This window comes from Lotus japonicus, chromosome 4 (genome assembly GCF_012489685.1).
Source record: "Lotus japonicus ecotype B-129 chromosome 4, LjGifu_v1.2".
Lineage (NCBI taxonomy): Eukaryota > Viridiplantae > Streptophyta > Magnoliopsida > Fabales > Fabaceae > Lotus > Lotus japonicus.
In genome coordinates, this window is record NC_080044.1 from 8,510,919 (window position 1) to 8,582,806 (window position 71,888).

General features: G+C 35.5%; 5 protein-coding genes and 1 non-coding gene across 7 annotated transcripts; 3 read left to right on the forward strand and 3 right to left on the reverse strand.

Annotated features, from left to right (window-relative positions):
* The first annotated feature begins 4,662 nt into the window (after positions 1-4,662).
* LOC130711139 (cysteine synthase, chloroplastic/chromoplastic) lies at positions 4,663-12,041 on the forward strand. The gene is made up of 10 exons (XM_057560637.1): positions 4,663-5,080; positions 5,192-5,301; positions 5,622-5,679; positions 6,325-6,588; positions 7,921-8,058; positions 8,268-8,319; positions 8,413-8,492; positions 9,837-9,896; positions 10,121-10,201; positions 11,619-12,041. The coding sequence occupies exons 1-10, from the start codon at positions 4,844-4,846 to the stop codon at positions 11,709-11,711; spliced, it is 1,173 nt and encodes a 390-aa protein (XP_057416620.1). The 5' UTR covers positions 4,663-4,843; the 3' UTR covers positions 11,712-12,041.
* Positions 12,042-12,806: 765 nt separating this feature from the next.
* Positions 12,807-13,222, reverse strand: LOC130712232 (glycine-rich cell wall structural protein 1-like). The gene is made up of 2 exons (XM_057562067.1): positions 13,100-13,222; positions 12,807-13,007 (listed from the first exon to the last, which is right to left on the reverse strand). Exons 1-2 carry the CDS (start codon positions 13,220-13,222, stop codon positions 12,807-12,809), a joined length of 324 nt encoding a protein of 107 aa, XP_057418050.1.
* Positions 13,223-18,043: 4,821 nt separating this feature from the next.
* LOC130715811 ((+)-neomenthol dehydrogenase) lies at positions 18,044-20,075 on the forward strand. Its single transcript, XM_057565932.1, has 4 exons — positions 18,044-18,316; positions 18,447-18,714; positions 18,951-19,136; positions 19,509-20,075. Exons 1-4 carry the CDS (start codon positions 18,270-18,272, stop codon positions 19,917-19,919), a joined length of 912 nt encoding a protein of 303 aa, XP_057421915.1. The 5' UTR covers positions 18,044-18,269; the 3' UTR covers positions 19,920-20,075.
* A 4,905-nt stretch (positions 20,076-24,980) lies between these two features.
* On the reverse strand, positions 24,981-28,875 carry LOC130715980 (signal recognition particle subunit SRP54 2-like). The gene is made up of 9 exons (XM_057566157.1): positions 28,495-28,875; positions 28,244-28,343; positions 27,655-27,808; positions 26,535-26,685; positions 26,304-26,452; positions 26,097-26,197; positions 25,814-25,971; positions 25,586-25,700; positions 24,981-25,495 (listed from the first exon to the last, which is right to left on the reverse strand). The coding sequence occupies exons 1-9, from the start codon at positions 28,726-28,728 to the stop codon at positions 25,209-25,211; spliced, it is 1,449 nt and encodes a 482-aa protein (XP_057422140.1). The 5' UTR covers positions 28,729-28,875; the 3' UTR covers positions 24,981-25,208.
* An 8,697-nt stretch (positions 28,876-37,572) lies between these two features.
* Positions 37,573-37,703, forward strand: LOC130716395 (small nucleolar RNA snoR86). Its single transcript, XR_009012010.1, has one exon. It is a non-coding gene; the product is annotated as a small nucleolar RNA snoR86 (small nucleolar RNA).
* A 4,694-nt stretch (positions 37,704-42,397) lies between these two features.
* LOC130710763 (stearoyl-[acyl-carrier-protein] 9-desaturase, chloroplastic) lies at positions 42,398-45,889 on the reverse strand. 2 transcript variants are annotated; one of them, XM_057560115.1, is made up of 3 exons: positions 45,516-45,889; positions 43,666-44,170; positions 42,398-43,280 (listed from the first exon to the last, which is right to left on the reverse strand). In XM_057560115.1, the coding sequence occupies exons 1-3, from the start codon at positions 45,632-45,634 to the stop codon at positions 42,720-42,722; spliced, it is 1,185 nt and encodes a 394-aa protein (XP_057416098.1). In that variant the 5' UTR covers positions 45,635-45,889; the 3' UTR covers positions 42,398-42,719. The 2 variants fall into 2 exon arrangements, with proteins under 2 accessions (XP_057416098.1, XP_057416099.1); XM_057560116.1 differs by lacking the exon at positions 45,516-45,889 and adding an exon at positions 44,795-45,212.
* Between the last annotated feature and the right edge of the window lie 25,999 nt (positions 45,890-71,888).

A 71,888-nucleotide genomic window follows, 5' to 3' on the forward strand; every position in this document is an offset into this window, starting at 1 on the left:
TTTAAATTTTTCTTTAATTTTTATTAAGACTACAAAATTTTATATAAAAAATTAAATAAGTATCAACTTTGTATATATAGGAGAATATTAGGGAAAATTATATATTAATTTGCATGTAAATTTATAAAGAATAAAAATAATGTTATATATGATATGTTTAAATCTATGGAAAAATGGAAGGAATGGATAAAATAAACACACTTTAAATATTTGATTTTCATACGTTTTTTCATCATTATTTTATCTAGTTTGGTCATCAAGTACATATGATCCAGCTTTGATCGTCTTAAGAACTTCATCAACCAGCTTGTCAAAATATGGGCCAGCTGTGATCTTATTAATAACTTCTTCAACAATATTGTCAAAATAAAAAGCCATTCTTGTTCCACTTCCAAGATTCTGTGGAACCATCAATGATCCTGGTGATGGCTTTTTCAAATTAATTTCTTCAGAGATATTTTTCCCTTGTATCAAGGAAACATATATTAATTTGACAAGGGAAAATTATCTCTGAAGAAATTAATTTGAAAAGACCATCACCAGGATCATTGATGGTTCCAAATAATCTTGAAAGTGGAACCAGAATGACTTTTTATTTTGAAAATATTGTTGAAGAAAATATTAATAAGATCACAACTGCCTCAAATTTTGACAAGCTGATTGATGAAGTTCTTAAGACGATCAAAACTAGCCCATATGTACTTGATGACCAAACTAGATAAAATAATGATGAAAAAACGTATGAAAATCAAATATTTAAAGTGTGTTTATTTTATCCATTTTTCCATAGATTTAAACATATCATATATTACATTATTTTTATTCTTTATAAATTTAAATGAAAGTTAATATATAAATTTACACAATATTCTCTTATATATACAAAGTTGATACTTATTTAATTTTTTATATAAAATGTTGGAGTCTAAAAAAAAGGAGTATAATAAAAGTCTTACGTTATCAATTGAAGGCTAATTTAGTTATTTTCTTAGTTTTCTCAATTTTTAAACATTTTTAATAATAATTTTTTAAACAAGTTCATTAAAAAATAAGAGAAAAATTCTTGAATAAGATGTTTTATTGAGATAAAATCTATGACTTGAAAACTATAAATGAAAATGAAAAATATGTCCAAGACGTTTTGTAATTTTAATTTAAGAAAAATACTAAAGCATTGAATAGATTAATGGAATTAGGACTATGAATAGTTTGATAATACTCAACAAAACAAACCTAAATGAGTTATGGATTGTGGAAACTACGGTTGCATCATTATTTGACTCCTAATATATGTGTCTTAAAAAACTAGAAGCATAACATGGAAAAAAAAAATCGATCATGTTAACTAAGGTAATCAAGAAAAAGTTAAGAGGAATTAATTGAGAAAGAACATATATAAAACAGAGAAACACAATATTTATGGAAGAAAGCATAAATAATCAAAATAATCATTCGTAACATGCATGTATACAAAAATAGAGTTGTAATGGGAAAAAAAAGGACCACTATGTTGCATGTAGCATTTAATTTTTTTTTATATGCATCTAGATCTACATGTATATTTTCCAATCCAAGAAATAGATATTCAAATTAGTTTCCACACTTCGTAACACAATAAAAAGTATATTTTTCCTACGAATTATAGAAATTATGAGAGGACATACGGTTTATTTTTGTGGAATTAAGAAGAAACTCAGAGTGAAAAAAAAAATGCTTGTGATTGAGGGTTATAGATAGAAAAGGAAGACAAAAGAGAAGGATGTGAGCAAGAATGAAGACATGGATAAGGAAAGAGAAAAAAAAGAATTTTTTTTTTTTGAAAAAAAAAGAAAGAAGAGAAAGAAATAAATTTATTGCAGCCCTTATGTTTATTTACAACAGTCAAGAAGTTAAAAAAATACATACATTAAGGAATATAATTAATATTTTTAACTCTTAGAAAAATATTATTTATTTTATTATTTTGAAATTGTATATTATTAACCTAAAGAGTGGATAAAATCATGTGATTGATAACCGCAATGGAGTATGAATTCTCCATATGAGATGTCCTGTGAATCCATGCATCAAAGTTCATAGATAAAAGAAAACAAACAAGACATGTAAATTACCTCTGAACGACCTGAGCGAACGAAGCAGTTGTAGTCTCGTCCCTACAACAACCCATTTGAATTCTCCCACTAGAACTTCCTTGCAGCTCCTTGTGCGAGCAGAGGAAAGAATGTGTCAATTAGGTATAGGGTTTGAGCATTTTATGCTCTACTTATATGCCTCTACAAAGAGGCTAACACTAATCCTTGTTGGAGCTTATTTGGACTACCAATGAGTTGTCCTATAACATGCAATTCATCCAATGAATTAGTCTTATAAGATAACATATTCTAGTGGGGTATTTATATGTGTGTGACCCTAATTGACTTTAATTATGGATTAATGAAAATGTAAATTAGTTACTAATTATTATTTTTATATTGCTCATTATATAACTTATTATTGTTAAGACTTTAAATAGATATAAGTAAATTTGACTTGAACAATTTCAAAAAAATTGACTTGACCAATTCATTGACAATAGTATTAATTAGCTATTAATTTTCATTTAATTTATTAACTATATTAATTACTAATATTTTTAAAAATTGATTATTATTAATCAATTACTAATTATTGGAGCAACTAATTACTAAATAAAAGTGTTATTAATTCTTTGGTCTAGTCAATTTTTTATTATTAATCATATAATATTAATAATATTTTTAAATCAATATATATAAATAAACTTAACTTAACCTATACATTAAAAATATTAATTACTTATTAATAAATATTAATTTTTTAATATATTAATTACTAATTGTAATCTTTTTAACTTTCTCATATTTAAAAATATATATTAATAAACTTCACTCAACTGATAAATTAATAAAATATTATTTATTTATGAATGAATATTTAATTTTTTAATATATTAATTACTAATTTTAATTTTTAAAAATTTCTCATATTTAAAAAAATTATCATAATTAATCACAACTTGAAAACAAATGATAATGATAATAATATGTAAAAGGAAATTTGACTCACAGTAATAAAAAAATTAGTTATTAATCAATTTTATACTATTCATTATAGTTTTTACTAATTGTAAAAAAATTCAATTTATCATATTTAAAATTAAATTTTAATATTATTTAAAATTAATTATAAATCAAAACATGAGGAAAAACTTTAAACCATAATGATAATCAATATCCAGAAAATGAAAACAGAAAATATTTTTTCAAAGCAAACAAGCCCTAAGCCTTTTTCGTTTACCTATTTCGTGTTTTTATTTTAAAAGAAAAAAATTTGCTGAAAACATGCTTGGTTTATATTTAGAAAACAGTTTTTTTTGAAAATATGGTCAAAACAGAAAAAAAAAAAAAAAAAAAAAAACAGTTTCACTGAAAATGAAAACGAGCTGCCACAAAGGTCACCACTACTGCCACTACCATCAAGGCCACCACCACTTCTTTCGTCACCACCACCAACCAGTGAGATCAAACTATGCCATATTGCTTACTACCCCTTTATGGACAAGTTTTGGTATGACAAAAGATTCTTTTTGGCTGTGGGAATTGTGTTATTATTCCTTCATTCGTTCCTTCCTTGAAAACGGATTACCAACACCATTACAACAACTTCAACTAAATACTACTTACCATTCTATTGTTTAAAGCTTCTTTCTTGCTCATTTTAGCCGCTTCAACTATGTTGTTTTCCCTCTGGAGGTTAAGAATTTTTTTAAAATGAAGGTTATGAAAGACGATTAAGGATAAATGACTAAATGTTGTGATTAAGAAATAATAACCATGGAAGTTTTTGGACATCCATAATTAATTACATGAAGAAGACAAAGAACTGAGATTTTTTTAACAAGTTTTGTTTTGATTGTAAAAGTAATTGTCAATTTTATTTAATTTAATTTTTTTAGGACTAAACTTGAATTGTCCTAAAAATGGCTGCAGGGACACAAATTCAAATTTTGGTAAAATAGGTTAAAAGGTAGCCATCGTTGAATCTCCACCGTCAACTAAAATATAATTATATCTGACAGCTATGAAGTGGTGTTGTATCGATGCACCACATGTGAAGTGCTTCATTGTAGAAGCCACATATCCCTATTAAATTTGTCCAACATTTTTCTTTATTTTTGTTCCATCGGAAAACTAAAAGACAAACGACAGGAAAATTAAGGAACCACAAAGAGTCCTTTAACAGGAAGGTCTCAAGCTCAGAAGCAGGCGAGTAAAAAATCACAAGACTAGATGCAGGTGACTAAGCCTCCCTCCTAGCAAGCCAATCCGCAACATCATTCCCTTTCCGACGGATCCAAGCAAGACTAATCATCTAATTCCTGTCAAGCCTGTCAAGCAGGTCTCAAATGTCACGAAGAATCTAACCATCGACATGAACTCTCATGCCCATACCATCATCCTCGAGAACTAAAGCTAACTCAGCGGAGTCTATCTCACACAATAATTGCATGAACCCACAGCTCCACGCGAGGCACAACCCTGACGAATCTCACACGATAACAAAGCCAACATTTTTCTAACTTAAAAAAAAAAACTTTAGAAAAAAAATAATAAAAGAAATAAAATTGCCAACGAATCCAATTTTTCCATTGCCCTTTCACCATCCAAGGAGATAGATACTTTCTTTCAGACCCATTTTTGTGTCCACAATTCAAGGAGAGGAACTCAACTTGATAGTGTTTAGCTGCGGTTTTGTGCTGTGAATTGTGGCGGTTCTTGATTGCACAAATCTCCATCATCATCGTGTTCCAATTGAAGCAACAACAATGGCTTCTGCTTCGTTATTCAACTCGTTGACTTGTTCTTCACGTGCTCCCGCTCTTCACTGTTTCGCTCGCAACCGCACCGCCGCCACATCGCTGCGATTCGGGAACCTCCTCTGTACCAGACCACTCTCCACAACCACAAGGGTCTCTTCTCCTTCCTCTGTTGTCTGCAAAGCTGTTTCTGTTAAACCCCCAACTGAAATTGAGGGTCTCAACATTGCTGATGATGTTACCCAGGTTTGTTTCCGTGGAAGAATCTGAAGTTTTTGTGATTCCATTTCATTTTCTGCGTGAGATATCAGCATTCATTGGTAATTTGTTGATTCTTTTGCTGATGGGGTGGTGCAGCTCATAGGGAAAACCCCAATGGTTTACCTGAATAATATAGTGAAAGGCTCTGTTGCTAATATTGCTGCTAAGCTTGAGATTATGGAGCCATGTTGCAGTGTCAAGGACAGGTGAGAAGAGAACTTGAATTATTGCTTGTTAACCATGTGATGTGAGATTTCATGTCTTGCATTTATGATTTTTGTGGTCTCATCCTTTGTGAGAGATGTTGTTACAAGTTGAAGAAACAACACTTAGTTACCTATCTGCTAGTAGGTGATAATATGAGTTAATTGTTAGGTAAATAAGAAAACCCAAAAGGCCAAAAATAATACACGAGGCTTATGATGGTATGTGTATGAGGCTGCATAATGTAGATGGGCAACTGAATTTGTATATTGGAGATTATCCCTGATATTTTCTTTTATACTTTGTGTTTCTTGTCTAACAGGATAGGTTATAGCATGATAACTGATGCCGAGCAGAGAGGAGCTATAACGCCTGGGAAGGTAAAATATGATACAATCGATAAGTGACGTGTTCATGTATGGATGTTATTGTATGTGTAACTTATGATTTTCCTATATTTCTTAATTCTTACCACTTGTCCACCATGTCTAATGTAGACCACCTGAACTACTTATGCTTCCCATGTTTAACATTCACCATTGACATATCTCATTGTGAAAGTTATAGGGTTAGTCTTCTAGGTATAGAGGGAGCAAAAATAATTCTCTGAATATTAAATATATATGTGAATTATATATTTGGATCTTATTATAGAAGACAGTGTTTATCCTTATTTATACGGATACTAGACTCTTAATCCTGGTTAGAAAATCATGATACATAAGGAAATGTGGAAAAAAATCTTAAAAGATGATAAATATATTCTCACAATCCACATAAACCTTACTAATTTTTGAACTTGTTACGCATGTATCCTCTAGAAAGTGAAAAATATAAGATGGGCTCCACAAAACATGGCCTGAAAGGCACATTAAGGTTGTTAGAGACATCGGAGAGATGAGAAGTGCTGCAAAGATAACTTAGAAAAATGGCTAGGATGATCACCTTGCAGCAAATGATTTTAATATTGCTTCAAATAAATTTTTTGCCAGTCTTAGTTAACTTGTTTTTCGTATGTGTTTCAGAGTATTTTGGTGGAACCTACTAGTGGGAACACAGGGATTGGTCTTGCCTTCATAGCAGCTTCAAGAGGATATAAACTCATTTTGACGATGCCTGCTTCTATGAGTTTAGAAAGACGAGTTCTCTTAAAAGCATTTGGAGCTGAGCTTGTTTTAACTGAGGCAGCAAAGGGTATGAATGGAGCAGTTCAAAAGGCTGAACAAATTGTAAAAAGTACACCCGATGCATACATGCTTCAACAATTTGATAATCCTTCAAATCCTAAGGTAAATGACAGCAGGGTCCATCATTTGCTCCAGGTTTAGCCCATGTGTTGTACTCCGCATTGATAATTGATTCTTCTTTTATTTTAGTTGAAACCCTTGCTTCAAACAGAAGTCACTAAGTCTAGGACTAGGTTAATAGAAATATAAAAAGAAGCCAAGTCAAGTCAAGTCAAAGCAAAGGTTGAGGAAAAAGATTTTCCCTTAAATACCTGTGCATTTCAGTCCACTAAAGGAACCAAACAAAAGCATATACAAGTACAGCCCATTGCCACCATACTATGTTCTCCATTTCCTGACCAAATCCTCTGAGCATGACCTACTTTTCCCAGGCATATCAAAGACCTTACTCCAAACTCCAGAGCCCTATTATATATCTCACAGTTGGACAAGGTAGTATTTTTGTATAGCTGCTTTTCAAGTGTACTAACCCATCACACACCTATCCTAAACTAAAACCTTGTATGGTTTACACAGCTGCAAAATATTATTAATGTCAATTCTAGTTAGAACTGTTCCCCCTATGAATGGCTTAACCTTAGAACTCTAGCTGGTACTAATGAGGACTTCCATCAGACCCATCTTCTGGTTACTTCATCGCACTTTCAGGTGGATTTTAGTGTTGGAACACCGCAATTCCTCATTCCTTTTCAGTTGGTTTTACAAACTAGCTTGCTGTCAGCATTCATTTTTACTACTGATTTGATGGTAATAGTAGTAGTTTTAGATTAAAAGATGATGTTTCTTTCTTTACCTTAGCTTCTTTCTATGTTTTCTCTCTACGATCTTTATAGAAGATGTTTCTTTGTCTAATATGCAAAGGAACTACTTTGTTCACTTGATCTGATGTACTCTCTCTCTCCCCTCCCCCCCCCCCCTCTCCCTCTCTCTGATTTCCTGTTGTTGTGTCCATTGTAGCTCAAGGAAGACTTCCAATCTTTCTGTTCTGTACTCTCTCTCTCTCTCTCTCACACACACACACACACACACACACACACGTTCGATTCTTCTGTTCCGGCTTTCAGCAGCACTTGATCATGACATATGGGACACAATCCACATAGAAATTTAGAATTAACAACAGGGTTCCGAGAAGTAACTAAGTCACTCAGTTTAGCAATTTTTTGAAATTTTAGTTCCTTAGACTGTAATTTTTAAATGTCCATATAAAATAAAAAGGGCTTAGGGGAATGTTAAAATTGTAAGCGGATATTTGTTTATCCCCATTCCATTTAGTTAAGGTGGATAATATGGGCATTTTACAAAAGGAGATCTAATTCTAGCACGGTAAGCTGCAGTGTGGTCTGATATATGAAGTTGGATTCAACTATGCAGATACATTATGAGACAACTGGGCCAGAGATATGGGAAGACACAAGAGGCAAGATAGATATTTTAGTCGCAGGAATTGGAACTGGTGGAACCATTTCTGGAGCTGGTCGATTCCTAAAACAGCAAAATTCAAAAATACAGGTAAGCTGTTCTCAATGGCATTGTGTAACTATATGTTTCTTTTAGTATCAATTAATATAATGATGGAAAGGAATTGTAACTGTCTGGACTGGAGAATGTTTGGTGTATAATGGATCTTTGTTCTTTAAGTATGGTCAGGCCACCTGAATATAATTTACTTTTTAGAGTATTTTGTTGGTTCCTATTAAACATTTTCTTCTGTGCATTAGGTTATTGGTGTAGAACCTCTGGAGAGCAACATACTTACAGGTGGAAAGCCAGGTAAGAAAACAGAAGTTTGTATACATTCTAAGTTCAATATGTTACTTTAATTTTTAATGAACTTCAAACTATTTTCTTCCTGCTAAACCACAGGACCTCACAAAATTCAGGGTATTGGGGCTGGTTTTGTGCCCGGGAATTTGGATGAAGAAGTGGTTGATGAAGTTATAGCGGTATGTTCTTATGTTTTCCTTTTGTCATTTTCTTTTTACGTTACAATCTTATGTGTTTGTGCTGATTGATGGTGATGATTTCTTCTGATTGTTTCACATATAATGTATGTGCTAGTTAGCTGAATTATTTTCCTTGTATTATTCATTTATTTGTCATCTGTTCTTGGATTTTAGTGATCTGATGATTTGTCAACTATTTCATGGTAGGGGCGTTCATAGTTAGTATTGGATCCGTTTTGAAGAGAAAAGTCATCTAATCTAGTCCCTTTGTTTTTTATTTTATCATTGATCCAATCTGTTCTTAAGTTAAATCTAATCCAATTCAATTTAATTTAAATTGGTTTGGATTGGATCCTTTTTGTCTGTCTTATTTTTTGTCCTTTAAGAAGGCACTAAGTTAATCTTAAAGTATATAATTAAATATAATAAAGAATTTATAATACCAATTACCAAATAACTCACTCATAAGTCATGATATAGCTGACATTAGTAACACCCTTCAAACCCCCACTGTAAAAAGAAGAATGTACACAGTTCTCAAATTTTATTTATGTTTCAACTCAAACTAATAAACTTTTATAATCTTACAAAATACTGTTATCTTTATTCACATCAATATACTTTTAGTTAACTGTACACTTTAAAACATATGTTTATTCAAGTTATACTTTTGATAAATTAGTATATGTTGTGATAATTTTATAAATCTAAAAGAAAGCAAATGTGTAAATTGGTATGATAAATTTGTCAATAAAATTATATTTCTCTCTATAAGTTCGGTTTGAATTGGATTAGATTGGTTTTCAAAATTAAATTTGAATTCCAGTCCGACCCAATCCAATCCAATAAATAAAATTTGTTTAATTTTTGAAATTGATATTTGGATCAGTTTTTTGGTTTTTTTTATCGGTAAAAAACTCCCAAATGTTGTGGAAACTTTTCCTGATAATCACAATTGGCTTTTAATTTTATTTTGAGTGTTTCAGTGTAAGTTTCAATGAATGCCGTGCACTACTATATGTGAATATCATTTATGAACGAGAATGAATTGTTCTAAGTCAATCTTGTTCTTAACTCTCTACAAGCATTTGCTACGTCTAACAGCATGGGCACGCTATCTTGGCCAGTAATAAACATTTCTTCATTCACTAGCATGTTGTTTCTAAATTCTGGTGGTTGCTTCTACTCTTTTCCTAACCGAAGATTGGTATTGCACATTTAAAGCTGCTTTCAGTCGGACTAGTTTTTATTTCTTATAGGGACCATCTGACCAGGCTAAATAGTAAATGCCAATATTTCCTTGGTTTCTATTAAATTCACTCTCATCTCTTGCGTGTTCGGCAGATATCAAGTGATGAAGCTGTTGAAACTGCAAAGCAAGTAGCTCTCCAGGAAGGCTTGCTGGTTAGTGCTTTATGTTCATCTTTTCGGCTGTTTGTGTGATTTGAATTTCGTAATTAATGTGTTCCCCGTGTGCATATCATGTGCTTGAGAACTTGTTTATCCTATTTAGCTTTCATGTCAATTTTTTTCAAACCTTATGAACTTCAATTCTGACCCAAACAAAGAGTTCATGTCTGTGGGCTTTGTACTTTGACTCTTACGTGCTTACTTCAAATGTGAAACAGGTTGGAATTTCTTCAGGAGCTGCTGCCGCAGCTGCATTGCAAGTTGGAAAGAGACCTGAGAATGCGGGAAAGCTTATTGCGGTATGCATATCTCCCCCCACCCCAACAAATAATAATAATGATAGTAATTTTTAAATTTGGATTAGGCCCAACTCTAGCCTAAAAGCTATAGCTTAAGGGTGAAAATTGCTCTATCCATAAACTTATTTAGCCATATCTCTAGTTAATGTGTGATCTTAACACACACCCCACGCCCAGGGCTAGACATATGGAGCGCGAAGTTTGCATGACTGGACATTGGAGGGTGACTCATTTTTGGGGACCTAATAAGTAGATCTAGGATAAGCTTTGATACCATTTTAAAATTTGTGTTAGGCACAACTCTGCACCAAAAATAATCTAAAGGGTGAGGATTGCTCTACCATTTATATGAACTTATTTAGCCATATCTCTAGTCAACATGAGACCAGTAATAATAGATACACAGTTATACAAGGAGTTTAACTCCCCCAGGAATGGTATGTATCTTCCCTGAACTTAGAACAGCATGTAATATGTTACACATTGTGACTGCTTAGTGCTTACCAATCTGATCCTATTTTGTTCTTTTCATTACAATCTGACTTCAAAGGAAGGTTTATAATTTGGTTCTGAAGGATAATTGTGCAGATTATTTGTCTTCTTTTATGGCGTATGATGTTAAAGTATCCAGTTACTTGCATGGTAGAAGTGTTCATTTCCATCCTTTTGGATTATATATGGTCATCTTTCCTTTCCTTTCCTTTTGTTGGTAGTCATTTTCAACTGCTGGGTTTATGTGTGAAGAACCTGGAATGAAAATTTAGCTGGATTTGTCCATAATACTTAGTGTGAATCCACCACCACCTTGCCATTTGTGAACGATAACAATACGGAATGAGAATAAAACATATGTTAACATTATTCTATTATTCAGTCTTAAAAGACTTGTGTGTTTGGATTTTCGTTGAACTCAACGTGGATCCATGTTGAAGCCAACGTGTCAAAATCTCACTTCTCCGATTCACGTTAAACTCAACGTGGCAAATTATAGCTTCTCCGTTGATGCATTGAGATACGTGAACGTTTCCGTGACTCTAATGCCAAAACAAACATGCACCGCAAATGCTTTGCATTGGTAGTTGTATGCTTTTGCCTTGCTATTGCTGTGGCCTGAGTTTCTTTCTCTTTCCTTTTGTTTCTTGTTGCCCATGATTTTATTGGTGGATGAAGATTACAGCACTTGGCCATGCCTAAATTCTAATATAAAGCAAAATTTTCTCGTTTAGGGGGAGGGCTCTTGGGGCCAGAAAAAGGATAACTTTTTTTTTTTCACAGTAAAACTCATACATTAAGATGAAGAATAAAAGGATAACTTCACTTCCTGCTATATTTTGTTTGCTAAATGTTGTCAAGTGTTGTTCTTTGTCGTTATCTTTTTTGCTTACATTTTAATGCCCAAATCCTTTATCTCTTGTAGGTTGTATTCCCAAGCTTTGGTGAAAGATATTTGTCTACCATTCTTTTCCAGTCAATTCGAGAAGAATGTGAGAATATGCAACCAGAGCCATGAAGCAGCTTTTCTTGTTACATGTCTCAGACACATTCTCCATTATCATCCATCATGTTGTAAGGCATGACAATGTAACAATGACTATGTTATGTGTTTCTCATTTTTTACATTTAAGAAATTAGATGCTTTGAACCGGTCATTGATTTAGCTCAAAGCCTATTAATGGTTCTTGAGAGTTTTTTTGTTCTCTCCCTTTTTTGGTGGGAGTAAGACTTTTAGATGTATGACTAGTAGCATCTAGCATTGCTCTTATGTATCATGGCATAGCAAATTTATGTTTTTTGTTCGTAGTTCAAAACTAATAAATGAAACAATTTATGTATTGCTTTCTATGCACTTTTCTAGATTCTATCTCATATGTTTGAACTTTGAAGTAGTCACACCAAATGACCAATTCAACTTGTATTAAAAAAATTAGAAAAATAGACGACTGAAATTCTTTAATTTTGTCAAATAGAGTAGTCCAGTCTCAAAACAAAGAACATATCAAATGAAACAAAATAGGAGTTTTGAAGAAGAAAAGTTCTAGTCTTGCACATTTTCTGTGGGGGAGAGAAAAATATAATAATATTCAACAAAAATCAACATTGACTAATTAGATCATATAATGTAAAGTTCCAAGTGTAATAAAAAACATTATGTAATGTAAAAAATTTAAGCGGGGCAAATACAACATTTAAATGTTCACTTTATTGAAATTTAAATATTTAAATGTTCACTTTATTGAGTATCAAAAAAAAAATATCACTTTATTGTAAGATTTTTTTTCTCTTAGTACGTCATATAAGGTATGATAGTATAAGTTTATACAATACATAATTAGTATATCCATTGTTTGATGCTAACATTATATTGTATAAGCTTATTCATCAATCTCTTATAATACATTAAAATTATGAATTATTTAATCCACCCTGTAGATAATGGACTATAAGGTTATGAAGTATAAATTATTTGAAATTATTTAATCTATGTTCACAACCACTAACACCCTACATCACTGCCACCAATTTTGTTGTCGTCATTGCCATCACCACCGCCACCGCCGTCGTTGCCACCATCGCCACCACCAACACCATCAACTTCACAACATCATCACCACCACCCATTGTCACCACCATCCTTCGCCACCACCACTACAATCACCCCACCACTACCTCCACCACCATCCTCACCACTGCCTCCACCACCACCATCGACACTAGCACGACCACCACTGCCACTTCTGACACCACCACTGCATCCACAACCACCACCCTTCGCCTCTACCACCCCACTATTGTTGCCGCCGCCAATCTGCCACCACCATCAACACCACTACTGTCACTGCCATCACTACAACCAACTTCATCACCGCCTCATGATTCCCCCACCATCGTCACTATTACCACTACTATCACTCTATCGCCACCACTTCCGCTGTCGTCACTACCACTGCCACCACCACTACCGCCACAGCTATCACCCTCCATCGCTGCCATCTTCACTGCTATCTTTACCACCACTACCATTACAACCACCACCACCCTCCACCACCACTAATGCATACTAAATGTATGATTGTATCAATTTAAACGATATGATAAGTTACACAATGTATGACCAAATACTTATATTATTAAATTTTTATCAGACTTCATCTCATCAAATCTAATACTATTAGGGCTAATACTATACATCACACCAAACATGGTTTTAATGTGGTTTCTTCTCTTCATTATCATGTATTAACACGAGTGAGTATCGTATTCCGATTCAAATTAAGTTTAATGTGAACAAACTTTTAACTCAGTTCATGATAATATTTTCGGTTAATTTTTGTTTTGAAATGCGTTCAAATATTCGTTTGAATTGATGCAATTGGATAACCAAACACACATTGGCTCCTCAAGATTGGTGGAAATTAAACCATCTTCAATGATTATCTAGAACGTAAGAATTTGTTTCTACTTGACTGGCACAGCGGTCACATGACATTACATTTTATATTCAACCTCGTGCTGTAAAGTATGGAACACTGGTATTTTTGCATTTGTTTTTCACCCCACCTTCTTCATATCAATTCTTATATAATGATTGCTGGGAACGTAGAGAGAAAAGTGCACTTAAACGTTTTCATAAAATAACAATTCACATGACCAAAGTTCAAAAGCTAAGGTGGCTTTTTCCTACATGTGCAATATAAACAAGAATATGAACATCTTTGGGACCTAAGTAGCTAGCATGTGCAATACAAACAAGAATGTGAACATCTTTGGGACCTGAGTAGCTAGCAGTAGCACATGAAAAACTGAAGAAAAAAAAAGTAGTGGAAAGGTCAAGTGAAGTTAGAAACTAAGGTCGTTTTCTTTTTACAATGAAAGAATCCGTCTAAGTGGACTCTGGAATTCTTGCACTTTAAGGAAAAAGGCTTTTGAAGAAGACCACTATGCCCCGTGGATTCCAACCATGCAAAGCATATGGCAGGCATTGAGGGGACGAAAGTTTTTAAGTTTATAAATCAAACATTTAAAGTGAACATTTAAGTTTATAAATATCATATTCTTGTATTCTTTTTTGAAAAGTATTATTGTATTCTTAATTAGTCAGATATAATTTTATTGAATGAGACATGAAATGAGACGAAAGTGATTTCTATTCAAATACACATGCCAATTAAATATAAACTATGTATATGTATTTATTTGATCTCAACCTCTACAAGTTACTAAAATTACAAATTAATTGAATATTATATAATACCTAAAAAGTTTAAATTATAACAATTGCTAAAAAACTAAACTTAAATTCTATATTTTATTAAAAATAGGATTTTATTGTTAAATTCGCTATTTTTTCAAAATATTTCAATTTCACATAGTGAACTCAGAAGAGACCAAGTAATAAGTTATCAAAATTCAAGACCTAACCTCCTTATATTTAAAGTGAACATGAGATCTACAAATACCTTTTAGGCTACATATAAGCGAGCCCCTTTAACCATTAATCTAACTAACGATCCCTTATTACTTAGTTAACAAGTGTCGTGATTTAGAGGACGTGAACAACATAATTAACAAAATATCTTAGACGCTAATTTACAATATTCAAAATAGTTGAGATAAGTAACGGTAAAAAAAATAGTTGAGATAAGTAGATTGCCTCGAGGCTTGAGATCGCAATATACTTGCCAAGTTGCCATTGCCAAAGGCCCCATAGCACGAGATCACCACTTAAGCATCAAGAGCATGATGCCCAAATTCTCCAGCCTGTTTATTGACGATATAGCCCAATTAGGTGGCCATTAATCTAGGTTACCGCATTCGAGGCCACAAACCCACACGACATCTCACTCGAAGTATGTCTTTTTCAAACAGGTATCATTTTTTCATCATCCGCGTTGTCACCTTGCCCATTCCATTCCACTTGATATATAACTATTCTGTGTATTATTTTTTTTCCAGATATTCTTTACTTTCTTACATATAGGGGCAAAGTTTAAGGGAAGGTTGGGGTGGTAGGGAAAAACCCGCCTCTGCCCACTTTTGTTCACAGTACTTGTGATTTTAGAGAGCATGTTTTCATATGGCTCTTCATGTTGCTGCAACAACAACATAATACTCTTGTTGTAGCAGTTCTTTGGTGGCTGTGAAAATGGAAGAACAACTCTATTTTTGAGGTCTAAGACATGTACATTAATTTTATTCTTCGTCGGATTTTTCTTTACCCTTTAGGACTGAAGCTCAGAGCGTTTGCCTTCTACTCTGGTTATTGTCGTAAACTCAACTAGGGTGCACCTCACAATGGATAAGAGTTGGCTTCGATGAAAACAAGGTGGGTGATGGAGAGGTCCTTCGTGATCCGAATGGGAGATGGATTCATATAGCTACTGGTTGAGGGAGAAGATTATCAACATTCACGACATGTTGGATGTAGATTGGAGAGTCACCTTCTCTCATGCATGTTTCCCGAGAGCCCAATTTGGTTGTAGAAACTTTTATTGGTCAAGCGTCTATACTTGTCCGATATGAGAATTTCCTCTGCTTTCTAACTTGATTTCGCTTTTGTGCCGCAAGAATCTTCTTGTTTAGTTTTTTTTTTTTTTTCTTTTGATGAGTGTTTAATTTTCTAAGAACTGAAACTCTTCCTAAATTAATAATTTTTTTTTCACCACAGATTAATTGTTTTTACAACTTTATTATAATTTCAAACATTTTAAACATGTTTTATAATTTAGTTTCTTTAAATTTTACATAAAAGTTAATAGTATCCGTACAGTACACAATTTCAGTAATGTTACATAAATTAAATACTTTAGTCGTATTATTGCTGATTCACACACTGTTCCATATACTATTATGGGAACCTAATAATCAAAATAATTGAGCCTAACTGCCTAAGTCCCTTTCACATCGTAATATTAATTAGTCATTCCCACATTATTTCATTGAGCCTAAGTCCCTTTCACATATGCTTCATTGTGAAGAATGTAGTGCAATGCACTCAAATTTTAATTGGTTCCACCTAAAGATATATTATACCCTGTTATGTTTTTTAATCACCTCTTTCGCGTCTATTTTGTACCTGTTAATTAATTATTTAAAAAATGGTGAGTTGAAGTGTATTGTTAACGAAGATATTATACCGATATGAGAATGGATCAATAAAATCTTCTGTGTGCAAGAATTATTTTCCTTTTTAAATATCTATATCATGGTTGGATTAATTCCATGTTCAACTTAAATCTGTAAAGAATTATGAGTTTAATTTCCTCCGTAATTTTAATTAGTTTAAGAAAATATGATGGTAAAATTATATAAATCATATTCAATTGATCAACGGCGTGGGTGTACCAGCCACTCGAGAAAAATACTTGTGAGATTCGATAACAAAGATTGTCAACCAAATAAATTTTTTTTGAAACTCAAATAATTTAGAACTTGCGACGGTGTGAGACTGAGATATACATACATAACCGCATGATATGACGGTGGGAAAGGAAAACCGTTAGGAACAAAGAGACATTTTGGTTAAAGAGACATTAAATAATACTCACTCTGTTCCTATTTATAAGTCACAAAAAACTAATTCTCTTAGATTAAGAAAAGTAGTTACTAATAATAAATTTGTAAAGGAAATGATTAGCTTTCCTAGACTACCCTTATTTACTTTTCTATGATTTTCTCTCTCCAAGTTAATATTCCAAAAGTTAATCATCTCTTTCATATTAAATATGAGGGTGAATTTGGAAAAAATTATTTAATGCTTCCTAGATATTAGAAAGTGACTTATATTTAGGAATAAATTTTTTTCAAAAAATGTAACTTAGAATAAGGAAAGGAGTAATATGTAAAATAATTGCGATAATTTTATGTCATGCGAACAATATGTTAGTTCTAGGCTGTTATCCCCGTTTTCTTATCCAAAAAATAAAATAAAATGAGTTACGTTAGCTGCTTTTCTCTTCACCAAAAAAGGAAAGCGTGATTTTCTTATAAAAAACGATTCACAAATCACTATATACGTAAACTGTACTAAACGTGTGTTTGATTTCAATTCTTAAATGTGGAAGTCTTAAATGTGTATCTTCATTGTTTTTAAGATGTTTGGAAACCAATTTTGAGAATTCTACGAGTTTGATTTGTTTCTGACAGAATTGACTTGGGATAGCTTCTTAATCTGTTGATCCGTTTTTATGTATTTGTATTGAGATTCAGTTACGAAAATTAATTATGAGTAAATGTATTCAAACATAAATCACGTCACTTAAATTCACATTACTAGATCCAATTTTGGTCAGATCCAATTCTAATAACGTTGATCCAGACACACACTTAATAGTGTCCATCCACTTACTTTCTAGGTGCTTATAACTCCTTAGTGATCTACCAAACATTTTTTTTCAAAAACAAAACATTAAGAGTTATCATTCATTCACACATCATTTTCTTTTTCATTTTATTTTTATTGATTTTCCTTTTTATCTCTCTATATTTTCTATTACATCGCATATCATATCTCTTGTTTAATTATCTCATTTTTCTCATATTCTCATGGTGAAATTAAAGTATGCATGAAACTATATTCAAACATCATGGAAGAAGTCTCGCAAATTTGGACAATAATGCACTCTCAGCTCGCTGAAAAATCTCATCCAGAAGAAACATTCGTTAACTTGTTGAAATCAAATGAGATATAAAGTCGCACAGCCCCCACAGGTGGACTTAGAAAACAAATCATGTAAGATCACATGTCACATTTGGCTGGTTCCTTCTTGTTATATATTTTATTTATAGTGTGTACTTCATAAAGTTATATATATACCTAATACCTCGTCAAGCCACCACCAGCCTCCGGAGTCTAGTCTAGCTAGTTATATTATATACATGTTCCTCTCTAGAGCTAGCCTGGTCTTTTTCCCAATAATTGAATATCATCACAATGTTTTTGTCAGCGATCAATTTACAATCTTCACGCCTCCACACACTCATCTATATATATGGCATACAATAACACAGTTCCACCACTTCTAACCCTCTTACATAATTCATATTCTCTGACTCTCACATATATACACACATGGAACCAGAGCTTTATTTTCCTTCTCCTGCACTCTGCTCAACCAAGTAAGTGATCTATATATGATCTATCTTTATGTTTTTGTTTGTGTTTGTGTTAATGTGCAAAAGAAAAAAAATAAGAAATAATTACTATTAGTGTTGTCCTCAATAATATAATTGTGTGTGTTTAATGAAGGTGGTGGTCGACGGAGACAGTGGCGGTGGTCACCGGAGGGAACAGAGGCATAGGCTTTGCTCTTGTGAAGCGCCTCGCCGAGCTGGGACTCAATGTAGTGCTAACTGCCAGAAACAACCAAAACGGAGAGGCTGCCATGGAGAATCTCCGAGCACAAGGCCTTGCTCAAAACATTCACTTCCTCCAACTTGATGTCTCTGATCCTGCTTCCATTACAGCCTTTGCTTCCTCCTTCAAAGCTCAATTTGGACCCACCTTGGATATTCTTGTACGTATTTAATTTTTTACTAACACTAATTTATTATATGGTTGGTTCATAATGTCACATCTGGGTGTCACCCATCTCTGACTTTGCCTGCATTGCCCCTCTATTGAGTAATTTACTTGCGCGGGCCAGCAAGTTAAGAGTTGGTCACACTCATGTTACACATAAAGTCCAACGTTTACATTAGAGGAAAATGATAGGATCCAATTAATTAACTATATACATGTATATGATCTCAGGTAAACAATGCAGGGGTGTCATTCAATGATCTCAATGAAAACTCAGTGGACCACGCGGAGAGTGTGATCAAGACCAACTTCTATGGTCCCAAGTTACTCATTGAGGCTCTCCTCCCTCTCTTCCGCAGCTCTTCTTCTTTTGGCACACGCATTCTCAATGTTAGCTCAAGGCTCGGCTCTCTCAATGTAATTAATCCTAACTACCACTAATATTATGATCAGTTCTACGCTGAATTATGTTAAAAACTGGTTCACGCATGAATCATATTCTTACAACTAACATTTTTCATAATATGCTTTGAATGACCTAGAACTTATTTAGAAAACAATCATTTTAACTTGTTAACTATGTTCTTCTTGGAGTACACAAAATCCTTTTTCATTCAGTCCGTCATTAATTTTATTATTTTCCAATTAGTGCATCATGTGTACAATCATATAAATATATGCATGTTGTTGATGCATGATGTTGATTGATAATATAGATTTATGTCATGAAATGCATGTTGTTTAATTAATCATAAAATGACACCTTTGTTATACTTATTTTATATGCAGAAGATGAGAAACGCGGAAATGAAAAGAGTGCTAGAGAGTGATGAGTTGTCGGAGGAGGAGATAGAAGGAGTGGTGAGGATGTTTCTGAGTGACGTGAGGAAGGGGACATGGAAGAGCAAAGGGTGGCCGTCGTACTGGACGGACTACGCGGTGTCGAAGCTGGCTCTCAATGCATACTCGAAGGTGTTGGCTAAGAGGTCTAATTCTAATTCTTATGGGTTGAGTGTGAACTGCTTCTGCCCTGGCTTCACACAAACCCCCATGACCAACGGCAAGGGCACCCATTCGGCGGCTTATGCCGCGGACCTCGCCGCCACACTCGCCTTGCTTCCGCCTTGTCATTTGCCCACCGGGAAGTTCTTTTTGCTTCGGAAGAATAGCAACGTCCTTGGTGCTGCTTCTAAACTATGATGATCAATTAAGAGTCCGATTAATTGGTACTATTACTTTAATTTGGATATAATGAACTTGGTATGGGTTGATCAATTGTTAAAATTTGGTCTCCATTTCTATTTTTTGTAATTATTAAGAGCACCATTATATTGACCAAACAAGTTTTTCACCAAACTTAAGAATCATCATTTTAGCCAATATTGAAGTAAACTCTAGACACAAATCATGGGTATATTTGTAACAAAGTGAAATGAAAACAAAGGATAAGTTGTATTTTAGCATTTCATTTTCGGGATAGGATTTCTCAATTATTATTAACTAGGATCATCTCCTTAAAGGGAGACATTGTAAACATTTTTTAAGAGAGGAGGATAAATGCAGAGCTTCAATACGGAAAGATTACGTGCAATTTAGGTCTTAAAATCTGGCAGGGCAATTTCTGTGGTACAGGAAATTTTTTATGGGTATGGTAAAAAATGACATGTACCAATTACATATTTACATCTGTAAATATTCTTTTGATCAGTAATTAAGGTTAACTTATTGTAACTTTAAATCAGCCCCATAGTATTATTATTATTATCATTTCAGTCCTCTTTTGAAATCACTGGCACATGCAACAAAACCCAAATGAAATATGGGTTGTCACGCTGCTGAACATGATTCAGTTTTTCTTGAAAGAGAAGATGATTGATTTAAAATGGGAAGTTATACCAAAAAGGGGAATTCAAAGCTCAAATAAAAAATCGCCAATAACGTCCAATATCATCCAATATCAAAATGAAAACTTACAGAGTGCAGGAAATTGCTATAACATATAGGATGAATCACAACAACACAAACATAATCCAACTAAGAACGAATGATAAAAGCCGATAGAAATCTTGGGAGCAAAGCTAAAATCATCAACAATTTCTTTTTTCAGGGAATTCTGAAGAAAAAAAACAGAATCTGAAAAGAACCAACTTTAAAGAGAAAATCGAGAAACATGTTACATGAAATAACAAAGAGTGAGTTTCTAGGGTTGAAGGTACTGAGATCTGTTTTGGGTGAGGGCTTTTGGGTTTAAATGGGTTTTTGTAAAAGGGTTTCTGGATTTGAAAGGTTTTTGGGTTTCGTTTTGAGTGAGATTGAGAAAAGAGTGAGAAAATGGAAATGGAAGAGATTGAGTGTGTGGGTTTTGATAATAGGTGCTTGAAGAAAATGAAGAACATTTGAATCACGTGTTTGAAATAAAAGTGGGGTGTTATTGAGTTAGTTCAATAAAAGTGAGTAAATACTGAAAAGAAGGGGTACAAATTAAAAATGGGACCAGGTCATCACTCATTTATTAAGTGTAATCATTTAATTGATACATGTCACTCATGTATGATACACTCATCTGAATTTTTGAGCACCAGAGCAAGCACCTTAAAATCTTATGTTACTAAAATGCGTCTCATTTTTTTGTTTCATTAATGAAGTTTTGACATCTTATTTAAAGATCATCGTGTAAATTTGTAACTGATTCAGTCGTGTTTTGTAATTCACATAACAAGATTTCATTTGAAATATTAGAATATCTTGATTCGCATTCCACTGACTATTATATAACTGAAATAAAGCCACTTCTTTTCTTTGAGTTTGGTTCCCTTGACCCCTGTAAGTTGCAACATTGGGTATGATCTGACCCGAAGCTCGATCGTTGCTTCGCTGTTAGTCGTAAGGCTTCTCCTGAGGTTGTTCCCCATACTACATCCCTCATAATCCTAATGGCTTGGCCTAATTGGCCCCCACTTCCTCGGTGGTTCTTCATCGCCTTCACTTCTCAAGCATTCTCAACTAACATGCACTTGGAACTGTCGAATACCCAGCCTTACAACTTCCTCAATATCGAACCGAAGCCCCATCATAAAGCGGTTTCACAGGTAGGGTTCGTCCACTTGCACCGGGAAGAATTAGAAATATTTTGACAATGCCTTCTTCACTCATGATCTACAAAAGAATGGTGACATAGGCATTCAACAAATTCGTTCAAGTGAAAATTTGGAAGACTTATTTACGAAGACTCTTCTAACAACAACATTTGAAAAGCTAGTGCGAAATATCGAAGTTCGTCGGCTGAAAGATCTCAATTAAAATGCATTGTACTCTTTTTTCCTTAACCATGTTTTTTTTTTCCATTGAGTTTTTCTGGTAGGGTTCTTAATGAGGCAATGTACAAAGACGGACTATAGAATGATGTACTCTTTTTCCTTCACTAGGTTTTTATTCACTGGATTTTTCCTAGTAAGGTTTTAATGAGACACGTTCTTAAGAGATGGTCATCCAGGGGGAATGTTATAAAATGGATGACCATCATGGGTCAGGCCCATGTATGTTTGTACTATATTGTACACTTGTACTACAATGTACAACTCTCTCCAACCTAATGCTATATATACATGGAGGCCTGCACCTAGCAAGCCACTCCTGATTCATCACACTATTGTTCTCTTGCTCCTCTCTTCTCCTCTCTCCCTTTTACTAATTTTTCAACAAGTAATAATATAAGAATGGTAGTTGTTATTCAACCCCCTAACATCTATTCGTACCACCCATTTTCTCGTGAAACCCGAAAATACCCCTGGCAATAATTCACTCGCACTTTCAATTGATCAAAATCTCATAAGTAATATAGATCTCAGATCATCAAGCTTACCCGACATGTTCTCATAGCAACAACTTACAAATATCAACATGCTTTTACATCAATAAACTCACAAGTTATCAACATGTTCTCATAGCAACAACTTACAAATATCAACATGCTTTTACATCAGTAAACTCACAAGTTATCAACATGTTTTCAAAGCTAAAAACTCACATATACCAACATACTTTCATAACAACAATTCAATCAAGCACTTAGAGTGCCCTAATTAGGATTCATCAATCCTCAACAACACAACAAGTATACAAGGCATACAACATAAATCATATAGCATATTTTGAACAAGACAAATAGTCGAAGCGAAGTGCCCTCATCTTGAACGTTTTCCTTCCTCAAGTTAGGCCTTTCTATAGTGCTCGACTAAGAGTATCTCCAATGGGGGTTGCTTAATCCAGTTAGAGCACTTGAGCAACGTTGCATATTTTGGATCACCATTGGAACAACATGACATGACATACTAGTTGCTTAAATTTAAGCAATTGTTGCTTATTTAAGCAACGATTTCTTTCTCTTTCTTCTTGGTTTTTGATTAAAAAATTATATTTTCTCTTTCATTCATGAACTTGAATAGTGTCATGACCTTGAAATAATATAAATATATGAGAGATAGTGAGACCCAAATAAAAATAAAATAAGCAACCTTTGTTGGAACGAATTTTGCGTGGGTTGCTTAAATCCTATGTGGCAGTTTAAGCCCACTAGAATAGTATTTAAAGAATCCAACTAGCAACCTTGCATTGAAGATGCTCTAACACCTTCATGTAGATATTAACTAGTCATTCTCCTTATAATTGCAATTACTCATAAATTAAGCTACCACTCATTATCATTGTGTTGGTAAAAATATTCAGAATTTCTTTAGTCTAAATCCCAACCCAATCAGATCCAAGCTAGAGATAAAAACAATATGGTTTTGGCCTGAAACTCTCGACACATTCCAGCCTTTTAACAAAAACATATTTTATTTTTTCCAATCTCATAATCAAATAGAATTAATAAGAAGAGGTGTGGCCTAAAACAAGAAAAGCTGGCCGTGTGGCCCAACCCAAAACTCATATGTTTACTCTTATACATTCTAGTGTAAATTGGGTGAAGCTTCTAGTGTTGCTTTTTAAGGAAAATTGGTTCCCAGCAAGCATCAGTGAAGAGTGAACACGGTGAGAGAGAGGAACTTTTTTTAGATTGTGGCTAGGTTTAGTTACATGATTGAGGAAGAACATGAGGAAGGAAGCTTGGGCTATGTTTGACACGCCTAGTTGATAAGCTAGCTGATAGCTGAAAAGCTAGCTGAAAGCTGAAAGTTGATAAGTTAGCTGAAAAACTACATACTCGGAACAAAAGTTTTAGGTAAAACTAGTTGTTGAACAAGCTGAAATTGTAAAATAACATACTTGTATAATTCTTTTTAAATTTAACATTACTTTATTTTCACATTAATATCTATATGATGTTAATATTAAAATTATGATAAATATTTTAATTTCACTCAAGTTATTTATCATCTTAAAAATATAATATTAATTTTTACTTATTTAATTTTCTATGTTTTTATTAAATTAAATAAAAAAACAAATAATTACTAATTTATAATATAAAATTATTTTTGTGCGGGAACAGTGTGCATATGAGACAAGTGTGATAACTGAACTGATAAGTAAATAAGTTTAGTAAAAAACAAATAAGGCTAAAGGTGGGATTTTAATAAAATAATAAAGATAAAAATGAGAATATATCAATATATTTAATAGGCTATAAGCTTTAAGCTTTAAGCTACCTGAGATAGCTTATATCTTAAAGCTTTAAGCTACTGTAATAAACTCCTTCACCAAACACTTTTATAGAGCTTTTAAGCTAGTTAAATAAGCTTTAAGCTAGTCAAATAAGTTATAAGCTAGCTGAAATGACATGTCAAACATAGCCTTGGTGGGTGTATGAGTGAGGGGGGGGGGGGGTTGAGAGAGTAGCGCTAGTTCGGGGTTATTTTGTTAAGTATATGAGTTTCTTTAGGATTGGCTGAGGGAGGGATTGAGGAAGAAATTGAAGAAAAATGTGAGTATTGAGTTTATGGGTTGTGGTTTGTTGCTCAATTTCTAAGTTCATGATGAATTGAAGATGATTAAAGAGGAATGAAGGGCAAGATAATGAAGATGATTTTTTTTTAATAATTTCAATTTTTATTGTTTAAAAAATAATTTTAAGTTAATTATTAATTACCTACATGTATAATAATATTTGATAAAAAAATGACACATGACATGGTGTGCCATGTCAGCCTTGCCTGTCACTAGACAACGTTGTCAAAGCTCCTTCCTCCAACGAGGACCAAAGCCAAAATTTCCCTAAATGCAGGGGTAAAATTGGGGACGAAAAAAGAATCAAATGTCAGACACAGAAAAATTTAATAATGAACCCAATGTAGTAATATAGAGAAGAACAAAAAGTGTGCCAAACAAACTTACTATTACATTACATAACAGCCTTTAAGATTTCTATAAATTGGTTGACAGAACATGCGAAACCAATGCGAACTGCATAAATTGCACAATGCCTATTTTATCATTCTCAGCCTTTGTAATTGAAAATCCTTAGCTCATAAGCCATTATAAGTCTACTTGTCACCACCCCCAACCATTTCCATCACCAACCATTTCCATCATGTTCTTACCTGTTCCCATCGGTGTCATCAATCTTCGCAATCCACGCATGCCTCCTAATTGATTTAGCAATGAGGCACTGAAATCACCATTTGGACTTTTAAGCCCTTTCTGTTTTCTCCACATCCTTGCAAGATACTTGTACTCTGCCAACATTTCCACTACTTCCCTAACATGACAACCAGAACCTTGAGCTACTCGCATCATTCTTGACTCATTCATGAGTTTTGGGTTTGATGTATCCAACTCTGAAAAACATTAGCAATTAAAGATTAGCAGGTGACGATGTGCTAAAGATCATCTTTAAAAATATATACACATATATATCCAATGCTTGCCTTCGTTTGTCATTGAGTCCATCATTCTCATGTAACGCTTAATTTTAGCCTGGTTTTCCTTCTCACGGCCTTTTTCCATTAATTCAGAACCAAAACATGGCAGGGCAGAAAATACCTACATAAATCAACAAATCATTATTCACAGGGGAAAAAAAAGAGCCCCTCGTTCCACAACCATGTAAATTTATGTGTGCAATTAATTCAGTGAAACATAAATAGGGACGCAACCTGGTCAATAGGACCGATTTCAAGGAAGTTTTGAAACTGCTTGTACATAATCCTTAATGTGTAGATTCCTTTTGACAGCTTTTGAAGCAGTTCATGCCGTTGATCCATAGGAACAACTTCCTGAATTTTGTCCATGAAACCAGACAAGTCTTCCATGCCTAGTTCAAAAGTCATTTGACATGACTAAAGATTAGTATTTAAGGGAACTTCCATATCATATATACTTGAATAAGTGAGGGGTAACATAAAATTCATGTCCAAGACAAAAACCAAAAGCACCCACCTAATAGACGACTAACAAATGGTTCAACATCAAAAACTTCAAATTCATCCATGTGTTCTCCAGTTCCAATGAATATGACAGGACTCTTAGTTGCCGCAACACTGGACACACAAACAAATGATAATAAGCCTACATATTCAAACCATAAGCACAAACACAAATCATATTTACATAGGTTGGTATTAAATCATATTAACGAAGACTTACGCACTAAGAGCACCACCACCCTTTGCATGGCCATCCATTTTAGTGACAATGACAGCTCCCACTGCAACACTCTGTTTAAATGCTTGAGCCTGATCAAAAGCAGCCTGACCGATACTGCTGTCCATGACAAATATAACAAGATCTGGTTTCTGAACAATGCAAAGAAATGACATCAGAGATTATTGGCTTCTGAAAACAGACATTGATGCAGACAGTATCCAGAGAAAATACCGTTGCTTCTAAAACTTGGCGCATTTCTTCAAAAAGAGCAGCTTCTTGTTTGTGCCGTCCACTGGTGTCAACAATAATAAGATCACAGTTTTCTTTCTTGAATCTTTCAACACCTTCCACGGCAATTTTCACAGGATCTGATTCTATATAGCTGCAGAGTAATGGGGCATAGCAACCACAAAAATTACTTAAGCATTAAGATTGTAGGCAATGAAAAACAAATTGTATAATAGAAGAAGAGTGGTAAGGACAGCATAAATGATAGAGCAGGAATTGTACATAAAGACAAAATTCCAAATAGATCCTAGGGAGGAAGAAAGAAAGAATAAAGCTCTTTATTTGTTGCTTGATTTTGTTTGTCAGTAATGCAATATATTCCAATGGAAAAATAACATAGCGTGTCTATGAGAAAGATTGTAATCTGTCTCCAGTCGACAATGTTTCAAGCAGCTTCTGATTTCCATTTTTCTTGGGTCCTTTTCCTTAGACTTTCTTTTGTAAAAAAAGTGCACAGGTGAAAGCTAAAGAAAAAGGGTAAGTCTTTTGTAGGCATTGGAACCTGAACAATGCGATTTGAGATTAAAGAGTGTATGACATATGGGCTTCAGATTTAGCAATTGATAAAGGTGATTAGACATGGCCGATCTCAGCCTTGTCCTAACTCGGCCAGATACTCCCAAAACAAACTTGGGGAGGGGCGGGGGGTTGGGGGTATTACTTACTAGAAGGCCAAGTTTGACCTATTACTAAAATCCAAGACAAAAAATTTCAGACTATGAAGCAAATTCAGTCTCTAAAAACTATACACCATTCTTGTTTAGGAAAATGTTCAGATTAGGTTGCCGAAAAAGAATCAGCAAGTTCTAATAAAACATTTATCTCATGGTTTCAAAATCTAGATAAAAAATATGACCAGCCAACATAAAAGCCAAATAGAAACATAACTGTGGTTGTGCGTCTTCAACATCTACAACCTCGACTCTATTATCAAAAGCAATGCAGGTATCATGTTTAGCTATAGAACATGTATCTACAGATCAATTAAATTACCTCCAGTCACAGATTCTGAGTTTGCATTTTACATAGAATATAAACCTATAAAACGAATGCTAACGAGAACCTTCCATAATAAGGGATCTTAGCTTTAGTTGCATTTTGCTTCAACTGATCAAATGCATCAGCTCTGAATGTATCAGCACATACTAGAGCTGGCTTCCAGCCTTTCTTTTGATGATAATGTCCATATTTTGTACAAGTTGTGGTTTTTCCAGATCCTGAATTCGTTCAAGAAACATATAACTGATATAAGCAATTATCCATGAATAATGTATAAATTTTCTCATAAAATTTAGAATACATGATTTGGATGGTTGATTTACATAGCAAAACAATTTTGTGTCAAATTAACTCAAGCCCATTATATGAACAAATGACATAAAAACTTGTTTAATATGCAACAAATCTTGTAAACCAACAATCATGACAATACTTGCTTTTCCTTCTTTGAGAGTAAAAGAGCCATATAAGTATCCATCAATAAGTATAAATGCATCTTATCTTCAAAAAGACATGGACAAACAAGTACCCAACAACGAAAGCCAGAAATCACTTATTAAAACACTGTATAAATTTAGAATTCATGATTTTGATGGTTGATTTACATGCCAGAATCATTTTATGTGAAATTAACATAAGCACATTATATGAACCTTGTAAACCAACAATCATGACAACACTTGCTTTTCGTCTTTTGGGAGTATGAGAAGGCTTTCCAGAATCCAGAAGCTTACAGAGTTCATCGATCACAGCCTAGAATCCACAAAAGATTACAGAGAAGATAACAAAAAGTCATGACAATTGTCAACAACAACAGGAAACTGTGTCACCCAACGTGAAATCCAAGACCGACCCATTATCAAAGATTGGTATTGAAGAAACAAGAGAGGAAAAAAGGGGTTACTTGGCAGAATATCTTGCGCTTGTTGTGGCCTGCAGTGAGATCGTCGAGGTTGACAATCTTCTTGATGTTGGTCTGCATGTCGCGGACGAGCTCGAATTCGACACCGGATTGAAGAAGGGCGCGAGTGATCTCGTTGAGGCATTCGTTGAGGACCTTCTCATTGATCATGGTGGCATTGCTCATCTGCTGAAGAGCACGAGAAATGTTTTCACCTAACTGTTGAAGAACAACCATGTTTCTTTCTGAATTGGCAAGTGAATTGAATTTCTCAAATTAGGGTTTGCACTGGATGGAATGGAACCTCGGTTTTTTCTTTCTTGGGAGGGAAGGCATTTGCACGGGGTGGAATGCAAATGGGATTTATGGCAAGAGAGTCTTGGTGGATAGTCTTGTCTAGTTGTCCTGACTCTTGTGTTCCTTTTCAAAATTCAAAAGATTGTGGACACTATTTTAAAACTCGGCCACTGAGTGATCGATTCGAACGTGACACTGGGTTAATGGGTCATCTGGCCGGATTGGTGGGCCATTAGTCAAATCGATCGACTCATTTTGTTGAACAAATGACTTTATCACTCTAAATTACTATATATAATAAAATATGTTCACATATCACTAAACTTTTACGCAACGGAGCGACGTATTTGTTGGCCAAAGAGTCGGCAAGGGGTTGGCGCACAACGACGGGTTTGGAATCAGCCTCCGTCGTTTCTAGTCCCAGCGTTGGCACAGGATGCAGTAGGATAGTTTTTTTCTATTATTTATTCTTGTTTTTAATTCCTAATGTAACCAAAAAAAAAACCTCTTGTGTGGCTAAGCGGTAGTGTCTTCCATAATGTGACATGTATAGTTTTTCGATGTATCAAAAAAAATGTGACATGTATAATCGATCCACTAATAGACTTAGACCGGTCAGGTGATTAGAGTCCCGATTAAACTGGTCAGACGGGTCATCCCAAACCGAATTTTAAAATATTAGTTGTAGGGCATCAATAAACATTATAAAGGAGTATTAAATTGATTTTTGTATGTTAAATCTTTGAGATGTTGTGTGTTATTAAAGAAACCATATTCATATTTTATCTACAAGCAACCATCATTTCACTTTTATGTATTTTAAAAGAAATCACGGTAAAGTGACTAAAAAATATCATGAAGATAAAATTTATGGGATTAAGAACCATCGTACTATTACAAAGAACCATAATAATAATCAATGGAAAATGTTGACACATTTATATTCCTCCACAAAAATATGTCTAGGGTTGTAGGAGCAAGATGATCTTTAATAATTGTTGGGTGTCTCATGTGTCTCCCTGCAATGAGATTTGGGCTAGAAGTGTAGGATAAATGAAACTATTATTAAGGAACTACTAAGTGCAAATAGAAGTGCTAATCCTAATTGTTCCCTTATTCAATGGTTTCCCCTGAATTGTTGAAGGTAAATTCTAATTGAGTGTTTTCTTTGTCTAGGAATGTGGCAGCGTGGGGCGGAATGGTCAGGGAAAACTTTGGTACTTTTTCCTTTGCATATTGTAAGAAGTTATGTCGTTGTTTTGCTCTTCATGTGGAATTGTGGTGTACTTTGTTGAGATTAGATTGCTCCGTCAAAGAGCCTTTCAGAAGGTGATCATTGAATCTAACTCTTTTTGTCGTGTACGTTACTTTCTTGGGTTATGGTTGTGCTTCTTCTCACCCATGTGCGCAGTTACGTTGGTGAGTCAGATCCGGTATATTGCAAAGTTTCTCGCATGTCACATGGAGACACATCTTTAGAGATGCGAACTTTGTAGCAGATGCTCTAGCTAAGCATGAATTAGATTTGTTAATGCCTTCGGTTGTTTAAGAGACTCTACCTAATTTCTATTATATCATGTTTCTACTAAATAGTGCTACTCGAGGCTTGTAGTTTTTCATGCTTGTTTTTGTTCATTTGGGTGTCTTTAGCCCTCTTAATTTATCAAGATAAAATTCGAGTATTTATTGTAAAATAAGACGAAGTTGTCTCTTAATTATTATTTTTTAAACTGCCTCCTAATTGTATTTTAAAAAGATGAATGTCATTAACATAAACTCAAATACATAGTTCATCATCACATCCTTCTCACGAAGGACACTTAGTTGAGTGTTATGTCTTCGGCACAATGCTAAATAGGATAAGATTTACCCTGTTATATACTAGTATGAATGTGTGATACATGTGATATGCATGAGATATGCGACTTTTTTAATAGTGAATAATAGATGACATATTCATATTAAAATATATGGATTTGAGTAAGTCATCACAACTATTAATATTGATTATTTACTTTAAAAAATCAATAAAGAAACTCAATAAATATTTGTAATGACTTGTTTTACCTTCTAAATTGAGTCTCTCACTTAAGAGAAGACATACCTAACTTTTAGATATGATTGGTAAATTGAAAGTTAAAAACCCTCACTTAGAAATAGTAACTAAACTCCCACCTAAGCTAAAAGATTCAAGAGAATTTACTACCTTGTTGTAGGAAGGATATTTTGAAAAGAGCTTCACAAATTGTGGGTGTAAGTGTCCTCTCACTCATTTGATCGAAATTTCTTGTATAGGTTGGCTCCTAAATCCTAACGAGTAACCACCATTCCTACTTTAAAGGAAATGAAGTGATTTACTAATAACTAGTGCTTTTTTACCCGCGCGTTGCACGGGGAATATATCTATTGTATTTGATACATCGATTTATATTTTAAATTATAAATATTTAAGATGCTAAGAATGTAAGAATAATCATAATAAAGATGTAGATATTTAAAGAGCACAAATTTTGAAAAACACAGAAGTTAATAAACCAAAAGCTTTAATTTGTACATATGTGAGGTATAACTGAATTTTATTTGTGAAGATGTATACTCGTGTTGCATAAAGGGTAATGCTTTTGTGTTTTAGATATATAACAACACATAAATATATAATTATTTTTTAAATTATTAAAAATACACTTAAGTTATAGAAAATGAATTTTTTTTTAACTCGTACAAATTTTCATTTTCATGTAAAATGTTTCTCCCTGTGAGATCTCGTAACTCTAATTTGTTAGCACTAATAAATTTAGGTCATAATTTTATAGTACATATGTATTAATATTTTGTATTCCTCTTACTTTTCTTATTATCAAATTATTATAGTTATATACTTATATAAATATACACTCTTAAAATTTTGAAAATAATACTAAAGTTAATTATATTAAATTTATTCTATTAAAATAATATCAATTAATTAGTTTAGAATATAATGATTGTATAAAAAAAGTATAATGATACTTTTTATATAAAACAAAATCTCACGTAGATAGCATTATAGTACTTTAAAATTAAAACATACAATTGAAAATTATACGCAAATACAAACAACAACCGCTTTTAGGTTTCAGAGCAGACTTAAATGCAAATCATCTTAATCAATGGATTCTCATTTATCATAGAAACAAAATCTTATAAATTTCATAAATCAATATAGAAGGGGAAATTCTAGTGTGTTTTTACCCGCGCGTTGCACGGGGAATATGTCTATTGTATTTGATACATCAATCAATTATTTGATTATTTAAAATATATTAAACAACATATGAAATAGAAGGGTCTCAAATGCTAAGCAAAGTGGACCAAAAGACTTGTCATCTAAGCCTGATTGAGATCAAGATGAAATCGTTTCACATTCTTCATGAACATGAAAACAATGACACAAATAATAGATATAAGGAATCACCAATAAAGCAAACGATAAACACATATTATGGAAAAAAAAAGGATGTGATAGTAACACTAATTATCAGGATTGTAAAAGATAAATCATAAAGTATGACATCATTTTGTGTTTATACCAAGTCATCCAAGTTTGAGTCAATATTGCAAGGTACCTACAAAATTTATGAAATATATCGGAATTTTTTTTTGGTTTGTTTGCTCTGTCCTGTTTTCTTTCCGGCACTTTCTAGGTTTTCCTATCTTTCTGTCTTTGGGTTTCTTCTGTTTGGTTTTTGTCTGGCTCGATCTTTGGGTGTACTTTCGGGTTTTTTCCGCCGGTGTTGGTTGGTTTGTATTTCCTGCTTAAGAGTTTGCTCTCAAGCCTTTTGATATTATATATATATATATATATATATATATATATATTTATTTATCTTTCAAAAAAAAAGTTTGACTTTTTTATTAGTAGTTTGTCAACACTACTTTAGTTGCATATAATAATAAAATGTGTAAGAAATATATATTGATTCGTCTACTTGAAATTTGTCTTCTAAAGGAGAAGAGCCGAAATATATAGGGAGTTTATGATCTTTTATAGTATATCAAGTAACAATTTTGTGTCTAAGAGTGACGACTGTCCTATTACCACAACGTGATTCCACCCTTAGTACATTCATTAAAAAATTATTCTTTTTTTGAAAATGAAAGAAATAGCACGTGATTCTTTTTAAAAAAATTCAACGTGTCAATACATTAGATAACAACTGTGATTCTGTTACATATTTAATTTTTTTAAAAAAGTGATTATTAAACAATAGATGAAATAGAAGAGTCTGAAATGTTAAGGAAAGTGGACAAAAAAGAATCACCAATAAAGTAGATGATAAATACATATTAATCATGGAAAAAAAAAGAGCGTGATAGTAGCACAAATCTGAATTGTGAAAGATAAATCATAAAGTATGACCTCATTTTTTTTATTTCAAGTCATCCATGTTTGAGCCAATATTGCAGGGTGCCTACAAAATTTAAGATATATATCAGACTTTGTACATACTTGTTTTAATCAATAAAGAATTATTTCATTGTAAGGGAAAATAGATCGAACCTTAAACCGACAATAATATTTTTGCATCAGATGTTCATCAACTTATAAGATGTCATAGACATCATGTTAACAATGAAATAAAGTTAGGTCACTTAGAAGTCAGTTTGTATTAAAAAAACTATTAAGATAAAAAATTAAACTAACCACTCATATGTTCTCAAAAACTTCTTGGTAGACAACATTGGGCTTGGAGTTTGAAACTACCCCTTGTTTATCCCCTAGTGTTTTTTACCCGTGCGTTGCACGGCAAATTGATTGTTGGAGTTGACATTAATAAAAAATATAACAAAATGTGATGAGTATAGAGAAATACGTGTGGTATAGAGTAAATTATATAAGTTGTTTGTATGAGAGCTGTGATAGTAGAGAAAGAATGACGTAGATTCTCTCCCATCGTTGGGTTAAATAGAGAATAAGAGAGGGAATTAGTTTGCCATGAATCGACATTTAAATAAAAATAAAAATATCAAAATATAAAAACAATGATAGGCTTAATAAATTAATAAGATTACTCCCTCCCAATAACCAAAAAAATTAATAAGATTACAATTTGAAAGCTAAAAAAATTGATCAAACTTTGTTCTATGTCTACTCAAAATGAGAAGATTGAAAAAATACATAGGACCCACAAAATCTGCCCCCTTTATCTCTCATCCCTTGCCAATCAAACACACTAACTCTTATCTCTCTCTCCTCTATTTCTCTCTTCTCTTTCACTACCATATCAAACAAAGCATTAGAGAACCTAGTTGAATAGTTTAGCAAGGCTATAACAAAATGGCATAGGAGTTCTTGGAAAATAATTTTAAAATTTCTTTAAATTATTTTTCAAATCTTATCCAATATAGCTTTTGTTTGAAAGTAACATATCCACTTCATTAGCATTCTTTGTGTGCAATCACCCTCCTCTCTCTCTCTGTCTCTCTATTCTCCTGCCTACAACTCATTTCCTTCTTCTAGCTTCTCATACCTTATTTCAAGTAGTGCCTTGATTTCTTTAAGGCATTTGATTCAAATTAGCCTAATTGAACCAACCAAAACACATAAAGAATAAAATTAAAAACAGACACATAAGTAGCTTCAAACCAATACATTAATCTTATGAATCAAATGCTAGACATAAAGAACTTTTAACTAAAAGGATTCATTCTCCTACCTCAGAAATTAAAAGCATTAAGCCACATGCTTTTCCTTCTCAAACTCTATCTCGAGCCTTTAATGTACTTCAACAATTCTTCTCTAATTTTTTTTTGAAATCTCCTACATTCTTCATTCCTTAGCATAGTCTGAGAAAACAAATCATAATATGTCTTAGATCAAGAAAATCATTTCAACCTACAATATTATATCAAGAAACTGATTTTGGAGCAACACGCGTAGGTAGATTGGCGGAACCATCACCTATAACCCGAGTCAAAATAAGATTAGACATAAACAAAACTATGCAAAGAAGGAATTTGAAGAGGAAAAGGGAGAATGCTCACCACTTTTTCCGGCCAGCTCTCCAATTGAGTCATGGAACGTGACAAAGAGGGGAGTCGAAGCCATCATTATAAATTTAGTAAGGAGTAGTAGTAAATCTTCTTTCAAAATATAATTTATTTAAATCTTAGATAATTAGGGAAAATCTTTTAAAATTCAGGTTTCAAGATAAAATAACACAGCAAAAGAGAAGCTATCTAACAAATTGACAATAAAAACAAAACAAGATCTTTAAAAAATATTTAATAAAAATACGATAAAAATTCGGATTTTTTTAGAGTATTAATTAATTTAAGATAAAAATAAACAACCTAAATCCTAATTGATTTATACTCTAAAAATAACTCTAAAATAGAATAAAATATTTCCTGTAGAATCACATACAAAGGAGAACAGAAAACATAAAAAACAAATCAAAATATTGCAAAATTCCATATAGAATATAAAATGGACTCACCATCCATGGCTTCCAAAGAATCTCTTTTGGTGGAATATCTATAAAAAAAACCTGAAGAAAAGAATTTTAAATTAGCATGGCAAGTGATGAACGAAATTGACCTTGAAGTCAAACATGAGTGAATGAAAGTTAAAGGTAAAGTAAAATAAAATTGAAAAAAACCATAACATATTATGCAAGCAAAGGAAGAAAATAATTTGAAACCTCCATCTGCAACCTTCCCAATCAGTCCAAGGCAGCAAATCGGAGGGATGCGATTGCAAGTCGATGGCAAAGTGGTTCCGTTGAGAGATGAGACGATTTTGTGGGGGTGGTTCCGTTCAGTGGAGAGATGAGATGAAAATTGCATGGAGGAGATGAATTCCATGGAGGAGATAGTGGAGGTAGGCAGGGTTTTAAGAGGGTTTTTGCTGATGGGATGTATTATTGATTTAAATCACTTATCACAGATTTTATATTAAGATAAAATCATGAAATAAACAACATAAATCATAATCAAATCTAAAATTAAAAAATGTACCAAATAAATATAGATAAAAACTATCAAAATCTAGCAAATCACAATAAAAACTCATAAAATCAGGAATTAATTAAAAATCCGAAAATTCAATAAAAATACCATAAAAAAATAAATAATAATATAAATTAAGATAAAATACAGAAATAAACAACATAAATCCTAATCAAATCTAAAATTTAAAAATGTACTAAATAAAAATAGATAAAAACTATCAAAATCTAGCAAATCACAATAAAAACTCATAAAATCCGGAATTAATTAAAAATCCGAAAATTCAATAAAAATACCATAAAAATTAATTAATACTCTAAAAATAAATCAAAAATAAATTAAGATAAAATCAAGAAATAAAAAACCTAAATCCTAATCAAATCTAAAATTTAAAAATGTATTTTTTTATTAAGGAGAAATAAGGTAAGGAAAAATCAGGGCACATGTGGCAAGTGGGGCCAAGGAGAAAGAGCTTACATGTAAAATATTAGGTGAGAATTAATCTGGGAGCGACACGTCACTAACTTGGCATGTGAGAGCGACACGTCATGCTAGAAGTTGTTCTTTTCTAATATATATAAAATTAAAAAATGTTCTAAATAAATATAGATAAAAACTATCAAAATCTAGCAAATCACAATAAAAACTCATAAAATCCGAAATTAATTAAAAATCCGAAAATTCAATAAAAATACCATAAAAAATAATTAATACTCTAAAAATAAATAATAATATAAATTAAGATAAAATACAAAAATAAACAACATAAACCCTAATCAAATCTAAAATTTAAAAATGTACTAAATAAAAATAGATAAAAACTATCAAAATCTAGCAAATCACAATAAAAACTCATAAAATCCGGAATTAATTAAAAATCCGAAAATTCAATAAAAATACCATAAAAATTAATTAATACTCTAAAAATAAATAATAATATAAATTAAGATAAAATACAAAAATAAACAACATAAACCCTAATCAAATCTAAAATTTAAAAATGTACTAAATAAAAATAGATAAAAACTATCAAAATCTAGCAAATCACAATAAAAACTCATAAAATCCGGAATTAATTAAAAATCCGAAAATTCAATAAAAATACCATAAAAATTAATTAATACTCTAAAAATAAATCAAAAATAAATTAAGATAAAATCAAGAAATAAAAAACCTAAATCCTAATCAAATCTAAAATTTAAAAATGTATTTTTTTATTAAGGAGAAATAAGGTAAGTAAAAATCAGGGCACATGTGGCAAGTGGGGCCAAGGAGAAAGAGCTTACATGTAAAATATTATGTGAGAATTAATCTGGGAGCGACACGTCACTAACTTGGCCTGTGAGAGCGACACGTCATGCTAGAAGTTGTTCTTTTCTAATATATATAGATAGATATCGACGGTAAAAATAATAATACATTTTTTTGTAAAAAATAATAATATTATGTTATTTGAATAGTCTAAGCCTTTTTTTTAATTTCCCTTTTGGGCCTTTTTTTTTATCAATTTCCGTTTTGGGTTTGAACAAAAAATATCCATAGGGCCCATAACAGCATCAGCATCTATATGGAAATTAGGGTTAGCCGTTCACAGCAGCACCCAGGGTCACTCTATAAAAAGCAAAGCACCAGAACCTTCAGCCATATCTTTCTTTTCTCAGTGTTGTGATTTGTCTTAGGTTTTATCTTTTCTGTTCTAGTTTCAATTCTAGTTCTTCTCGATCTCTTTTTGTCTATGTTTTCTTTGTTATTCGTTATAATTTGATTCACATAGAAATCGAAAGCCAATTTGCAGAGCAAGATCGTCTATTAAAATGGCGCAACTTGCCTTGAAGGTTGGCAAAAATAATCACCATTGCGATTCTCCGTGCCTATCAAGTTGATTCACGTCGTTTTGATGATGGCCTCGAACAAGTCGCTACATTTTTATCACGTTTCATTTTTTTTCTCTGTTTGATATTTCTGAAATCTTTTATTTCTGATAATGGATCTCTTTAATGTATAAAGATTAGTACTGGGTTCGTGTAAGAACTATGAAATGAAATTCACTTGTAGTGAAAAGTGTCTTCGATAATGATTTCCTTACATTATCTTTCTAAACAGATTATAGTTTAGTTCTCTGTGTCGCAAATGACTATCTCAACTTCTTCTATTTGAATGTGTGGTAAATGATACATCTCCAAGAAGCATCTCCAAGAAGCATCTCCAAGACATACATACAGAAATGTTGTAATATTTATAGTCAGGAAATGCTTCTTCTGAGAATGCTTCTTCTGGTGTCTCATTTAGCCACACTTTTGGATTAAGGAGAAAGACATCCCAATAGTCAAATTCAAGAATTGCAAATTCATTCTAATAGGCAAATTCAAGAATTGCAAATTCAGTACTGATTTTCAGTTTTCATTTTTGGAACCATCAAGAGTTCAAGACCAAAATTTATCTAATTTAAGACCAGTGATTTTGACAAAAGAAAAGACCAGTGATAAAATAAATATGATAAATCTCTATTAGGTCATCTATGAATTTTTCTAATCTAATGTATTTTATAATATAAAATACCTATTTTATATTAATTGTATTTTTGTTAAGAGTTAATTTTAATAAATCACTATTAGGTCATATTTATTTTATCACTGGTCTTTTCTTTTGTCAAAATCACTGGTCTTAAATTAGATAAATTTTATCCTTTTTGAATTGATGTATTAATTTGATATTTAATAGCATTAAGATAATTAATAAAAGTTAATTTTGTCTTTTCTACGAATAAGTTGTATGCTTTATTTTTTTTAATTTGCTGACAATTTTTTTTTAATGATTATGGTTTTTTTTTATATAAAAAAGTTGAACGTAATATCTTACATACAAAAAATATTAAATATGTTATAACGATTATGGTTATTTTTTTTAATGATTTTGTATTTTATCTTTTTGTACATACATCTAGAAGGTTAAAATGATTTTGGTACGTTGATTTAAAACATAACAAATTGGAAAAAAAAAGAATTAGAATGTAACTATGTTTAGACAAAAAAAAATTAAATTGGTGATAGGCGTATTGATAAAAAAATGATAGGAGAAATATGAAAATGTCGGATGTATGTCGATAAAACACTTTTATTTAATACGTGGATGGCATGAGATCATTAGTAGTCTAATATACTATTGAAATTTTATAATATAAAATACATACTTTTGATTAATTGTATTTTTGTTAAGAATTAATTTAAATAGATATAGACAAGCAATACGGGAGAAAAAAAATACTAGAGGGAACACTAAACCTCTCGTCCTTCACAAGATGTGGAACAAGTCCCTACGGGGGAACAAATAAACTCCTATTGTAGCTATCCAACCAGCATAAAAATTAGCCTGGTGATAAACATGGCTAAAGGTAATATTCAAAAAGCAATAAGTGAGGCACAAAATCTATGTCAAGATCAAACACAAGAGAGGAGATATTAAAGGAGTTTCTAGTAATCTAATTGTGTCTAATGAATCACTTTCACACAGTGACTATGAAACTTCAAGTCGCAAATGAGAAGCAAAACCTCGAAAATCATAAACCCAATACTCCACTATGGCAGCAATTTGTTGTAGAACATGCTCCACATACCAAGGTGAATCGTCGAAGAGGCTTATGGATGCTCTCCATAGAGGAATGGAAGAGCTCCTTAAACACACGACTTTGGATGGAGGGGAATCTCAGGTATTACTGAAGCTCGCTAACAAAAGGAATATGGGTAATATGGTAGACCTCATCCCTCAAGTAGGCTGGCATGCCTCTAGAGTCTAGAACAAAAGGCTGCTGACCCCGGAGCTAAGCTAAAATAGCAAATTATTTATGGTTAAATATGTTTTCGATCGTCCTAAAATAGCAAATTATTGATTTTGTCCCCTTTATTTTTTGATTGATTTAAATCCTCCTTTTATGAAAATGATAAAGATTTGATCCCTAATGTCGAATATCTGTTAAAATTTAATCTGTATTTCATATTCATATCTATTTAAATAGAGGTAGATTTAATTTCTTTTATTCTCTTTATTATGTCTATAAATATTATAGTTAAGACTTAAGAGGCAAGTATTATCAATGAAATATATGCAAGAAATATTTTATTAGATTCAAGTTGGTATCAAAGGCAATCTTTGCTTCTAAAGAATATTTTGCATGTTGGAAAGCCACTTTACACGGATAACATTAATTTTGGTGACAAGACCGAACAACTGGCATATGTCTTCACCACTCCATCGTCCAATCCCACGAGAGCGCGTCCTAGTCCTCTGGCTTCCATCCTGCCACAGGCATCTATTACTCTCGCAGATCGCTCAACTCCATTGGATCAACCAAACTTGGATGCATCTCCTCAGTCCGATCCTTTAGTGCTGCCCAGTTGTCAAGCACCTTTGACCAGCTCTACGAATACTTCTAGAGCCTTCCCACGTCCATTGGATTTGAACCCCTTACTGTTGGATCAGTTCCATGCAGATCTCCAACCTTTGCTTAAACTTGCTTACTCTAAACCATTTTTTTTTTGTTAACGGAACATAATTTCATAAATTTTGGGTCACTAGTCCAAACGAGTTAGAAACAAATATTAACAAGAGGCGCTCATGTGAGTCCATCCTTCATGTGCCTTGATGGGTTCTTACAACGCATAACAGATAAAACATTATGAGCAAAGCTTACTCTAAGCCTTGAGGAGAGGGCTTTTTTCCAAGAGGGTGGCAATCTTAGTGGCCCAGTTCATAGAATTACACAAGTAGGAGGATCCAAACCGAAAATGTCCAGCAGGATACCCAAATGGCTGGATAACTTTGTTTAGCCATTTTACTTAATTAGTTAGTATCTTTTTATTTACGTTACGGCTATGTTTGGATTGATGGAACATAACGGAGCGGAACGAAACGGAATATAATGGAGTGGAATGGATCGGAATGAAATGGAACAGACATCACATTCCATCGTTTGTGTATTTTATGATGGAACGGAACAAAATTTCCACTTCATTGTTTGGATAACGGACGGAGCGGAATCAGTTATAACTTTTTTCTTTCTATATTACCCTTTCTATTTTTTATTGCTTTACCAAAACTGTCGAAAAATAATTGTCATCTTTTTCACAGCAAAAAATTTCTCTTCCCATTTTTGTTATAAAGTACAGAATAGTTATATATGATAGGTAATGCCTAAAGAAGCAATAATTCAGAATGGTAACAAATTAACAATGAAATGCAATTTCAAAAAAAAAAAAGAACAGCAACTAGTCATTAGAATTTATCTAGATAACTATGTATAAAAATTAAGCAACTTTTCTTTTTCTTCCAAATGCAGAACATTGTAAGACAATACAAAACAAACCTCACCAATGGCATATTTTTAACGTGAACCATTATTAATCTGATGGGTGCAGTGTGTCTTATTAAAGATGTTGCAATAAACATTGTGGCTACAACTTTAGCAGCGTTAGCAACATTGAAGAGAATAAAACATAAACAACGTGAATGAGTTTCGGTGGAAAGATGATAATATGAACACAGAAGTATGAAGCTTTTTTCACAATTGCAAAATCAAGCCACGCGTGAAGAGAGAAGAGTAGGGTAAAAACATGGGGGATTATGGAGGGAGTTACAAAAGGGTAAAAGAGTATTTTAATAATTTTATTAGACATTAGTTTTTTGCTCCATCCCATTCCTCCCAAATTTGGGGGGAGAAAAAATGAGGGAAAGTAGTGGTATATGATGAAATGTGTACCATTGGGTTCCATTCCACTCCATCCAATTTTAAATAAACCAAACAATGGACCTATCCCTCCCTCCCCTCCCTTCCACTCCACTCCCTCCTCCTCCATCAATCCAAACGAAGCCGTAGCTTCTATAACATTTTCCTGCACTAGGATGTTGGTACTTGTCCCGCATCCCTTGCTTCTAGGAAACTGATTCTAAATAAAATGTAGGAGTAATGATATATACACACCTCATTTTTCAAACACTTCATTTCCATCTATTTTTATTTCTATCTCTCTCATCTTATCATCTATCACATCTCATATTTTCTCTCTCTTACTTTTTTTTTCCTTCCTATCTCTCTCCACCTCAAAAGAGAGGTGTGTATATATCATTACTCCTTACCCTAAAATGTAGCGACTGTGATTGAATGAAAGTTAAGCAGAAAATTGAGCATTTGGTCAACAATTTTCTTAGATTTTTCTTTCCTAGGGTTCTTAGCTGTTCTTGGTAGACCCATCACCTCTCTACCACAAAGTCGGACAAGTTGTAACTTGAAGACATTAGATTACAACTATTGAAAGCATACCTTCTGCTCCATCAGGGCTTATACAAATCAAGTTCGTTGTAGTATTCTTCCATTAAAAAAATAAAATTTAACATTATTTTAAAAAAATATCAAGGCACCATTATTTTGCATGGAGGAGAATTTGATTTGAAGTTTTGTTCATATTACTATAGGAGCATAAACATATTCCCAACAAAATTACACGTAATATATGGCAGGATGACACACTTTCATATTTCAGCTACCCGACTGCAGAGTTGAAAAGAGTAAAGACACATCTATCGCTCTGCCATCAAAATTGCCATGGACTTTTCCCACCACTTGGAGTGACCAGCGAAGAACTAAATTATCTTTTATCATCAAAATTGCGACAGAAAAACTTTAGCATAGACAGATATCACTACCACAAAGAAAAGGAAAACAAGAAACAAAAAAGAAAGCAAAATAGTATTTTCTAATACTAGAACCAACCCCCCTGACTGCTGAAGCTTAAGCATAACTAGTGAACCACATAAGAACAACTGTTTCACCTTACAGTGACATATAGCAATGGACTCAAAAAAAAAAAAAAACACTGAATTATGAACTATTCAACAGATCTCCAAATAGATTGCCGGTAATGGATTCACGATAATGCTCCTTGCTGAGTTCAGAGTAGTACTTCCCTGTCATGAATCCAGCTGAATGGAATTGTTGATGTTTCCTTCACTCTTGCTGCAGCTCTCTCCTCCAGCCTTCGGATTCTTGGTGGCAGCCCACAAACGTACTCCTGAGCCTTCCGTCCCTCGCCTGACAGTCCAGTTATCTGCTCCACCTTCCACCTCCCGACTAGAAACTCGAGTATATCAGCGTAGTCCCTGGCAGTGTAGACCCCGATACGCTGGGCTACGGAAGAGTAGTTGTCAAACAGGTTATCATCTCGGCCATCGTACATCAGGTGTGCTGGCATAGCAATTTTCTTCTTCATCATGTCAGCAAATGCCATGACTGTTCCATCAGGATCAATCTCAAACAGCTTTTCCACAATCTTGGTGTAGGCGGTCTCGTGGCGTTTCTCATCAGCGGCGATCAGACCACAGATCTGAGCCAGCTTTATATCACCATGCTCCTTAGCATGCCTGGCCGTGTTTCCGTGGGAAATAAAGGTCGCCCTCTCTTGAAATGAAGTGTAGATGAAACCAAGGTAGGGGCTGTTCTCAGTTCGAGGATCCTACAATCAATTTCGATCAGTTAAAAAGGAAAAAATAAATAAAATTAAACAGAACAACAATCAAGTATAAAACTTCAAGAAAAGTAGGATCTCAATCTTGAAATTCCCTCCAAGCAGATCCTTCAATAGTTTCAAGACATCACCCACGTGTACATGAGTTTTGCTGATACGGACATATTAATGCATCTGAATGCATTAGTCTATAAAATGTGCATTTTCTGCACCACCCACCCCAATCCAAATTAACCATGAAGGGTCTCTGGATTATATTGACTGTAATATCTAAATACAAGTGCCTTTGAAATTTGCATGATTGTGTGAATCATTATGAAACTAACTACAATAGCTGAAAATTAAGATCATGAATAGATATATAGGGACTTACCATTCCAGACCCAATCAGGTACTGAATTGTCTTCTCAATTTGTCTCATATCAACACGTCCACACAAGTAAAGATATTTGTTAAGCAGATCACCGTGTCTATTTTCTTCAGCAGTCCATGCCCTTGTCCAAACTCCCCACGGAGTAGGGCTGGCCCCTGTTTCATCACGAACGCCGTCCAAAGTGTTAAGCATTGTTTGGTAAGTAGGAAGGGCTTCTTCCGTGATCATGTCCCCAACCAGAACAACAAAGTAATCATCTGGAATCTCCTTTGCTCTCTCTCTCAGTTCCCTCACTTGCTCTTCAAATCCATCAGCGGAAGCATCAGGTAGAAAATCCTGTGGTTGCCAGCATTTTTCTACCGGTTTAAGGTGAACCAAGATGTTCTCCTCAGCCCAACCCTCAAGAGATTTGAAAATCTCAATCTTCTGTGGTGGCATAGAGTGGGTTACTTGAACATGCACTTCTCTGGGAGGCGTAAAAGGCTTCTTGATGCTTTCTACCTCTCTGCAAAAGAAATTCAACTGACTTTCAGAGCAATAACACAACACCACCATTTGGAATGATCATGAACTGGTAAAACTGATTTTTAGTGTAAACCGTATTGTTCATGAACCCAAGATGTCATACACTTACATTAACGCAAATAGCACAGACAAAAGCAAAAAAAGGACAACTTTACAGAACATACAGCTCTGTGCAGCAGCCTAAATCATGCCTATGTCACTCAACTCACCAGAAAAACCCAGCAAACAACAAACCAATTTTAATACACCCATTTTTATGCAACAAATTGTATCAACTCCAAAAAGATGCTCATAAGAAATAGCAAGTATGGATTAAAATTGCGATCTGCAATCACAATTGCAGCCCCAATATCAAGGTTTTTACAAGTCTCTGCAACCTCAATGGGACCACAATTGATCAGCCGCACTTGTCCCGGATTTCAAGCATCCAATTCAAAACCATGATAGCAAGTTAGTAATATTCATCAAAATCATATTTGCATAGATTACAGACAAAGAAGCAAAGACTGCATATCAAATCAAGTAAAAGGACTTCAAAACCCAGAAAACCCAGAAAGTTCCTGTTAACAATTAAGGAAGAAATGGATAAGTTTACTATACATACACTCAGGTTGGAGCTAAGGAAGAAAAAGAAGAATTTCAACAATGAATGAAGATTAAAGCCACCAAGGAATACCAAACCATCAACCAAAAGAACTTATAAATTATTTTAAAAACAAACTCAAAGTGGGGGCCAAAATTTAGGTGAGCTTGTTAAGAATATAGAGAAAATTTGAGAAAAGGAAAGTGAAATTGTTAAATATTATGGTGACACAAACACGTTCCAGCCTCGTGTTATCTGCATAATCAATCATAAATATCTAAACCAAACAAACCATCCTAAATCCTCACCAACCAGAACAAGAAAAAGACATGCAAGCCAAAAATAAACAACAAGAAGCAAAGGAAGAAGCTTGAATGCAAATCGAACCACCTCAACCATCACAATACCAAACCAGAAATGCGGGCCAAAAAACATTAATTGAACACATCAAAATATCTCAAAATCATGTCAATTTCAAGACAAACACAGGAAAATCGCGAGTCGCTTTCGCTGTTTTCAGCTCTGATTCCATGCATCACAAAACCCAAAATCAATTAAATTAAAATAAAAATAAAAATAAAAATTGAAGGTGTGCGGAGAAAACAATGAGAATAGTGAAAAACTCAGATCAAAGATTGAGAATGGAATTGAAGATGCGAGTGAATGTGTGATGTGAGATAGAAATGAAATGAAACCTAAATTGGAAAAAAAGGGAAGAGAAAGAGGTGGTTAGGGATCTGACTTGGAACCAGAGCGGAGGGTGGAAGCCATGACGAACTTGGGGGATCTGAGGGAAGCAATCTGAGGGAGTGCCATGAAGGATGAGGTTTGTGTGGGGAGAGGGTTCATTCTGAGAGCCATTGTTGTTGTTGCTGGTTCTTCCTCTGTTGATGATGCTTCTTCTTCTTCTTCTTCTTCTGGTTCTGGTGGTGTTGGATTGATTCTGTTACAAAAGGGGTTTAGGGTTGATGATGATGAGAGGAGAAACAGAGAGATGTGAGGGATTGAATGAGAGTGAAAGGGTTGAGAGAATGGAGGAAGAGAGGGAGACAGAGAGGAGAGTGTTGTTTGTATGTTTGCGATGTGAGGGAGACGCAAATGGGGAACGGACAGCCACTAATGAATGGTTTATGTTTGTGTTTATGTGCAACCAGTCCAAGGGTACAACTGTCATTTCCACGTCTCGATTCTACTCAAAAAAAATAGTAAAGTACTACATTTTTTCCCGATGTTAATTTAGGTATCATCTAAGTGGATAACCAAACTACTACGTTAACTCACTTGATATAAAGATAAACTAACTTTGTTCTACAGAACATCTTCATTTTTAGCATCATAACTTTTGGTTCTTAACGTTATTCATGTCGACTTGCAATTCTTAAGCAACCGATATAGATTTTGCTACAACCACGAGTTCTTAATTTTGAGTTCTTGACACTATTCATCTGATTCCAAAACGCTACATTGTTTATATATTTTATTTTCATAAAGTAATAAAACAAAACTCATAAAACGATAAAACAATCTGGATGAGAGAATTTTTTCTCATAGCATCACTTGCTCTATTAGTTGCAACGGATAGGTTGTGTAGGAGAAATACATAGGGAGATAAGCCTACAAAGATTTATCTTAGTTCACCCCAATCTAGGCTACATCTAGCCATTGGTTTCCACTAATACTTTCAATGTAACGAGTATTAGTATTAGCAGGACTTCTATTTCAACAAGTATTACCTGAGACTTCTCCCAACAAGAATTATTTATTAAGCCTCTCTAGGTTCACCCAGTATTATTTAATCAACTTCTCCAGATTCAACAAGTATTCTTTCACTAGTCTCTCTAAAATCCTTCAATTGAAACAAGTTGGAATTCTACTTTGATTTTCTCATTCTGAGAGGATAATAGATACTTGGTAACTCATATACTCCTTTTCTAAGGTGCTTATAATTTTATTTGATTTGCAGACTTATGAGTATTTACAAGACAAAAGGATTGAGTTGAGTACTACATTGATTTTCTCTCTATAACTAGCAAATATAATCAAGGTAAATATAATCCATATCCTCCTCTTCTTCTTTTTCATTGATTTTCTCTCTATATCTATAGTAGATATAATCAAGGTAAATATTCAATCTATATCCTCCTTTGTCGAGTATTTGATTTTTTTGTTATGCTTACACTTTGTTCTATTTTTCTTTTGTCATACTTCTTCCTCCTACCTCTCTCGAAGACAATTCTTTCTCTTTTTTCTCGAGTATGCATTGGCGTGTGTACACAAGCACACCTTATTCCTGATCTGTTTTTCTTTATTTATATTCTCATTTTGCAAAATGGTCATTGCAAGTGAAACATGTGGTTTCAAGTGTATTTGCAAAATGCAAGTGAAAAGAAGAATACATTGGAAAAATAGGTAAAATGGAGCAAAAAGGGAAAGATGCCATGTTGAAGAGGAAGCACGACTGTGCTCAATGAAATTCAAGCTTCACGGCCATGTCAACTCCAAGATTTCTCGTGGCTGATTTTGAAGTGTCCATGATCGTGCTTCTTAAGTGGCACGACCATGCATGCCTTTCGGTTGTCTCCATAGAGGTCACAAAGCAAAACTCAGATAAGACTACCACAAGCTGAAGAAGAAGGAGAGAGAACAAAAGCATACAAGACTCATCTTTCGTTTACTTTTATATGATGTTAGCTACTAGGGAATATGTGATATATGCTTTTATTTTCATAAGTAGCTAAATCCCTTCACTGGAGGTTGCAATGTACGATAGGATTTGAACTTCGTTGTTTTTATTTATGTTATATCAATTTATTATATTTGTGTTTTCTATTTATGTCTTAAATTCATACAAATTAATTAATAGTAGGTTGATTTACACTTGGCGGAGAATTAGCCTATAAAAAATTAAAGCGGATTAAGTATAAGGAATTAGTTTTGGTGAGCTTTCCTCGGGAAGGTATTAGGATTAGTTCTTGTATACTTTCAATTAGCCTAGGATTCAGTAGTGAAATATACCTTAGGTAATTTCTTTGTTTTAATCTTAATTAAGAAACCACACATGCATGAAAGTTGTGTAGGTACGTAGTATGCTTAGGTAAGTTGTTTAGGTATAACCTGTAAGCATAAAACTTCATAAAATATTTATATGACATTAGAACACCAATACTTACTTGTTGAATACATGATTTTGGGGAGAATGGTTACCGTTCTTTGATCCAACAATGAACGTCGTTCTTTGATCCAACAATGAACGTCAGCCACAGTTACTTGACTACAAGTTATTAGGTCTTCCTCTGTATCTCACATTTCCTTTCACAGCTATTAATGAAGTAAGTTGTGTAGCCAGATTAGATCAGTGATTACAGAGGGAACCTAACAAATATATATTTAACCGTAATCTCATAGGTTAAGGCCTACACTACAATACACACTAATCAGTACAAATATCCATACCCAAATAAATTGATCATTTAAATGAATAAGTTGGTTTACATATGCACCAAACTTCTTTGTTCTCGAGGCTTGATTCTGATTCTCTATCTTATTTTCTTTCTTTCGTGTTCACAAACAACACCCACCCACTTTTCAAATATTATTTTTCTAAACTATGAACTCACCCCTAGAGGTAGTTTGTTTCTTTGTCCGTTGAGTTCGATAATTGGGACTTCACAATCTTATATTACTTGAATAATAGAGTGTACTTGCTCCGAATGCGTGCGTTGTTTTTAGTCGAAACAAGTTTTGGCGCCTTTATTGGGGATCGACTAGAATTAAAATTATATATAACATCATCATTCATCAAGTTACTAAATACGTACAGTATGAGAAAAGAATAAAATTAAACGAAACGTACAATAGCTGAAAAAGTGTCACAGGAGTATCACATTTTGTTTTTAAAAATAGATTATAGTACTCTTGCTACTTCTTATAAATGTTAATTGTTAGAAATTAGGATATGATAATCCTGGATAACTTCGAAGAATCGTGTTCGTACACTTTCCGAACAAAGTATTTCGACCCTATTCTTGCCTGGGTTCACGAAATCCTTGTTGGGATAATTCTGAAGAGCAATCTGCTTCAGGCAAATGAAGAACATATCAAGAATGTAGAGAGATATCGGTTTTGTTTTACTGTGTTTTAAACTGAAGGCCAAATGACTCCTTTATAATTAAGGAGTTTGTTTCAGAAATTGGGAAAAAACGGTTAATAAAACCGAAGGCCAAATGACTCCAGCCAGGGGTTCCGCCCCTTGGAACCCCGCAATCTAATCGCGGTCGATTATGCGTTGGCTCAACAAGCGTGCACTCCGCACTACCCTAACTCGTTTCCGAGCTTAACGCATAATCGCATCGGCCTTCAATAAATCACATTACTACTAAAATCCATTGATGATACTAAAATCACCAACATTAATCGTGTGTGTGTGCTTCATTGCTCCTCAAATAACCACACCATCATTTTCCTGTAGAGTTGGTGTGAAATTCAGAGAATGCTTCTCACAATTCAAAACAGCAATAGACTCCGACCAAAGAATGAAACATATGCATTAAATTATTTGTTTTCCGTTAACCCCGAGGTTCTTCAAATTAGTATATACTCCTACATGATACAACGATCCAAGTATATAAATGATGTAGAATTTCGTGCATAGCTTATAAGCCACATGACTTAGATTTCATATCAGCAATAAGTGAAACGGATGGAATTGAGAGGTTCTATATCGTTAAAACCTAAGTAGCGTGAAGAGGGTGTAGAAATTTTCATATACAAGTTTTTTTTAGTTTAACTACGTCTGCTTTGGTAATTCTATTCGACCCGATCGAGTGTGACAAAGATTAGAGGGTTCTCAAAATTGCGTTTTATAGAGATTGAATTTTCGACTTCAAGAGTTCAAATAACCACTTTTTACACAAATTTAATTTGTATAACTTGTGCTGGCTACATTAATATTAAATAAATAAACAAATTAGAAACTGTTGTACTTTGTTTTTCTACCAAAAAATTACTTATTTAAATTTCTCTATTTAATATTATTATTTTTTAAATAATAATAAGGTGTTGATTACTTATTAGTTCCATCTATCCTACTGATATAAATAAATCAATTAAGTTTGTAAAAGAATTTATCCTAGCTAGAGTGGTCTCAATGTCTCATTATAAAGCATATCACGTGTAGTTCATGCAAAGGGAAATGGACGGTATTCATTTTAATGAAAAAGAAAACAATTGTATTTAATTGATATTAAGCGAGTTAGGTAAGAGAATATGATATTGAAAATAACAGCTTCCTTTCTCCGATGATAAATTAAACGCAGCATTGTATAGCGCGGCATGTGCCTTTTATTGGACGACTCACTCTTCATTCTGAAAATAGTGTTTCCTTTTAAGAATTAAACTTACATCTTCTTTATGTATGACTAGTTTAAATGATCAAAATGTTCAATATCGTCGGATGTCATTTAGATTAAATGTTTCAACTACATTTCATATCAGACTCTACAAATACATGCTTTATTGTTTTTTAGTTACAAGAGAAAGATACGTGTTTTATTGTTTGATCATTGTTTATTCTAATTTTTGGTAAGTAAATGAGAATCAAATAATCAATTTTGATGACTGGATTTGAGTCTTCTTGGCCTTGAATCCTCAAATCCTTATCTATAGCCTTATATAAGAAGGAATTGCATCTAGGACATAACATTCATTTTTGCTCAGTCAACTTGCATCTTGTTAGGAATTCAATCAAACTTTCCTCAGTCTTAGGATAAACTTCCTTCACCCCACTTTGGTATAGCTCGATGGTTGATTCCGCCATCTTAACATCAAGTGTTTTAGCAAGCTTCGAAATTTGTATCTGAGGTAGCTTTTCAATAATGTTAAAATCAGAACCATCAGCAATGTCAACCATCATAATACTGACTGATACGACGTAGTTGGTGTTTCCAACCTTCAATAAGGCCTGAATCAATCTTCATTGTCATCTTTTCTTTTTCTTCAAACTTCAGTTTTCCTTCTTTGATCAATTTTTGGAAAAAAAAAATGAAATAGAGACCATTACTTGTCAAATGACTGAACACATTACGGAACACTTAGCATTTCTATTCTTGTCGAAGTTTCTATTTTTGCAAAGCCTTAAATATTCGCAAACATAAGGAGGCTTAGGTTTCACTTTAGAAAAATTAACCTCATTCTCCTCAAAATCTTCATTTTCATCACAGAAAAATTGTTTACTTCGACTCACATTATCACTTTCAATGTAAGAATTCTTTTCTTTGGCAGGTATTTTGGTATTGTTAAGCCAAAATTACAAGCATTACAATTATCGACACCATGGTGCAAAAAGTGGTTTCTCGACAGAAGGGGTTGGGCGAAGCCGGCAACTCAGCACACGATGTCCCTCAAAGACAAGTTAGTAAAAGCCATAACTCGACACACTCAGAAGATGAAGAAATCTCGATCATCTTAATGGAAGGGGCAGTTACCGAATAACAAGCGATTACAAGCACGTGCGTACACCCACGATGCCACGAATAGCAACGGTTGCCCGCGACTCAGAACCATCCACGTGGCAATAGAGTCACGTGCGCGAAGACCATCGGCTAAACGTGGGGTATGGCGCCAAAATTCAAAACCCACGAAGCCATCGTGCATCCAAGGAAAACCGCCAAGAACATGGGCAGAAAGAACAATATAAATAGAGGAAGCAGCAGCAGAAGAAAAAGGTTCCCAACTAAAAACTCTGAAAATTCACCAAAAGCTCCAAACGTCCGCATCAATGAGACTTCGAGAGCAGAACGTGATGATGGAGGAGTATGTTGCAGAACCAACGTTTTAATTTCCTTGTATTTCAGTTTGTTAATTCCCAGTTCTTATGTGTAACTTGTTTTGTCGAAATTTGCTTTCATGCTATTTTAAGTTTGCTTGACTGTTTTGTAATCGATTCATACTCAATAAAGTCCAGTTTCGTTTGAGTTGTTTATTATTGTCGAGAATACACTCGCTCACACACTACACTTTGGCAAAGCGTTTTCTCAAAAGGACCCCGAATCTAAACTTCCTTTAGTCGAACTAAGAGGATATTTGTTTACCAAAAATCCGTGTAAACAAATTGGCACGCCCAGTGGGACCGTTTTTGTGAAAACTAAGTTTTACAGAAGCGTTTTGTGTGTTTTGTTTGCTGCATGCTATTTGGTATTTGCTACTTGCCTTGATTGTGATTTATATGCACCTGAGAAGTGGTAAGACTTTGAGTATGACAAGTAATCGAGGAAGAACCTCCCCCCAAGGATCTAACGTGGGTAATCAGAGTAGCCCTGGGGGAAGTAGCGGTAACAATAATGAAGAAGTGTCTACTGGAATGGGGTATGGCACCACTATGCCAACCCAGAATGTAGCAATTTCTGCAGTTGCAGAAATGCCTGTATCTACATCAGTACAGGCACAAATTGTTCCAACAGTTACGAGGGAAAACATGCCTTATGGTATGCCTACGTCTATGATGCAAGGCATACAAGGCACGTATTCGACGTTCCCTGAAAATGTTCCTCCATTCGGCATACCCCCTTTTGGGGCAAATGGAACAATGCTAAATTTGGGGAGTCGAGTTAGCCCTTCTATTCCTGGATCTAGTTCACAAATTTATTTATCTACAGGTATGAATAATGGTTCACTTCAAGCCATTAGGCAGCAAGTAGATGATAGTAACCATGAAATGGTTAATATGCTATCTCGACAGATAGGTGAGCTAATCAACCCTGTGCTCCAAAATAATAATGCCAATAATCAGCATTTGGCACGACAGATGGATCGTTTGGCGACAGCCCTGGGGGCACCAGTCGAAATCCAACCGGCACCAGGGATTAACCAAATCCCGTTGCCTAACCATATCCCTGCCCCGGTGCGCTATCAGGCGCCGCAACACCAAGAGATGAGGGCAAACCCTTTGTACGAGGCAGTGCAGCCGCCATTGCAAAATGTGTATATGGTAAACAGGGAAGAACACGCTGATGGTGTGCTAGAAAGAATTCGACACCAGAACGCTGGGGGGCAACAAAATGTTGCTGCTATGGTGGAGCAATTGTTGAACCAACATGGTTTCAACGTGGGTTTCGCGAATAGACCCCATTTTGTGTCAGCCTTTACAGAGGAGGTTCTCGAAGCAGAACTCCCTCGAGGCTGGAAGGTCCCCAAATTCACTAAGTTCTCGGGGGATTCAGGAGAGTCCACGGTAGAACACATAGCCAGGTACCAAATCGAAGCAGGAGACTTAGCCATCAATGAAAATTTAAAAATGAAGTACTTCCCGAGTTCTTTAACCAAAAATGCATTTACCTGGTTCACCACCCTCGCTCCTAGGTCAGTCCATACATGGGCCCAGTTGGAAAGAATTTTCCATGAACAGTTCTTTAGGGGAGAGTGCAAAGTAAGTTTGAAGGACCTGGCTAGTGTTAAAAGAAAGCCAGCGGAGTCTATTGATGATTACCTAAACAGGTTTAGGATGCTTAAATCCCGATGTTTCACCCATGTCCCTGAACACGAGCTAGTTGTCTTAGCCGCTGGTGGTCTAGAATATTCCATTAGAAAGAAAATCGACACTCAGTATATTCGAGATATGTCTTTACTCGCAGATAGAGTGAGGCACATCGAATTGCTAAAGGCCGAAAAGTCAGAGGAAAGGGCCAAGACTACCAAGTGGCCAAAGAAGGAGAAGGTAGCGTACATAGACGCGGATTCAGTAGGTCAGAGTCCATGTGTCTATCGAGAAGTCCCGGCGGACGTCGATTTGAATGACGTCAATCTGGCTGAACTTCAGCCAGGGGATCCTTATGTTTGTAAAGCATTGAAACCACGTGAAAACAAACTTGGGGAGGAAAACCCCAAGAACACGATTCCTGCTGTGAAAACTTATACTTTTGATGTGGCCAAATGCGATGCAATCTATGATATACTTGTGTCTGATGGTTTGCTTGTGGTCCCTAAAGACCAAAAACTTCCTTCTCCTGAACAAAGGAAAGGGAAGAAATATTGCAAATATCACAACTTTTTTGGTCATTGGACCTCACAATGTGTTCGTTTCAGGGACCTTGTGTAGGGGGCATTGGACTCAGGAAGGCTCAAGTATGACGAAAAAGCCAAAAGTCAAATGAAGATTGATTCCGACCCACTGCAGGTAGCTGAAGCCAACTACGTGGAACCTTTCTACATTGGCATGGTCGACATTTCCGAGAAGCTGAATCTGGGCCTGACACTCGAGGAGGCAAAGGAGGAAAACACGGCTGTCGAAGAACCAGACGTCGTGAAGGAAGTGAACTTGGAAGAGGTTTACCCCAAGGCTGGAGAAACCCTTGTCGAGTTTCTATCCCGCAGCAAAGATGGCGAGAAAGAAGTTATGCTGTGCCCTCGATGTAGCGCTGTTTTCGACAAATCCGCAGCCAAGGCCTATCAAGATTCAGAAATGAAAAGGCATTATTAGAGAAAGGCTCCTGTATCCAGGAGATTGAAGTACCCTCACGAGGAGTGGGTCGAGAGAGACCAGGAACTCGATGGCCATAAAGGCCAGAAAGCAAGCAATAAAGACAAAACTTACCTCCCCAATGCTGGGTTGCCAAGAAACCAATGGTTCAGGCCAACGCCTCCAAGGCCAAAACCATACCCTAAGTGGCAGAAAATCGACTTAGGCCAGGGATCCTCTTACATCAACAATTCCCGTGTGTCACGAAGCTACTCCTATGGCTCTGGGAACTACTATGCTCCTGAACAAATGACCAGGACTCAGTTCAGGCGTTTTTTGAGGAAAAGGAAAGCTGAGAGGGAAAGAGGTGGCAAGTTCCGTTCACTATGGGACATAAAGCCAGAAGACAACTCTCGCAATGAACCTAGTGTGGCGTCGATTATCAACCAGCTGGACCACGCCATCAAACAGGGAACAACCGTACCACCAAATCCAGCTAAGAAAAAAGGGAAGGATGTTGTCGAGGATGAGGATGAAGACATGCTCGAAGATTTCGACGACAGTGATGGAGAAGAGCTTAACATCATCTGCATCGTGTCTATCCTACCTGCAGAATTTGATAGAATTTCAGAGGTCACTGAAAGCGAGGAAGACTACTATGTCGACGACGAACCAGATGACAATCCTTTGTGTTATTATGTGATGCAGAGAGGATCTGTCGAAGATGAAAGAGCTATCTTCCAAAGGCCAACCGATTAAATGAAGAGCCATTTGAAACCGCTCTTTGTTTGGGCCAGAGTCGAGGAGAAGGGTGTTAACAAAGTCCTTGTCGACGGGGGAGCTACAATCAACCTCATGCCCGGATTTATGCTCAAGAAGTTAGGTAAAACTGAAGCGGATCTAATCTCACACGACATGATGCTTTCTGATTATGAAGGAAAGACAGGTTCTTCCCTAGGGGCAATTATGTTGAACATAACCGTAGGAACAGTAGCCCGTTCCACATTGTTCATTGTGGTCCCTTCAAAGGCCAATTACAATTTGCTGCTGGGAAGAGAATGGATTCATGGCGTGGGGGCAGTGCCTTCGACCTTACACCAACGTATATCCATTTGGAAAGCTGATGGAGTTGTCGAAAATGTACAAGCAGATCAAAGCTACTATTTAGCAGAAACAAGCTACGTTGGTAAGAAGAATTTCGAGAAGAGTTTAGCCACAATTGCTCCTTTAGACACAGTGGCTAGCCAATACTTCAACCCCTACTCAGAGTACTCAGTAACGCTGGATCCCATCCGGGGCCTAAACCTCAATGAAGCATACAAACCTGATGCCATGAGTGGATGGCACAGCGATGAAGAAAAGGATGCCACAACTGAGTGGCAAAATGATGTTAAAGATGATTAACTCGAGCCTAGCTCGAATTTCGGCTTACGCAGCCGAAAAAAGAATAAGGACGGCCTTAGAGGCCGCAAGAATAGCCAAAGAAATGGCTACTGACGAAACCAATGCCTCAATCCTGCCCGTCGAATTAACACCTCAGGAGGAGGCAACAACAAATAAGGATGACACGTGCATAGAAGAAAACGAGCGGAGTGCCGAGGAATGTGGATTCGAGGACCTTTGCAACCTGAGGCTAGATTGCATTTATGATGACGGCCCATTGGGCTTCGAGAAGCCAGTGGTCGATTTTTCCAAGAAAATGGAAGCGCAAGACCCTTTAGAAGAAGTGAACCTGGGTGATGGCTTAGAAAAGAGGCCAACGTACATCAGTGCTCTCATTGACCCGGAGCTAAAAGACAGGATGGTGAAATTACTCAAGGAATTCAAAGACTGTTTTGCTTGGGATTACGATGAAATGCCTGGCCTCAGTCGAGAAGTGGTGGAATTGAAGTTGCCCATCAAAGAAGACAAGAAACCAGTCAAGCAATTGCCCAGGAGGTTCCATCCAGATGTGTTGGTGAAAATCAAGGAAGAAATTGAAAGACTCCTCAGGTGTAAATTTATCAGAACAGCTCGATATGTGGACTGGTTAGCCAACGTGGTTCCAGTAATCAAGAAGAATGGAAAGATGAGAGTTTGCATAGATTTCCGAGATCTTAACGCTGCCACTCCAAAAGACGAGTATCACATGCCTATTGCTGAGATGATGGTGGACTCAGCTGCTGGTCACGAATACTTAAGCTTGTTGGATGGTTACTCAGGCTACAACCAAATCTTCATAGCAGTAGAGGACGTGTCGAAAACAGCTTTTCGATGTCCTGGTGCCTTGGGGACATACGAATGGGTGGTCATGCCATTTGGGTTGAAAAACGCTGGCGCGACCTACCAAAGGGTAATGAATACCATTTTTCATGATTTTATAGAAACCTTCATGCAGATTTATATTGATGACATCGTGGTGAAATCCCCATCAAGGGATGACCATTTGTTGCATCTAAGGAAATCCTTTGAGAGGATGAGAAAATATGGCTTGAAGATGAATCCCCTTAAATGTGCCTTTGGTGTTATTGCAGGTGATTTTTTGGGTTTTGTGGTGCATAAAAAGGGCATCGAGATCAACAAGAACAAAGCTAAAGCCATTCTCGACACTAGTCCACCAACCAGCAAGAAACAACTGCAATCACTATTGGGAAAGATTAACTTCCTAAGGAGATTCATTGCTAACCTCAGTGAGAAGACCAAGTCATTATCCCCACTTCTTCGACTTAAAAAGGAAGATGCGTTCCGCTGGGAAGCAGAGCATCAAAAAGCGTTCGATGAACTCAGAGTGTACTTGTCTAGCCCACCTATAATGGCACCACCTATAAGAGGAAAGCCAATGAAGCTGTACATCTCTGCCACGGATGGAACCATCGGAAGCATGTTGGCTCAAGAAGATGAAGATAGCAAAGAAAGAGCCATATTTTACTTAAGCAGGGTGTTAAATGATGCAGAAACTCGATACACCATGATCGAGAAATTGTGTTTATGCTTGTACTTCTCTTGTGTAAAGCTGAAATATTATATAAAGCCAATCGATGTAATGGTTTTTTCTCATTATGATATAATAAAACACATGTTATCCAAACCTATCTTGCATAGTCGAATTGGTAAATGGGCTTTAGCCCTAACCGAGTATTCACTAACTTATGCCCCACTAAAGGCGGTTAAGGGACAAGCAATTGCTGACTTCCTGGCAGACCATACTTTGCCTCAAGAAATCATAACTTACGTAGGCATCCAACCTTGGAAGCTATTTTTCGACGCTTCTAGCCATAAAAATGGCACTGGGATCGGGATGTTCATCGTATCCCCAAGGGGCATCCCCACGAAATTCAAGTTTAGGATTAAGAGTAACTGCTCAAATAATGAGGCTGAGTATGAGGCATTAACATCAGGCCTCGAGATCCTGATAGCCCTCGGGGCAAAGAATGTCGTCGTAAAAGGGGACTCTGAGTTGGTAATAAAGCAACTTACCAAGGAATACAAGTGCATTAGTGAAAATCTAGCTAGGTATTACACGAAAGCTAGCAATTTGTTGGCCAAATTCGACGAAGCTAGGCTAGGTCACGTCTCCAGAGTGGACAATCAAGAAGCCAATGAATTAGCACAAATCGCGTCAGGATATACGGTCGATAAATGTAGGTTAAAAGAGCTTATCGAGGTCAAAGAAAAACTAAACCCCTCTAACCTCGACATCCTGGTCATTGACAATATGGCACCTAATGATTGGAGAAAGCCAATTGTCGATTACTTGCAAAATCCTGTGGGTACTACAGATAGAAAGACAAAATACAGGGCAATGAGCTATGTCATCATGGGAAACGAGCTATTCAAGAAAAACGTCGACGGAACACTACTGAAGTGTTTAAGTGAAGACGACGCGTTCATAGCGATCTCAGCCGTTCACGACGGGCTATGTGGTGCCCACCAGGCAGGAATCAAGATGAAATGGATCCTATTTCGACAAGGGATGTATTGGCCTACTATTATGAAAGATTGTATGGAGTATGCCAAGAGGTGCCAAGATTGTCAGAGACACGCGAGGATACAACATGTGCCAGCAAGTGAACTACACTCGATCATTAAGCCTTGGCCATTCAGGGGTTGGGCTTTAGACCTAATTGGCGAAATTAACCCATGTTCTTCTAGGCAGCATAAGTACATCATAGTGGCTATAGATTACTTTACCAAGTGGGTAGAGGCAATTCCTCTACAAAATGTGACCCAGGACACGGTGATCGAGTTCATTCAGAATCACATAGTGTACCGCTTTGGGCTACCTGAGTCACTGACTACAGACCAAGGCACAGTGTTTGTAGGCCAAAAGGTAGCATCATTCGCAGAATCTTGGGGTATAAAACTCCTAACCTCGACCCCCTATTATGCTCAAGCGAATGGTCAAGTCGAAGCGGCCAACAAAACGTTGGTCTCCTTGATTAAAAAACATGTTGGTCGAAAACCTAAAAACTGGCATCAAACGTTAGGCCAAGTGCTTTGGGCTTACAGGAATTCACCTAAGGAATCTACCGGAGCAACGCCTTTTCGACTAGCATATGGTCAAGAAGCGGTACTACCAGTAGAAGTATATTTACAGTCATGCAGAATTCAAAGGCAAGAGGAAATTCCAAGTGAAGATTATTGGAGTATGATGCTTGACGAATTAGTCAATCTCGACGAAGAAAGACTATTGGTGTTGGATACCTTAACCAGGCAAAAGGATCGCATTGCTAAAGCTTATAACAAAAAGGTTAGAGCTAAATCTTTTATGCTTGGTGATTACGTATGGAAGGTCGTCTTACCAATTGATAAAAAAGATAAACGTTACGGAAAATGGTCCCCAAACTGGGAAGGCCCTTTTTCAGTCGAGAAAGTACTTTTAAACAACGCTTATTCGATTAAGGAATTAGGAGGTAATCGACAAATGACGATAAATGGCAAATATTTAAAAACGTATAAGCCAACATTGCATGAGATAAACATCGAATAAAGAAGTAAAAGAGAATAAATTGCCAAATGCGAATGTTTTATTGAATAGAATAGAGCATTACAATTATGGCAAAGAAATTTTAAAAAGGAGGGTTGGCCCTACAACTATTGTATCTGGCCCTAAGAGGCTCTATGCGCCTCAAGACATCTTTTTGTTGGGATTCCAGTCGCGATTTCTCCTGTCGAATATCCAGCTCTTCACGGGCAGTAGAAGAAAGCTTGTCCACCAAGGGTTTCAGAGCTCCCACACTCCCCTCGAGGTTCGCCTGGCTAAGAGCAGCCTTCAACTCCTCAAACTCCTCCATCTTCTCATCAATCTGGTGTTCAGCAAAGAACACTCGAGCAGTAAGCTCCCGGTGTTCTTCATATAGAGGTACAGCTTCATGCAGGAGGCTCAAGAACTCCTGAAGAGGAATTCTTACCGAGGCAATAATATTCCTCGAAAGAAGTTGGTTAATGAGCCCCGTAAGCTCTTCAGCCAAAGGGAGGAAAGAGTGCAACTCCCAGAATAAGTCTTGATCAAAAGCCAAGTTCCGGATCTGGTTGAGAACACGACGGCTAGCCATTGCTGAAGGGATTTATGAAAGCAGGAAAAGAATTCTGGAAAAGAAACAAGGGAGAGTTTGGAGAAGTTACTGAAAAGGAGTAACCAAAAACGCTCTATTTATAGGGTAACAACCAAGGAATGCATTAATTAGTGGCAATCAGTTGCCAACTCTTCATCTTACGGTTACAGGCCATGCAGATTACCACCACCATCGTGAATAGCTTTGGCTTTTAATGAACAAAGACTTGCATTGAATCAAGAAAACGTGGTATAAGATTGCAATAAATTGGTTCATTCCCCAGAAACAAAGCGACGACTGTGTGAGGGGGTGCAAGGAAGTTTGAGCGATGCAACAATAAATGAATAGCCGTCAAAATAAATGCGTAGTGGAAACTGAAAAGACTTGGCAAATTAAACGTCAAATTATATGGCTTAGGTGCCAAAACCATTGTCGAAATATTACACGCAATTGGCATCGAAGGCCATGGTTAGAATAGTGCCATCATTACATATTAATAAACAAAAAAGAGTCCTACAGCAGGGTCTTAAAAGAGTTCAAACAATCAGCAAAGGTGACAATCTTGGCATCGAGACCCTTCTTCACAGCCTGATCAATCTCCAATTCCTTGATAACCTCTTTTGTCGAGATGATCAGAGCCTTGGAGTCTTTAGTAAGCACGTCCAACTGATCCTTCACAGCAGGGCCTTCCTCGACCAAATCAGCTCGCTTTTTCTCCAGTTTGGTAATCTCTCGATGCAGTTCTTCAAGTTTGATGTCGACTTCAGAGATTTCATCTGCGATCAAAACCTTCCTAGCAGTGAACTTCTTGAAGTCCTCTTTCATTGCTGCAACTTGAGCTTTACCAGCAGAGACTTTTGCCTCCTTAAAGCTGACAGCTTGACCAACATCCTTGATTTGATGAAAGGTGGCTGAAGCATCCACTAAAAAAGATTGAAGGTTAGCCAAAGCAGCAACCTGTTGAGAATCGAGTTTTTGGCCAAGAAGGAAGACAAGCAATTCCTTAGCAGCATGGCTCGCTTGAGGATCAGCTTGGATCTGGTCGAGAAACCCATTGGCGAAGACAATAGCCTTCAGCCGACCCATACTCTCCTCGATCTGCTGAGAATTGGCTACCCCACTTGATTGAGCAGTCTCAGCAGTAGCATCAGCTTGACGGGGTGGAGAGTCCCATTCCAAGGTGCCATCGAGGAAGCTATCCAAAGCTGCCAGCGGGTCCTCCTCAAATAAAGTGTCGAGCTTTTCACTAGACACATGAGATGAAGAGCCACCCTTGATTTGAGGCGAATGTTGCACAGTGGCAGTCGATTTTGGAGGAGGCATAGGGCTATCATCCTTGCCTGGAAGAGGCTCTGTTTCGCGGATGGGAGAAGTTGCACCCTGAGTCTCCTGCAAGAAAAACCTCTTTAATGCCCTTTCGATAAAGTAAAACGTATATTAGAGGAGTCAATAAAACATGAAAAGTATAAAGATACCTGGCAAGCAGAGTCTTTAGAAGGGCTCGAGTTGGTGGAGCTTCTGGAACGGCGAGGAGACTTATGACGAGATTTGCTCCTGACCTTCCTCCTTCCCTCAGATGTGGAGGTCTTTTTAGCTGAGGATGCGGCCTTGGGAGGTTTCTCGACACCTTCAGTTTTGGATTTTGCAGGAATGGGAGCTGGGGAATTCTCACGGGATGGAGGATTGGAAGTAGTGTGCTCATGAACATCAGTCTAAAGGAAACAAAACAAACAAGAGATGACTCAGGTTAGGAAACCACGGGTTAAAAATATCACAAGGTACCCTCGAGAATGAAGAACATACCTGAATGGCGGCGTCGCCACCACCCTCTTTGTCAGCGACTTCTGTTTGGGCATCAGATGCCAACTTAGAAGCCCCACTAAGGGTGGAAACACCAACCCCCTTGGCCCTCTTCTGACTGGCCGAAGCAACAGGCTTAGGTTTCCGTTTCCGACTCTGTCGAAACATACGTCAGCCCATAATCCAAGGAAATCGAAAAGGAAAAGGTAAAAGCATGAGGAAAGTACCTTGAGCTTGTCAGCAAGACTGACATCATCATCCTCATCATCATCATCATCATCCTCGATCACGACTGGCTGGTCCTTGGAGGAATGAGCCACTGGGGAAATAACTTGAGGAGCTGGTCGAATAATGACTTCAGCTGCAAACAAAAGAAAAATTAAGAAGTAAAACAGGAAAACCAAGGCCAAGTCGAAGTATTACCTTGACCAATACGCATGTTCAGCGATATGTGGTTGAAGATTTCGACGGGCACATGATACGGAAAGTTCCATAGGTGGTACTTAGTCCAAGTCACTCGCTTTCGAGGAGGTAGAGCTTGATTGGCCAATACATTTATGTTTACATGGTCAACCCATTTAGGCAAGACCGGTGGAAAAGCCAATGCAAACTTACTCGTAGGCAAAGACGGGAACCTAAAGCCAGTTTTTCGAATAACAAAAGATAGACCTTCCTCACCAGGAGGAACCACTAACTTGGATTTCTTGGCTTTAAGTTCCCATTTTTGCCTTAATACTTGAGCTGCTTGTGCAACTGTATCTCGAAGGCGAAGAGTTGGGTAATATACCACACCAAAGAACTCTTGAAAAGATCGAATTTCTGCCAGGTGCATACCTTTGGTCTTCTTCGGATCCTGCTTCTGCAAAAGAAAAGCATCTGTCATGCATTGCAGACAATCGACGAGGGACTTCGAAATTTGAGCCCAATACTCAGACCACCAGGCTTTGAAAGCATTAGTGGCATAATATGAAGGAGCGTAAGTGAAGGGGCTCAGGTTGAGGAGTCTCTTGTTATAAAATTGAACAGTCTTGTCGAAAACAGAAACCCTCTTAATAGTTCCGGGGTACAGGACTAGACTCTTGTCAAATAAAGTGTTGGGTAGAACTTGGCTAAGCCCAAACTGTCGAGAAACCAATTGAGGGTTGTAGCCACATAGAGTGTAGTCACTGCTAGCAAAGCCCACAGTTAAAACCCTAGGAGATAAGAGGGTCCTCCAAAGTGTGATGTGGTGCTCCTTGGGCAGCGCAGAATCAGAGGCATTAGGATAAGAATTCCTCAGCCAGAAAGGGCCACGAATAGCCTTGTTGTAAGGAGAGAAACTGGAACGGTAGTGTTTCAGCTCGAGAAACATGGTAAAGTACTTCCTGAAGTCCGCTTCGAAACTCGACGCATCATAAGCAGGGGTCAGGGTCTCGAGCCTATGGGCATCAATCCTGGTGTTAGAAACAGTTAGAGGATTATCTTGTACCGGCAGAAGCGATTCGAAGACTGCATTCAACCAAAGTTGAAACAGCCAAAGTGGTCCAGCCGCATTCAGAGAGACGGTCTTAGTGTTCCGGATATCCTCGACAGCTTCATTCAGCATTTGATACAGGTTGCCAAGGACGAGCCTAGCCATAGCAAGTTGTCGACCCTCATGAAGCAGATTGGCTAAAGGCAAAAGCTTGGCAGGTATGCGCAAAGATTTGGTGCAAAAGACATAAGCAGACAGCCAATACAGCAAGAAAGCGACATGTTCAGCATCAGACACCTCACCACTCTCGACATAATGGTCCTTAATGAATCGACTAAAAGAAACGTTGTCAGTAGGGATCGAGATGGGTTTAACAGGAGCAGGTGCAGAGTGATAATCATCACCAATGGGCCACAATCCGGTGATAGCAGCAACATCCAAGAGGGTGGGGGTGATCATACCAAAGGGAACATGAAGGCAATTAGTGGACCTCTCCCAGAAATAAAGTGCACTCAACAGCATAGCAGGGTTATACGAGATTGGAGATCTCGACAACTGAATCAAGTCGAAAATCCCTACATCCTTCCAGTGTTGTCTCTTATCTCCCTCAACCCTATCTAACCATTTCAGGTAGGCCTTGTCGTTAGCAGAAGGGTTAGGAGGGGCTGAACGAAAGGCTCGTTTTGGGTCAGAAAGAAATGGCATACGGTAAGAGGGTTGAAATGCCAAAATGAGCTCCTCTCCCCTAACGCTAGGGTGAAATGATTCATGTTCTTCAGGGAGACTATTGGGCCTATCATGCTTCACTACTTTCAAAGGGCCCAAAATGGCGCGTAAAGTACCATTAACAGAGAAAGGAATGAGTACCTGGGATTTCCAGATAGCTCTCTTCTCTGCTTCGTTGGGAGGTTCTGGGATTGGCACGCGCTTGGACTCATCCAGCTTAAGCTCGGTGGCCAACGGAATGGTTTGCTCAGGATTGGAAGCCATTGAAAGACGCAGCAAGTATTTCAGAGAAGACGGAAGAAGATGAAGTGATGAAGTCTGGAAGAAGAAGTTGCAGGTTGGATGAAAGAGTAAAGCTTGAACAAGGAATACCAAGAGGGTATTTATAAACGGAAGAGAAAACGGAACCCAAGCCGCATTGAGCAGCAATTTATAAAATTTTTGGGTTCCAAGCGATTATTTTATTAGTTAATTCATGTCACCTCTCAGCTTTTTGGCATAGGTGAAATCATGACCCTAAAAAGGCTATAACTGTCAGCTAGTGGAGAAGTCATCAGACGTTATGGCTGCCGATTGGACTTGAAGATCGAATGGTCGAGAGCACAAAGCATTTGAATCGTTGGAATCGAACGGCTGCGATAAGAAAAAATGCTTGGTGTCTTTGAGCTAAAGCAGTCGACAACCAACATTTTTGGGGGGCAACTGTTAAGCCAAAATTACAAGCATTACAATTATCGACACCATGGTGCAAAAAGTGGTTTCTCGACAGAAGGGGTTGGGCGAAGCTGGCAACTCAGCACACGATGTCCCTCAAAGACAAGTTAGTAAAAGCCATAACTCGACACACTCAGAAGATGAAGAAATCTCGATCATCTTAATGGAAGGGGCAGTTACCGAATAACAAGCGATTACAAGCACGTGCGTACACCCACGATGCCACGAATAGCAACGGTTGCCCGCGACTCAGAACCATCCACGTGGCAATAGAGTCACGTGCGCGAAGACCATCGGCTAAATGTGGGGTATGGCGCCAAAATTCAAAACCCACGAAGCCATCGTGCATCCAAGGAAAACCGCCAAGAACATGGGCAGAAAGAACAATATAAATAGAGGAAGCAGCAGCAGAAGAAAAAGGTTCCCAACTAAAAACTCTGAAAATTCACCAAAAGCTCCAAACGTCCGCATCAATGAGACTTCGAGAGCAGAACGTGATGATGGAGGAGTATGTTGCAGAACCAACGTTTTAATTTCCTTGTATTTCAGTTTGTTAATTCTCAGTTCTTATGTGTAACTTGTTTTGTCGAAATTTGCTTTCATGCTATTTTAAGTTTGCTTGACTGTTTTGTAATCGATTCATACTCAATAAAGTCCAGTTTCGTTTGAGTTGTTTATTATTGTCGAGAATACACTCGCTCACACACTACACTTTGGCAAAGCGTTTTCTCAAAATGACCCCGAATCTAAACTTCCTTTAGTCGAACTAAGAGGATATTTGTTTACCAAAAATCCGTGTAAACAGGTATATTTAGCTTTTTCGAGCCGTAATTTTTAATTTTTCCTAACTCTAACAAGGGATATATGTATTTATTTTGTTTAAACTTTTCATGGACTAATCAATGCATGATTAATTTACATTATTTGTTTTATTCTAAGTATGATTGGATTTTTGTGTGCATTATTTTGATGACTTAGCTAAGTTCAGAATTATCACACTTATTTGAATTTTTACTTGAAAAGTGTTTAATTTTTCATTTTTAGCTTAGCTGACCCTTTACACTAGGGAAGGTCAAATCCGTAGCTACAATGGTTTAAATGGGACAAATAATATGTCACTGAGAAATTAGAAGAAAGATGTAAAACTTTCATATTGAGTCCAAGTTCTAAAGATGTCTTTAGCTTGGTTAAAATCTTTGTGCATTCATGTTGACATTGAACCTAGCGAATCTGAATAGTCTAAACTAAAACAATCATATTTTGAGTTACAGAACCCGAGATTGAACGTAATTTTAAGCCACACGAAACTAATTTCAAGAGATACAACTTTGATGAAGAATAAAAGTGAAGTTCAACCATTAAGAAGGTCTCACAATGGTGCAAAGTTTTTCTTTTTGGCTCTGCATTCTTTCCTATATATCTTTTTTTTTTAGAGTTTTCACCCAAACTCATGGGTTGTTTAATTCTTTAGTCGATCTTAAGGTGTAACATTCTTCTATATGTAGACTTCAAATCATTTGACTGATGAAATATTGTTTTTTGCTTTTGAATTTGGTATATCTTTCTTCTCTCGTGTGCTTATGCTCTGTAGGGGCAATTGTCGCTTCTTTACTTGAATAAAACAAACTCTAAATAAATATCCAAATCAACTAACCCCTACCTTACTTTTTACTCTTATTTAAATTGATTAATCACCAAGTCATCATAATTTGGTGTACGTCTTATACTTGTAAATTTCTTTGACACGCAGCTGTGATAGGCTAGGTTAACATATTTAACCCAAAAAAGTGTAAATGAATTGCACCCCGCTTATAATTTTATCGAATATTTCGAGAGGAAATGTAGATGCATACAAATTCAACATGAATACAAATATACAATTTGAGCAACACGTATATGAATTCAACTGAAACACGCAAAATACTTGCCAGTTTTGGTTTGTGCTCATATCATCTGCGTTGCCTATTGCCAACTTCAAGCATATGTTGGCAGAGATTCGAATTTGTTCATTGATACCATCAGCTGATGTGTTTGTTCTCCACAAGAAAATGTGTCTAGTTTGTTTCTTATATATACCTGTATGTTTGTGTGTGTGTCTACACGTGTTCTATATGGCTTGGATGCTGTTTTTTGCGTTTAAGTTCACAAAGAAACAGACACAGAGTTACATTGGGAGGGGCAGAACGGCAAAAGGTTTGGTAACTTGTGTGCCAAAACAACAGGCTGTGAGCTTGCTTAATTGGCTGGTTTGGTGTATAAACAATATTCTTCTCCTTTGGAAAGATGAAGTGTAAGATTGCATCAGAGATGAAATCCGACATTTCTCTATTGGCAAATTGTGCATATTTTCCTAGGAGCATGGTTTGAAGAATAGTAATTAGTAAATCATTTAATAGGAATGAACTCATTTGGAAGAATTTATTTTACAGTATAACAACATTAGTTTATCTAATGGAGATGGCAGGGGTCACGACCTTAAGAACTTTATTTCTTTGTCAACTACATATGTTTTTATATAGAATTTTTTTTATTCTTAGTTTGAATCCTTAAAAATTTTGTTTGATTTTTTATTATTCTATTTCAACCTCCCAACAAAAAAAAATTGGACACACCTATGCACAAGCGCTTATACAAGTTGTTTCGATAGTCGGGAAGATGATCCCGACCACACCTACACCTCCCCAGTTCAATCAACACCCTATAAGTGATTTGACCAAATTCGTTTGATCACAAGTGTTTGAAAGAGCTTATATAAATATTTTTTTGACTTATCTATAAATTTTCTTGATCTTAGTTTCATAAGCTATTAATTTGTGAATTAGAGCTTATAAGTACTTATAATATATCTTCAGCTTATTTAGATAAGCTTCTCGAATAGCTTATGAAAAAGTTATTTCGTAAATAAATATTTATTATAATAAATACTTAATTAAGATATTTACCCAAACACATCCTAAATATAAGATCCATCCCTAAAGCTATAGGTACATAGCTTGGGATAAGAGGCTCACCAGCAAAATCCACAACCCTAGCATTTTATACGCTTGTTTAAACATAATTTTTTTTTTTTTTGATAATTTGGAGGGCTTCAGCCCAAAACATAAGTTGTTTTGTTTTACATATTCGGGGTTAAACGTATAATGGCCCACATTTGAATGAGTCAAAGTAAAATGGTTAAATATTTAAAGATTTTGACAAAAAAAAAAATATTTAAAGATTTATTTGAATTTTTTCTATTTGATAATTTATAAATTTCGACAGAAAAATATATCTTATGATTAACTTTTTTTTGGTCCTTTAGCCACTAGTTTCCACGGGGGAAAGAAGCTCTATGTGACTAATCTGGCTCGTGATACGGTAGTGATGTCCCTGACCACAAATTTATTATTTTTAACCTCAGAGGGGATCTTATGATTAACTTTGATATGCTTACAATTAATTTATGTAGGATTAAATAATTTCATTCAAAAAAGTTAAATAATAGAATTGTAACTTTTGAAAACCTATATTTATTTGTTATATTTATAAGTAATTTTTTCAGATTGTTTTTTTTATTAAATGGCCCACAAGCCAGTGCCTAGCCTACAAGTTAATTAAGCTGACAAGCCCACAGCCCCACCAAAATGGCATCATATTTATTTCATGAGCCAACCCAACCTCGCTCGTTGAATATGGGAAAAAACAAACTGAGTTGATAGCTCTACACAAAGACATTTACACTTGCTTGGCAGAGAAAAGAGTTAGAGAAGAGAAAAATTGAGTAGAGAAAAAGAAGTGAGAAATATATTAGATTTAAAGATTGTTTAGTATGATAAAAAAGAAAGAGAGATAAATAAGAGAGAATGTTACTTTTTAGGTTTAAAAATAATTTTTCTAATACAAAACATTTTTTGACGGTGAGAATGTGACTACTGTCAATCCCATACCACCAGTAAAGTGCGATATGAGTATAAAAATAATCATTTGTAATATAAATCACTTTTTGCCGGTCAGATATGAAAGTAGTGGGGTCTACAAAAATTCTGTTGAGGATAAGATAAAAACCAAGGACCAGCCCAAAAATAAAGAAGAAGACGCAAAAATTATCTTGAGGATGAGATAAAAACCTGTACAAAATTAAAGAAGCAAACACAACGACACTCAAACAAAGGATAAACTCTATTTTTCACAAGCCTAAAATTTCTGAACTAGACTCTACATTAACACCTCCAGTCCGAACCTCTTCTCCTACCTGCGACACAACAACATTGTCCTTGCCAGAAAAAAAAAACCTAGTTTCTGAAAACAACAAATGGTCAAGAAATCTTGACCCTGTATCACAAAACCTAGTAACTTCAAACATCAATATAGTAACTCATCTCCTGAAAAGCTTTCGAATTTATAGTCAAAACATCGCGCCACGACATAGAACACTATCAAAACCCATTCTCCTTACGCCCCTAGCCTTGCGAGGCCTCAGAAGAGCCCTTCTATAGTGCACTCAAATCTGGATCAGACTTGGGAAATCTAGATAGAGCTATATACAACCGTGATTTCCTCAGCTTCGCCCCATGTAGTGATAAAGGCCCCAAATGTGCTCTTTTATGGTTTCTAGCGCCCTAGCAGTACTACAGCTGGTGGCGGCCTCTTGTCCTACCTCCTTTGATGGCAGGGACCGAGTGAAGGGTGAAAAAGAGCACGAAGGCATTGATGGGTGCAAGGATGAATTTGAGCTCGCAAATGCTCGTTTGATGTGACAAGATGGTTTTGAGGTTTTCAAAGGCATTGATGACCGAGGTTCTTAGGACGAAGGAGAAGAGAAAAAGGGTGCGACTGTTGACACGAGGCTTATTCTATTCCTTGCAAGACCCTTCACACTGCTTTTTCTCCTGGCGGCGACAACGTTCGTGGAGATATGGCCTTAGGGGAGGATGACGTCGAGGACTATGTGGTTGGGGTTGAAGACTTGTTATGCGGTCTTGCTTTGATGATTGGATGCTGTAGTGGCTACTTTTTCTCCTGGTGGTTGCAACAGTCGTGGCGATCTTCTTTTAGGGATGGATGGCATCAAGGTATTTGAGGCATTATGTATCTATTGCAGAGTGAAGGCGGTAGTGTTGGAGTGCAGTGTTCTGGGTATGTCGTCGAGGTTAGGGTGTTGCCAGGGCCGTGGAAGCCTTTATGCCAAAAAGGCTGCCTAAGGCCCCATAAAAAAATTAGGCCAAAAATTTTTGGTTAAAAAACCCCAAGGTGCATATTAGAAGCGTAAGAAATCAAACAGATTTGACAAAAAAAAATAGGAAACAGATAGCGTAATGGATATATAATGTCGAATTGAAATTTGGGACGGGTGATATATATAAAAAACTGATTGATAGAGTATATATTAGATATATTGGAAATGCCTACCAAAAATAAATACTCATAGTAGACTAAAATGAAATAAATAGGAATCTTTTCTCTTCCTTAAAAATTAGCCAATTAAAAAGGAAAGTTATATAAATATTATCATCTTTTTTTTTTGAAATATTAATATCTCTTTTAAAACTATTCAATTTCATCATTAATATAATTTAAAATATTTATTTATCTCAAAAAATAAAAATTTTTTATCCCTTAATTTATTCCAATTATCTCTCAATCTTTCACTCTCTCCATTGTTTAAACGCTTACACTTCTTCTGGTTTATCACAAAAAAAAATCTCCTTCCCTTCATCTTTATTCTCAACGTGGTGCAGCTTAAAGAAGTCGAAAAATTAATTCAATCTCAACATGGTGCAGCTTAAAAAGCTAGACGATTAATATAAAAATTTATATTTTATATAATATACTAAGTCTCTTTAAAATTCTTGTACAAAAAAAAGCATTTTTATATTTTCGCCTAAGGCCCCAAAATGTCTGTACACGGCCCTGGGTGTTGCCAAGGTACCCTCATCGAAGGGGTTTTAAATCATTAAAAATAAAAATATTATTTTGGATCTTGGTGTAAAACAGGTTTACATTGACCGTAAAGATTTAATAAACTTATTATTATTTGTTTGAATCAATTTTGATTTTAAAATAATTTTTAAATTAAAAAATTGATCAAACCCCGTGATACAATTATATGTTGGTCTGGGATTTAAATTTAATATATTTTTGAAATTAAAAGATGTTGTCTAAATCCTACTCTGATACTGGCATGACATCTCTACAATTGGCCGACACGAAAAGAACTAGTTTCAAATCGTTTAACGTTAGCAAGGATGCCGACTCTAAGGAGGATTTAGCGTCTGCTTTTACCTTAGTGGATAAATATAGATAATAATGCAATGTTTGAGGTTAAATTAAAAAGTGAAAACAAAACCCAAGTTTAGCTAGCATCCTCAAGATTTTATTTTATATAACTCTACTGTTTGCTAATCAAGACACAAAATTCTAATCCTAAGATGAACTTACAAAACATTAAATTTTTTTAACCAAAACTGAGAAAGTGAGAATAAACAAACAGACTCTATGAAGTTGATAGAGAAAATTATAATTTTTTTTTAAATTATTCCAACAACTTTTAGTTTTGAGTTTAATTCTCATGTAGGGACAGAGTAAAAAAATTCCCGGTTCATGCCAAATCAGTTTAAATTCCCGGTTCCATGATTTAGCTCTTGGTATCCATGTTTTGGAAAGGCCTCCTCCTAGGTGCTCGTCGCCGTTGCTGGTTGATGCTTCAGGTGTCTGTTTTCCTAGGCCTACCCGTGCGTAGTCTCTTTTTTCGGGCTTAAGCCCTCCTTGTAACCAAAAAAAGTTATTATTTTAATAAAATAAATAAATATTTTTTTAATGTAACAAATATTTAATGCAGTTCAGTGTAAAAGAGTTTTACATTGATCTTCAATATTGATTGAATTTAATATTATATATTTAAATTATTTTTAATTTTAATATAATTTTTAAATTTAGAAAATATTGTCCAAATGTCACTTTGATACCGGAATGAGATCTGTCCCACTGATGGATGTTAAAGAATTAGCTTCAAGCCGTTTAATGTTAGTCACTATGTCAGCTCAAATTCAGTGTTGGTTTGTACCTTAGCGCTTTTCTTATAAGGAATTATGGAGGTAAAATTAAAAAGTGAATACAAAACTCATGTTTAGTTAGATCATCTTCTCCTGAAGGATAGGTTGGCTTTGCGTTAATTTTTCTTTCTTTGTTTGTTTTCCGATGTACCAAAAAAAAAAGTTCATGTATAACATGATGAAGAATTAATTTGGTTTTTATTATTTTATTTTTTTCTGAACAAGCCAAATTTTTTAAACCTTTGATAATCCTGCAAAACACTTGTTTTCTTTAACTAAAACTATGAAGAATTTTCAAAAAAATAAACTCTATAAAGTTCATGGATAAAATTGTAATTTCTATAAGAATTTGAGTTTAATTTTCATGCAAAGTTAGAGTAAAGCTTCTTCAAAATGGAATTTTAAT

What these genes read in the sequence shown, in the direction of transcription:
- LOC130715980 (XM_057566157.1), bottom strand. Translation starts at nt 28,728, where the DNA reads ATGGTTGTTCTTCAACAGTTAGGTGAAAACATTTCTCGTGCTCTTCAG. An exon ending in GCCAAGTTTTAGAAGCAACG is followed by an intron (nt 26,453 to 26,534) that starts GTATTTTCTCTG and finishes TGCATTGTTCAG; the next exon opens with AAACCAGATCTTGTTATATT. An exon ending in ATTTGTTAGTCGTCTATTAG is followed by an intron (nt 25,972 to 26,096) that starts GTGGGTGCTTTT and finishes CTTTTGAACTAG; the next exon opens with GCATGGAAGACTTGTCTGGT.
- LOC130710763 (XM_057560115.1), bottom strand. Translation starts at nt 45,634, where the DNA reads ATGGCTCTCAGAATGAACCCTCTCCCCACACAAACCTCATCCTTCATG. An exon ending in ACCCTCCGCTCTGGTTCCAA is followed by an intron (nt 44,171 to 45,515) that starts GTCAGATCCCTA and finishes TTTCTTTTGCAG; the next exon opens with AGAGGTAGAAAGCATCAAGA. An exon ending in ACCTGATTGGGTCTGGAATG is followed by an intron (nt 43,281 to 43,665) that starts GTAAGTCCCTAT and finishes AATTGATTGTAG; the next exon opens with GATCCTCGAACTGAGAACAG.
- LOC130712232 (XM_057562067.1), bottom strand. Translation starts at nt 13,222, where the DNA reads ATGGTAGTGGTGGTAAAGATAGCAGTGAAGATGGCAGCGATGGAGGGT. An exon ending in GCGATAGAGTGATAGTAGTG is followed by an intron (nt 13,008 to 13,099) that starts GTAATAGTGACG and finishes TGGTGGTGGCAG; the next exon opens with ATTGGCGGCGGCAACAATAG.
- LOC130711139 (XM_057560637.1), top strand. Translation starts at nt 4,844, where the DNA reads ATGGCTTCTGCTTCGTTATTCAACTCGTTGACTTGTTCTTCACGTGCT. An exon ending in TGTTGCAGTGTCAAGGACAG is followed by an intron (nt 5,302 to 5,621) that starts GTGAGAAGAGAA and finishes CTTGTCTAACAG; the next exon opens with GATAGGTTATAGCATGATAA. An exon ending in AGCAAAATTCAAAAATACAG is followed by an intron (nt 8,059 to 8,267) that starts GTAAGCTGTTCT and finishes TCTGTGCATTAG; the next exon opens with GTTATTGGTGTAGAACCTCT.
- LOC130715811 (XM_057565932.1), top strand. Translation starts at nt 18,270, where the DNA reads ATGGAACCAGAGCTTTATTTTCCTTCTCCTGCACTCTGCTCAACCAA. An exon ending in GACCCACCTTGGATATTCTT is followed by an intron (nt 18,715 to 18,950) that starts GTACGTATTTAA and finishes ATATGATCTCAG; the next exon opens with GTAAACAATGCAGGGGTGTC. An exon ending in CAAGGCTCGGCTCTCTCAAT is followed by an intron (nt 19,137 to 19,508) that starts GTAATTAATCCT and finishes TTTTATATGCAG; the next exon opens with AAGATGAGAAACGCGGAAAT.